The sequence below is a fragment of the Lactuca sativa genome, chromosome 4 (assembly GCF_002870075.4).
Source record: "Lactuca sativa cultivar Salinas chromosome 4, Lsat_Salinas_v11, whole genome shotgun sequence".
In the NCBI taxonomy this organism is placed as follows: domain Eukaryota; kingdom Viridiplantae; phylum Streptophyta; class Magnoliopsida; order Asterales; family Asteraceae; genus Lactuca; species Lactuca sativa.
The window spans coordinates 112,279,884-112,351,972 of NC_056626.2; the positions used below are offsets into that span (position 1 = coordinate 112,279,884).

At 34.8% G+C, this 72,089-nt stretch overlaps 1 protein-coding gene across 1 annotated transcript; it reads left to right on the top strand.

Annotated features, from left to right (window-relative positions):
• Positions 1-5,652: 5,652 nt before the first annotated feature.
• LOC128133496 (protein FAR1-RELATED SEQUENCE 5-like) lies at positions 5,653-17,090 on the top strand. Its single transcript, XM_052770963.1, has 11 exons — positions 5,653-5,832; positions 6,433-6,582; positions 13,305-13,339; positions 13,768-13,774; positions 13,879-13,981; positions 14,431-14,606; positions 14,688-15,235; positions 15,348-15,399; positions 15,454-15,606; positions 15,723-16,139; positions 16,470-17,090. Exons 1-11 carry the CDS (start codon positions 5,653-5,655, stop codon positions 17,088-17,090), a joined length of 2,442 nt encoding a protein of 813 aa, XP_052626923.1.
• Positions 17,091-72,089: the final 54,999 nt, after the last annotated feature.

Here is a 72,089-nt window from a genome sequence, read left to right on the forward strand (position 1 = left end):
ACTTCTCATTTATAGCTTCTAGCGTTTCATGATTCTCTCCCTAACGAAAGCTTCACAACCCCAAAATTTGATATGTGCTAACGAGGGAACTTTCCCTATCCACATCTTCTGAGGTGTTTTAGCAACCTTCTTAGTAAGGACAAGATTGAGGATATGCGCGGTTGTCTCTAAGGCATACCCTCAGATGGAAATGGGAAGAGTGTCTTGACTCATTAAGGAACAAACCATGTCCAACAAGGTCCAATTTCACCTCTTAGCTACACCATTAAGTTGTGGTGTTCTAGGAAGAGTCAGTTGTGATACTATTCCACATTCCTTGAGGTATTCATGGAACTCGATACTAAGACACTCTCTTCCTCTATCTGATCGGAGCATCTTTATCTTCCTACCTAATTGATTCTCGGCCTTATGTTTAAACTCTTTGAACTTTTCACAGGTTTCTGAGTTATGTTTGATTTAAGTAGATGTAATCATATCTACTATAATCATCTGTAAATGTTACATAAAACCGAGTAGCATCTCTTGTGGTGGATCTGAAGGTTCCACAGACATCTATGTGTATGAGGTCCAATAATCCTTCACCTCTTTCACACGAACAAGTTAAAGGTGATTTTATCATCTTTCCCAAAAGACAAGATTTGCATTCATCATCTAGTTTTAGGTTAAGTGATTCCAACACTCCATCCTTTTGGGGTTGGGCGATGTGTTTCTTGTTAATGTGCCCAATAAGACAATGTCACAAGCATGTATTGTCTAAACCATTGGACGAATCAATGCGAAATAAATTATTGCCTAAGCTATCAGCACAACTCATTGTTTCATAAACACCATTACAAGGTAAAACTTCAAATATAAAAAATGTCATTTTTATAAACCAAAATTGAACCAATCACATCATTAAATGAGTAACGAAAAACTTGTCAGAACAATGCATGAAATGTAATAATGTTTCGCGTCATTTCTGACGAATAGCAACTATCTATCAAATCTAAATTAACATCACTACTAAGCACTAGATGATAAGTCCCAATCTTGTAAAGAGGAGAAGATCGCTTATTTCCCATGACAAATTCATCCTCCCATGCTGTACCTCCTTACTTTCTTTTAGCCCCTACAAATCAGAACAAATGTGAAAACCACCTCCTGTATCGAGGACCCAAGAACGAATAGATTGTGAGTTATTAGTTTGAAGAGTGTATATACCTGCTAACAATGGTTTCACCTTGCCATCCTTGATGTCTTGCAAGTACTTAGGGTAGCTCCTCTTCCAATGACCCTTGTCATTGAAATAGTAACAAGTGGCCTCTTTGAAGTCACTAACAGGTGGAACGTCCGAGTTGGGCCTTGCATTTGGTCCATTGCTAGATGACCCTGTTTGGGCCTTCTTTTTCCTATTAGATTTGGGAGCAGCCTTCCTCTCATTCCCTTTTCTTTGCCCAATTGTGTGAACAGGAGCGCTAGAAGTACTAGTAGGCACTTGATTCTTTCCCTTCATTCGCAACTAAGCAGTCTGCAGCAAGTTGTGGAGTTGGGCCAATGTGGTTTCCGTGTTGTTCAAATGATAGGCCAATATGAACTAATCATAAAAACATGGCAAGGAGTTCAAGACTGTGTCAATGGCCAACTCCTCATCGAAATGTACATTAAGCCTAGCAAGGCGTTCCACGTATCTTTGCATTCTATGTACATGGTTGCACATAGATTCTCCCTCTTTCATCTTGCAAGCCATGAGAGCTTTGACCACCTAATATTTCTCTTGACGGGCTCTCTTGTGGTACTTTTTCATAAGGTCATTATCCATCTCATATGGCCAGTAGTCCTTATAGAACCTCTGCAATTCGAGAGCCATTGTAGCAATCATGATGCAAGCAACTTTTGTTGCATTATCGTAGTGTTTCTTGTAGGAAGCTAGTTGTTCATGAGTAGTAGTGGCTTCATTGATCTCAACAAGTTTTTCTTCAAGGACATACTCTTTTCCCTCAAATCGAAGAGCCATCTTGATATTATGTATCCAATCATTGTAGTTGGTGCCATCAAAGGTTACCTTGGACACGATAGAGAGTATGGAGAAACCGAGTGGTGGGTAGACGACGATGGAGCAAAAACATCACCAAGAGTAGACATCTAAAGAGGAAAGGATAGTTTTAGTTAGAAGACAATAATCCTTAATATTTTAACTCATAATAAATGATTAAGGATATGATCCAATATAACAATTCACAACTAAGTAAAGGGATGTCGTAATCTTATTGCGAATTTATGAAGGTAGGTAAAAGCAATTTACCAATTTCAAACTATGAAATTCCTAGATCTTTTGAGATTCATTGAATCTATAGTTGGCATGTTTAATCTTAGATTATGCTCTTCTATTTGTGACCAGGTTACCGAGGATCACAAACAAGATGTGAATAATCATACAAATATGTTTAGCACGCTCGATGTCTTTTATCATCTCATGTTAATCTGTCGGTTAACCACACGCGCTCCATTAATCAATGATAATTTTCGAGATTCCCATTATTAATCTTTATAGTCACTATTAGTGTTCCGGCTAACCGCACATGCTCCACTAACTACTATAAAGTATAATGTACAATTTTATGGATTAGCATACTTTTCATATTTTTCCTAAAGTAACTAAGAGTGGGATTTTAAAAAATGGTTTAGTTACTTTAATAGTATTATAATTTTAATGAAGTTAATTTCATATCAGATACGTTCTGCTAACAACTCTCCACCAAACAAGGATGCGGTGGGTGAGAGTGGATACACAATCAACTACCATTTTATAGGAAGTTTCCTTATACCACCTTATAGTTCGGCTTCATGAATGAGGCATACTGGAGATCCGACTGACTTAGTTTTATACGTATAGTAATTATCTTTTAATATTATATATAAGGTATAAGGTGTATGTTCAAACTTTTTTCAAAAATACTAGGTTTAATTTTCAAAATTCAAAATTAACAAATAATTAATTCAATTTAAACTAAACCATAAGGATTAAACAATTTATTAACCATTAAACAGTTAATCAAATAAATTTTAATCCTAATCCAATACCCTGTTATTTCGAAATAAGGTTTTGGGATTTACCAAATAGTAATTAACCAATTTCAAGACATTTAAAACTAATAATTATCAAAACAAGGAAACCCTACCAAACCCTAGCAATTTCAAAAATGAAGAAGGAGGCTAGGGTTTCTAAAAACCCTTGCCCAAATTTAAAAACCATCAAAAAGGTTTTTGATCTTATTCAACTTTATGCAAGATCACAGAGAAGAACCACTCTAATACCATTGATGGGTTTTTATAGATAACAAAAATCATATTTTTGGCGGGAAACCTAAAACCCTAAGTTCGCATACACCCTAAAGGATATATGTTATCACTATGATATGAACCCAACAATTTGAATTTAAGAACCCTAAAGTACATTGCTATTTTCGATTTAGGAGAAAGGATAATATAAATCATACCATTTAGTTTATTATTGTAAATAAACTATTAATCCTTTGTTGTAGAACTTTAGAAGGCCAGTACCAGAAATCGCGTGCCTTTGATGGCTCACACCCAAACCCTAGCAGTTGGAGGCTATTGAAGATAGAGGATATGGAGGTATGATTTTCGGCTCTTAGGATCTCTAGGAAGAAGCAAAATCCAAAAATCATACGCCTTGGGTATTTATAGGGCTTAAGGAGGTGTATAAAAGGTAGTTACCTTAAGGATAACTATAACCCTTTTTTCCCCCAAGCAAACCTAAGCTTCCTAGAAGATCTATAAAAGCCCCATAAAACCCATCTAGAACCCTCCCTTCTCCTAGCGAGGTTCTAGAATCAGTCAATGTTCAACTTTTGGATATTGACACTTTTAGTTCTTCTACTTTTAATTAATCCAATTAATCTGAAAATTAATTCCAATTAATTTCTTATTAATTTATAATTAAACAATATAATTTCGAATTAATATATTTTTCTTAAAACATATTAATAAATTATTTGTTTTGATTTCTAATTAATTTATTAATCATATAATAAATTAATAAACCAATCTCTCTCTCCAAATAACATTCTAGTCTCTTACTAGGTTTGAGGGCAACCCAAAAGAAATTTGCTAATAATTTAAGTTTATATTAATTTAGTTAGTGGTTTAGACACCTAATCCAACACAGTATTGGACACAGATTGCCTTTAGTGTAAGTCTGGATTAGTTATATTGGACTTGTAAAAAGGTGTTTAGTTCCCAATAAGTTGGACATTAGATAGGTCTCTTGCTGGGGGAGAGTGCAAGATTAGATAGCAAAGTGTCATATTCATCCTCTTTCTTGGATGACCATAAATGGTGAGTACAGATCAGAAAACTGGCAAGTATGTTTGGGCCATCGACCAGAGTAGATGATAACATTTGACTATCTTAGGCGATCTATTGAATTACGTTACTAGCATGGACTTATAACCCATGGACGTAGATAAAATGGGATACCATATTTATCAAATCTCTGAATATTGGTTGCCTTTACATGACTTACACTAGTCAAGGACTCCCCTAGTATTGTAGTCAAATAGTTTCTCAAACGATTTATCAGGTTGGATGATTCCTCAAGATAATTGTTACTTTAGGATATGTGAGGATCGGTTGGGATGGGTATTTGGTCTTAGTTCATATTATATATATATATATATATATATATATATATATATATATATATATATATATATATATATATATAATTTGACATTATCATTTGCAAGAATGATATTTTATATTATCAATAAATTATTACGGGCTAGAAAACCCTATGAATCTCACCTGGTTCTCCTAAACCTGACCCACTCATTTTATGCATCATGTTGGTGATTTGTTGTGATCAATATTATTTAAGTGTAATGGGATTACTTTGTTGACCAAATGTGATCTTGATAAATATTAAACAAGTAAGGAAGGTGTGGAGTACACACTTGTTTAAGTTTGATCAAGTTTTCAAAGTACACTGTCATTTAGGGGCGAAGCCCCTAAACGAACAGGGGTCCGGGGGCAGCACCCCTGGGAGCGGGGTCCAAGGGGCGGCAGCCCCTAGCGGGGTCCAAGGGGCAGAGCCTCTGGCTGGGGTCGAGTTTTTATAGGGTATGTTTCTATATAAAAAATGCATAAAAAAATCGTATTTTCAGAGAATTGACTATTGTTTGACCCTTATCCAAACTTCCGTTTTATGTTAGTTTTTATAGTTTATGACAGTTAGAAACTGTCATATGATAGTTTTCAAACAAATATCATAAATTCGGTTTTGGTCTCATTTTTCTGGTACAGACGAAACTATCATCAAAGCATTCTAAATTCTTGTCTCTCTGAGTCTTATCCGATTAAAGAATATTGGGAGTACCACCCAAATGCTTTAATTTGAAAGTGTTTTACACAATTCTCAGAATTCCAAGCCTTACTATACCCCAATTTCTAACAAAGATTAAAGCATTTATGTGATCATGACAAGTGGTGATTCTGTGAAGGAAATGACTAGTAAGTTTAAAAAACTGAACAAGTTTGAAGGGAAAGATTTTCGTAGATGGCAGAAGAAGATGAATTTTCTCCTTAACACTCTGAAAGTGGTGTATGTTCTGAGTACACCCATGCCAGTCTTACCAAAATCTGTTGAAGATGAAACTTTGGAGGCAACAAGAGTGGGAAAATGATGATTACATATGTCGTGGTCATATTCTCAATGGTATGTCTGACTCTCTTTTTGATATCTATCAAAATTTCGAATATGCAAAAGAACTATGGGATTCTCTTGAATCCAAGTATATGGTTGAAGATGCTTCTAGCAAGAAGTTTCTTGTCAGTAACTTTATGGGTTACAAGATGATTGACTCCAGGCCTGTTATGGAACAGTACCATGAAATCTTAAGGATCCTGGGATAGTTTCCTCAACACAATCTGAAAATGGATGAAGCCATTGTTGTGGCTGTGATCATTGACAAACTGCCCCCTTCCTGGAAGGATTTTAAACATAATCTGAAACATAACAAAGAGGAATTGACTTTGACTCAACTTTGAAGCCATTTACGGATTGAATAGTCTTGAAGGACTCAAGAACTTGATAACAATCCCAAAGGCAAGAACCAAGTTGGTTCCTCTTCTGTGAACATGGTGGATGGAGAAGGATCAAAGAATCAAAAGAAGTCTAATGGAAAAAGGAAGTTTAAAGGAAAGGATGACACGTCTTCCAACAAGAAGGATAAAGTGGTGTGTTGGAATTGTAACAAACCGGGTCACTTCAAGAAAGATTGTCATTTGCGTAAAGTGAACAAGGATGGTGCAGGACCAAGTGGATCCAAGGATCCAGAAAAGCAACAAGGTCAGACTTCTGTTTTCATGCAGAATTTTAACTACATTCAGAATTATATTTCTGTGATTTCTAAAGCATTTTATGTGCAGGATGATAAAGTTGCATGGTGGGTTGATTCGGGAGCAACAAGTCATGTTTGTAAAGATCTATATTGGTTCAAGGAATTTCAACCAATTGATGATGGATCTGTTGTGAAAATAGGAAATGTTGCAACTGAACCAATCAAGGGCATAGGATCTGTTTTACTTACTTTTACTTCTGGGAAATATTTGTGTTTGAACAATGTTTTATATGTTCCAGGGATTCGTAAGAATCTCGTGTCTGAAATTGTATTAAATAATTGTGGTTACAAACAAGTGTTAGAAAGTGACAAGTATATCTTGTCAAGACATGGTTCTTTTATGGGGTTTGGCTATATATGTAATGGAATGATTAGGCTTAATATTAATTATCCTTCTATTGATAATTCTGCTTGCATGGTTTCTAGTAGTACTAGCAATAATTTTCATAAATCTGAATTATGGCATGCTAGACTAGGACACATTCATTACAAGAGATTAAAAGACATGTCTAAAATGAGTTTAATTCTTGCTTTTGATATGCAAAATAATGAAAAATGTAAAACATGTATGCTAACTAAAATCACTAGACAACCTTTCAAAGATATTGTTAGGGAAAGCAAGGTGTTGGATCTTATACATAGTGATTTATGTGATTTCCATGCAACACCTTCCCTTAGAAAAAAGAAGTATGTTGTTACTTTTATTGATGATGCATCTAGATATTGTTATATCTATTTGCTACATTCTAAGGATGAAGCACTTGATAAATTTAAAATATATAAACAACAAGTTGAGCTTCATAAAAATGAATTAATAAAAGTATTGCGTACTAATAGAGGTGGTGAGTATTATGATCCACTTTATTTTGAATCAACTGCATGTTACATCTTGAATAGAACTCCAAATAAAAGGAGTAAGAATACTCCTTATGAACTTTGGTGTTAAAGGTACCAAATTTGAGTTATCTCAAAGTTTGGGGTTGTAGAGCAGTTGTAAGGCTCACTAAACCCAAAAGGAAAACGTTGGGGTGAGAGAGGTATAGATTGTATCTTTATTGGATATGCTGAGCATTCCAAAGCATATAGATTCTATGTTTTAGAATCTAATGACTTTGTGTTTGTAAACACAATGATAGAGTCAAGAGATGCTATTTTTGATGAAGAAAGATTTACATCTATACCTAGACCAAGGGACATGATTCATCAATCTTCCAGCAAGAGTGCTACTCAAGCTGAAGATGTTTATGGTGGTGCAAGTTCTGTAACCGAACCTAGGAAAAGCACCAGAGCTAGAAAAGCTAAGTCTTTTGGATCTGATTTTCAACTATATTTAGTTGAAGGAACAAGGAATGAGACTATTTCTCAACATCAATATTGTTTTAATATTGAAGAGGATCCAAAGACTTTCAGTGAAGCTATGGCTTCTAGGGATGTACATTTTTGGAAATAGACAATTCATGATGAGATTGATTCTATCATGCATAACAATACTTGGGTATTGGTTGATTTACCTCCTGGTTGCAAGGCATTAGGATGTAAATGGATCCTCAAAAGAAAAATGAAGGTGGATGGCACAATAGATAAGTATAAATCCAGATTGGTTATCCAAGGCTTTAGACAAAAGGAAGGCATTGATTTCTTTGATACTTATGCTCCTGTTGCCAGAATTTATACTATTAGATTATTATTAGCTCTTGCAGCTATACATAATCTTGTGATTCACCAAATGGATGTGAAAACTGCATTCTTGAATGGTGACTTGGATGAGGAAATATACATGAAACAACCTGAAGGGTTTGTGATGCCTGGAAATGAACACAAAGTGTGCAAATTGAAGAAATAATTATATGGCTTGAAACAAGCACCAAAAAAATGGCATCAAAAGTTTGATGATGTTGTCTTGTCTAATGGTTTTGCACTAAACCAAGCTGACAAGTGTGTATATAGCAAATTTGATACTTCTGGTAAAGGAGTCATGATTTGCTTATATGTAGATGATATGTTGATTTTTGGTACTGATTTAGAAGAAGTTGATAAAACCAAGAAATTCTTATCATCTAGTTTTGATATGAAAGACATGGGGGAGGCTGAAGTAATTCTTGGTATAAGAATTAGAAAAGGAAACGATGGGATTTCAATTTCTCAATCTCATTATATTGAGAAGATATTGAAAAAGTTTAATTTTGAGAATTGTTCTCCTGTTAGCACTCCTATAGATCCTAGTCTTAAGCTTCTACCTAATAAAGGATCTCTAGTGTCTCAAATACTGAAGGGCTATTGGTTATCTAATGTATGCCATGATTAGTATTAGGCCTGATATAGCATATGCTGTGGGAAGGCTTAGTAGATATACTAGTAATCCTAGTTCACATCATTGGAAAGCCGTGAGTAGAGTATTCAAGTACTTAAAAGGGACCATGAATTATGGTTTAACTTATAGTGGATATCCTTCTATTTTAGAAGGTTATTCAGATGCCAGTTGGATTAACAACTTAGAGGATCACTCCTCTACTAGTGATTGGGTGTTTCTTCTTGGAGGAGGTGCCATTTCTTGGGCATCTAAGAAACAGACTTGTATTACTAACTCAACCATGGAGTCTGAATTTGTTGCTTTGTCTGCTGCTGGTAAAGAAGCTGAGTGGCTAAGGAATTTTATTTATGAAATTCCATTATGGCCCAAACCGATATCTACCATTTCTATCAGATGTGATAGTGCTGGAACCTTGGCTAAGGCTTATAGTCAAGTGTACAATTGAAAGTCTATACATTTAGGTGTTAGACATAGCATGATTCGTGAGCTCATCATGACTGGTGTGATATCTGTGGAGTTTGTAAGAACTCAGTTGAATTTAGCCGATCATCTAACCAAAGGGTTAGCAAGAGATCTTGTGCACAAGGCGGTTGTAAGGATGGGTTTAAAGTCCACTTAAAATCTTTTATATTGAGATACCCAATTCCCATCTAATGTGATATTAGATGTTGAATTCAATGTGGAAAGCTTGATATTTGAATATTGGAACACATTATTTTCATCATCCCAGGGTATGTGTTCAGTACTGCAAGTAAAGGATGTTGAATTTATATTCTTAATAGTTCTTTTGAAAAATGGCATTTGCAGGTGCAAGAATAAAAGGACTACCTATATAAGCATGAAGTTTAGCTGCTTCAAGAAGTTCGGACTTAGCTTTGATATGCTTATTGAAGGATGGGACACAAGCTAGTAAAATATAGTGTCAAGTTAGAACTTATGAGAATGTAAACTGTTGTGTGTATAATCTTCAAGGATTCACTATAGATAGAAAGGGTTCAATCCTTAGTGACACCCTGATATTCGAATATTTGGATTGTGTAATATACTAAGGTGAAATTCAATCGTCACGATATTTCATTTATGCATCAGTTTGTTGGTGTTATGTTTCATTTTAAATTAATCAAGATTACACTTAAATAGGGGAGGTTTGTTGGTGATTTGTTGTGATCAATATTATTTAAGTGTAATGGGATTACTTTGTTGACCAAATGTGATCTTGATAAATATTAAACAAGTAAGGAAGGTGTGGAGTACACACTTGTTTAAGTTTGATCAAGTTTTCAAAGTACACTATCATTTAGGGGCGAAGCCCTTAAACGAACGGAGGTCCGGGGGCAGCGCCCCTGGGAGCGGGGTCCAAGGGGCACCCATTGTTTGACCCTTATCCAAACTTCCGTTTTATGTTAGTTTTTATAGTTTATGACAGTTAGAAACTGTCATATGACAGTTTTCAGACAAAGATCATAAATTCGGTTTTGGTCTCATTTTTCTGGTACAGACGAAACTATCATAAAAGCATTCTAAATTCTTGTCTCCCTGAGTCTTATCCGATTAAAGAATATTGGGAGTACCACCCAAATGCTTTAATCTGAAAGTGTTTTACACAATTCTCAAAATTCCAAGCCTTACTATACCCCAATTTCTAACACATCATAGGTAGTGGATGTAAGGTTGTCGATGTCTAGTTAGGATGTTGAGTGGAATAAAGAGATGTGACTGTAATAAGTAGTTTCAAGACCATTTAATATTTATGTTGTAATGTATGTTTGGATATGAACACTGACATCCTCAAAGTTTTAAATAAATGAAATAACTTTTGTTATCTCAAAAAAATTTTGTTTAACTGGGAATTTCCGCATCTCAATTTTATAAAGCATAAAGAAAATGTTTTAATTGGTTATAAAAAAATGGGAGATGTCACAGTAGCATATCCCATAAGAAATATGCAATTAAGCATGCCCGGGAGAGAACAATTTAGGGATGGCTGACCCCCTGGGAAGTTTTCATGTCGGGATCCCAAATCGGACAATATTGTGATACGTACTAGAGGGAGATGTTACAACAATGTTTCCGAAATTGTTTTAATCAGTCCCTAAACTTTTTGTGGTTGTGTAGGGGCATAAGATGGATTTTGTTGGGTCTAAATAGTCACTTTGGAAAAAATGAAGGGGTAAACCGATTACTCCTTACCATATTACTAAAATAATATGTCATATAGACACTTCCTTTAACCTTCTTATCCTTCCATCGATGTTCACTTCTCATCTTCCTCTTCTCCCTTTCTCTTCTCCATTTACTAAATACATTAGATGGGTTAAGTTTGTGTATTGTGTGTTTTATGGCGGTCTACAATTGCAACTATGCACCAACAAATGGAGACGAAAGCATCAATCCAGACATGGTTGTAATTTATGGTTGCAAGCCTCTTGTGGAAGGTTTCGTCTCCTACGACGATTGTGAAAGTGGTCAAGGGATGACTGATGGTGGTGGTAGTTAACCACTTAAAGTTCTAACTGGTTTTTGTACGTGAAATCGGATTTACAAATCTAGGTTTTTTATTTATTTGTAATTAGGTTCATATAAGTTTCTTCGATTTTGTTATTTCTCTTGAATTGGGAATCATCACGACTAACTTCGTCTCCTTCTGCAATACAATCGATTCCTCTTAATAACTTCGATATTTTGATTCTGGCTCCACCGTGAGCATATTGCATGGAGTTTGTAATGTCCATTCCCCCATTATTCAACTTCCAAAACATCTTCAAACAATCCATCATCTATAGTTTTCTAGTGAAGAGCTCAAGAAATCCTTTTTCCCTTTCCCGTTCATTAGAATAATATTTTGATTTCAATTCGAAAAGGGTTTTGTTACTTTTAATAAAGATTCATAAGCAATTAGGTTTTCAGGCAATGAACATCACCGAACAACTGTATCTCGTGAAGAAGACGACTATGTTTCAGATTCTTGTTCCGATTTCTGCCTGGTTCGTATAATGCATTTTGGTTGAGGGCATTAGGATCAAAATCTAATGCTATAGATATTATATTTAGGTTTGAATTCGAATCTAAATGGTTGTCTGTGAGTTAGAGTGTATCCACTTGGTCTGGTTTAATTACGTGGCACATGAAAAATTACATGAAACTGATTATAGTAGGTTAGAGAGACCAAAAAAACAAGTTCAACTCACCTTATACCCGCATAAAACAAGAAAAATAGTTTTGGATCATATTAGACTAAATCTGGAAACATTGTTGGACTACAATGTTATATATATATATATATATATATATATATATATATATATATATATATATATATATATATATATATATATATATATATATATATATATATATATATGTGAGAGAGAGAGAGTAGTTGTCACATTATTGAGTTAGAATCGTTTGTTTTAGAATATAACATTGACATGCGTATTAAATAGTCATTTATTTATATCTTGAAATTCGAATATTTCTTTGCTTAGTCGATTATAAATGATAATAAACGGAATCAAACAAGTTTAGATGAGATTATCAATTAAATAATAAGAAAAACAGATACTACAAATTAAATTGAATAAATATTAGAAATGTATTATTACATGTTAATTCTTATATTAACAAGTTTCAACATGTAATAATTCAATATATAATGTGGTCTTTTAGTACTTTACTAAAATTATCTAATTCTCTATACAAAGTATTTAAATAAACTATGGTATTAGTTAAATAAACATCGGTGCTACAAATTTATTCAAAGGGTGGTCACTCTGGAATAGACCATTTGGGTTGGCGGTAGTGACGTGACTGGCGGTACCGCCGTGGAGATTGCACCGAGCAAAAAATGGACGGCGGCTTGGCTCTTTGGCGGGTTATGCAACCCGATCTCATTCCCCTCTCTCTTTATTCTCACCTTATATTTTCTTGTATAAATATGTTTTTATATACCTATCATAATAAAAAATAAAAAATGAAGCCATCTTTTTAAGCATAATGATGCCACATATCATTTCGTGAGTACTTTTTATTTTTTATTTCAGTTGATATAAATCTCATATTTTAAGAAATTAAAAATTTTAAAATTTTAATTAAGGAATAATAAATCGTAATAAAATCTGAAAATTAATTTGAATTTAAAATTTAACAACAAATTAGGAATGTGATATATATATATATATATATATATATATATATATATATATATATATATATATATATATATATATATATATATATATATATATATATATATATATATATATATATATATATATATATAGAGGTGGGTTCAATTGAGAAAATAAAAAAGGTTGAGAATGGGGGAATCATTCTCAGCCACTCATTTATCTAATATGTTCAAATTAAAAAAAATACGTGTGTCCATTTTCATTAAGGGTATCTTTGTAAATTAGCAACTTTTTTACATAGAACTTACCTGTTCGTGTTATCAGGTTCCAATTTGATGATATCTTTATATCGTTTGAATTGGATATGAGGAATTCATTATCAAGATTATTTTCTTTATATAACTCGCTAGCAATTATACGTTTTTATTCCATTAATCGTGAAGTTTTGCATCTGTGTTTCAGTTTTCTACTTCTTTATCAGCTTCCGATTTGATCAGGTATGTATATCGTTTGAATCGGATAGATCAGAGTTATTTATATAACTCGTTAGCAATTATACGTTTTCATTTAATTAATCGTGAAGTTTCGCATCTGTGTTTCAGTTTTATACTTCGTTTTGAGTTTTCGATTTGATCAGGTATGTATATCGTTTGAATCGGATAGATCGGAGTTCATTATCAAGATTATTGCTTTTTATAATTTATTTTGAATTACGCTTATTATATTCCTTTTTGAGTTGTTTCATCGGAGTTCATTATCAAGATTATCAAGTTTCGAATATGTATTGGAGTTATTTCATCGAATTTTTGTTAAGTAGTTTGAGATATTTATTTCATCAGTTATATCGTTGTAGTTTTTACGTTCTATACTGAGAGAGATTGCTTAATTACATTATATGATCATATATGATTTAAGTTTCTTTCAGATATTTTGTACGTTGAGGTGAGATATATTTGAAATTAACCAGGTTTTCATATTTATGACTTTTTTTGTGAGATATATTCGATATTAAGATTGTTTTTGTTTATTTATATAGATCATTTGGTGTATTATGTCGAATTCTAGTGTTATTGATGGTGATTTGTATTCTTCTATGAGTGAGAGTGAAGAAGAAGATGTTGAGAACTCATTTTTTGAAGGTATCAGTTATTGAATTATTTTGTTGTTTTTAATTTTATTGATTATCATTTATTTACATATGAATATGTTAATATGAATAAATTGTTGTCTTATTCATATATATGAATAAACGTGTGATAATTGTAATTTCGAATTTATTATTTTTTTCGTTTTATTCATATATGAATAAGTTATGTTTTATTTACATATGAATATGTTAAAATGAATAAATTGTTGTCTTATTCATATTATGAATAAACGTGTATTAATTGTAATTTCGAATTTATTATTTTTTTCGTTTTATTCATATATGAATAAGTTATGTTTTATTTTATATATTTTGAATCCTCATGAATTTTATGTATTCATATATGAATGTTTTATTCATATATGAATGATTTTTGTTTTATTTATATGAGTTTTATGTATTCATATATATTATTGTTTTATTCATGCATTATTATTTTAGGTGGTGAATCTTCAAGTTCAGTACATGATGCACAATATTTTGATGATATAATTGGAGAACATGTCTATAAGCCAGATGTACCTGATCAACTTATTCCTTTTAAGGGTTTAATCTTCAAATCATTAAAGTTGGCTATCAAAATGTATTCTGAGTATGCTGAAATTGGTGGTTTTGATGTTAGACTGAGCACACAGTCAAGGTTTGATAACAAGATTATAAAGAAGAAACATGTTATATGTAATCGTGGTGGTAAATAGAAAAAGAAATCTTGTGACACATTAGGTACAAGTGGTGTTAGAAGGAAACAAAATTCAAATTCAAGAGCTATTGGTTGTCAAGCAAAGATTATATTTGAATCTGTGTATGGAACTCCAGATTATAAAGTTTTTCAGTTTGATGAACTTCACGACCATCCACTTGAGAAGAGAAGCGATTTAAAAAAGGCGAGACAAATGTCATATTCAGAAAAAGATTTTATTGTGCGTGCTTCCACATCAAAAATAGGTCCAACTATGGCTCATAAGTTGAGGGCAAGTCTGAGAGGTGGGTATGAGTTTGTAAAGACCAAAGTAGTTGACTATAAAAATTTAAGGAGAGATATCAACAGGGTTATTGCTTATAAAGATGCCCAAATGATAGTAAACACAATGAATGACCGTCGAGCTCACTATCCAAATTACGCATTTGAGTTTAATTGTCAAGATGATGTTTTGGACTGTATGTTTTGGGCTGATGAAATGGAGAAGGCATATTATGCTGAATTTGGTGATGTTATCTCGTTTGATGCGACTTTCCGAACAAACAAGTAAGTTATTTTATCTACTTTTGTTTATTGCTTATTCATATATGAATATTTTTATATTCACTTATTAATACATCAAAAATTGACTCTAATGAACATTTTTTTTGTGTGTTAGGTATCGAATGGTTTTTGTTTCGTTTACTGCTATTGACCATCATAAAAAATCGGTTACTGTTGGATCTAGGTTGCTAAGCAATGAAAACATTGAGTCTTACTCTTAGTTACTTAAAGCATTTCTTAAAACTCATGGGAAAGAACCAACACTTGTTTTAACTGATCAAGATGCTACAATAAAACAAGCTGTTGAGAATGTGTTTCGTAATTCAAAGCACCGATTATGTATGTGGCATATAATGAAAAAGTTGAAAAAAAAGGTATTATTTTAATATATTTCAAATATATTACTTATTAGTATATTCATTTATGAATATTGATTGTTATTTTACTTATTATTATTTATTCATTTATGAATATTTTTGTTTTAATACAGATATCAGATGATTTATTTACAAACACAGACTTTAGAAAAAGGTTTTCGAAGCTTGTTTGGGACATTAATATGAAACCTGATGTTTTTGAGGTGAAGTGGGGTTTGCTTATGAAGGAATTCAATCTTGAAGACACAAGATGGTTTGAAGACATGTTTACAATACGTGATTCATGGATACCTAGATATTTTAGTGATATTCCAATGTGTGGTTTGATGAAGACTACATCGAGGTCAGAGAGTATGAATTCATTCTTTAATACATATTCAGAAAGTGGGAACTTACTTTTGAATTTCATGATGAATTACGACACTGCCATTCAAAAGCAAAGGAATACTCAACGAGAGCTTGATAGGGCATCAAAGAAAGCATCATATAAAATGCAAACACCTCGAGAAATAGAACTGCAAGCATCAAAGGTTTATACAAGTACATTATTTTTTGAGGTGCAAAAAGAAATATATAAAGCATGTTTTTTCTGTACATACTCATATGTTGGTATTGAAGATGGTTGGGAAGTTTACATTGTGCAGCACAACATCAGTAAAAGTGATTTTAAAAATGAATTTAAGGTAATTTTACTTTTTTTTTATGAAAAATGTAATAATATTCATATATGAATATGATAATATTCATATATGAATATCAATATTCATATATGAATATTATATGAATATATGAATATATATGAGTGTTGATATGAGTAGTCTTATATGAATGTAAATGTGTAAATTTTGTTTTTGTATCAGGTTGAAATAAAAGCTGAAGAGAAAGAAATAAATTGTAGTTGTGAACATTTTAAGTGTATAGGTGTTTTATGCAGACATGCTTTTACAATAATGATGAGATGTGGTGTTAAAGAAATTCCTGAAAGGTACATTTTGAAGAGATGGAGAAAGGATGTGATATCAAGAAATTATCGTTTTAGTTCTGTTCAATCCGATTCAGGTGATTGTGAGAATGTAAAGCTAGTCAATGATTCATATTATAGTTTTGAATCATGTTTGGATATTGTAACAGATGACAAAAAGAGATTGACTTTGTTTGCTGAGAAACAACAAATGTTGTTGAAGGAATTTGAGAGTGATTATATTTCTCCTGGATTGAAAAGCAAGACAGATGGTGAAGTCGTATGCAAGCTTTTGGGTGTTACTATTCCTATTCCAGAAGAGATTAATATTCATGTTCCTGAAGTTCAAAGCAATAAAGGTTCTGGAATCAAGAAAAGAATTCCAAGTGCATGTGAAGTAGCATATGAAAATTCTAAAAAAGAACATAGAATGTGTCCAGGATGTGGAAAGCGAGTTCCACACAATTTACGTACTTGTCTAGAAAGAGTTGGAGCTGCTAAATCAGCAAAAGACAGTTAGGGATTTTTTTTATTCATTTATGAATATATGCAGATAAAAACAATAAACAATAATATTCATGTATGAATAATACACATTTATATTGATATGGTAAATTGATATGTTGATATTAGTTTTTTAAATTACTATAAAATAAGTTATATTGATATTGTGAATTATTTATAAATGAATATAAATATGTGAAATTTGTTATACTAATAAATAAGTAATATTCATATATGAACTTTTTTATGTTAATATCTGAAGTTTGTTATACTAACATATTACTTTGAACTTATTCATAAATGAATATATCATATTCGTATTCATTTATGAATAAATAAAAATAAATTTTGAAAATATTTGAATATATAAAAATGACATAAATAAGCAAACTTGTTTCTACTAATAAGTTAGTTATGTTCATATATGAAATTTGTTATATTCATATATGAACTTTGTTATACTGACATATTACTCATAATTTAATCATAAATGAAGATATCATATTCGTATTCATTTATGAATAAACATAAATAAACTTTGAAAATATTTAAATATAAAAAACTGACAGAAATAAGCGAAGTTGTTTCTATTACATAATCATTCAACACAAGATAATAAAAGCTGTTCATAAGCATTTCACAAAATATTAAAACGATGTTCAACAATATTTAACAAACCATTTAAAACTTGTTTCGCAGAATCATCTTACATGTACTTCAAATCCATTCATATTCAACACAAACTGTTCTATAGCATCACACTTCAACATTCTTTCATCTTCACAAGCAATCATTAATATTCTTTTAACCTTTTTTGAATTGTTTGCATAGCTTTGTATACATGATCAGTACGCACTTTGAATTCAACTTTTTGATATTTTTCAGCAAGATCCAACACCTTAGCCTTCAACATGTTAATTTCAGAAGTTAGCATTATGTGTGCATATCTTTGCCTGAGCTTCTCTAAAGTAGTTTGTTGAACTGCACTTTCTTTATGAAGACCTGGTTTCCACTTTGAGAGTGGTTGTCCCATATAGGTCTCCATATGTCTCATTGCAAAGACGCCACAATCAACTTTGTTTTTAACTGTTCTCTATGACATTTCAAGTCGTTGGGGTTTGATACTTTCTTTTTAGATTACATTTGCTCTTGGATGGTTTATTTCTTTAAAGTATCTCACAAACAAATTTTTCTGATCACTAAATAAAATAAAAGTTAGATATGTAATAAATTGGTTCTTTTATGTTGTTGTGAACTGGGTACATTCCAAACGTTTCATTATTACTCCGTATTTCCCTTCATAATCCCCCTCAACTGCACTATTGTCTAGAATTTCAATTGACGGTTTCTTTAAGTTGAAGACAATCACAAAAATGTGAGCACTTCTAACAACTGGAAAGAATACCTGTTTTTATGTATATAATAGTAAGTATTTTGTTGATAAAAAATATATAAAAAAAACAAATTTAATTAACATACCATGTCAATATTTTTTATGTTCAAGATTTTTTTGTACCCATTGGTACTGTCATGAAAGTTCTCCTTGAATTTTTCATACTTTCTTTCATCAGACAATGTTGAAGTTAGATAAGCAGTCTGTAACCAATATAATCATATGTGAATTTCGATTGAATATATATAATTATGTTAAAGAATACATCATATTTGTATAATCATATGTGAATTTAAGTTGTAAAAAAATATAATATTCATAAATGAATACATCATATTGGTGTATTCATTTATGAATAAGGAAGGAATTAAGGTTAGAACATAAACTTACAGAAACTCCAACTTTCAAGAAGAGTCTGTATGGTGAATTTCCAAAATCCCTTTCCAGTTCTTGGTGGTTAAGTAAATCAGACCAAGTGTTTAAAACTTCTCCAAAAATCTCTGTGTTTGCATATGGACTTTCCATAACTCCTCTTTCTACTATCTGACCATATTTTGTCTGGACAACCACATCTCTGCAAATATATAATCAAAATGACATAGATTATTATCTATATAATAATCATATATGAATATATCTAAAATAAAATTACTTATGATCCATTGCCTTGTAAGTTGAACAACCATTCACATACAATACTCTCCTGATGTGTCAGTTTGGGTTTTGTGTCTGTTATTCTGCATTTGAAAGGTGATTTGAAAGCATCAGCAAGCTTCTTCTCTCTTGGTTGATCCAGATCATGCTTTGATGGTCTTGCTTCAGTAGGAATTGATACAGAGATTGGATTTGGATTAAGAACATTTTTCTTTGCTAATCTAATAACAACCTTCTGATGGTCGTCTTTGATTTGTTTCTTTGTAAGTGCTTTTTTTTGGTGAAGATTCATTAGATTTTTTACTTGAAGTTTGATTTGAATCTTGACTGAGACCTAGACTAAAGCTTGGATGAGTATCTGCATGTCAGGAGCTTTATTATATAAATAGTTGTACGTTAATTATAATATTTGAGTTTATATTTTGAAATGTTTATCCAAATTGTTACCTCCTTTATTTCCTTTTGTCTTGTCAGCTTTTTCTCCTTTCTTTTTTTTGATTTTCTGACTTTTTCTTTCCTGAAAGATAAAGAAATGTGATTAAGTAATTCATATGTGAATAAGTAATGTATTCATTTATGAATAAGTAATACATATCATTATTTATGAATAAGTAATACTATATTTTTTATTTATTCATATATTGTGTTATTCATGTATGAATAATAAAACTTACTATATTCATTTATTAGTGAATCAACTATTTACCTCTATCTTCTGCATTTCCTTTTTCAATTTCTGTTTGTTTTTCTTCACCTCCATCTTTCGTGTTCTTAGCTTCCGTTCCTCCTTCATTTCTATCTTCAGAGTTTTCCTTGCCTGAAACATATACATCATATATGAATATTTTTTATATTTTATTCATTTATATAGTATATTATTCATTTATGAATAAACAATGTTATTAAAAAAATCAATATAAATATTGTAATATATTCTAAATCATTCATTTACCTGTATCATCTCCCTTTGTTTTTTCAACTTTTGTTCCTTGTTCATGTACACCTTCTGATTTTTCCTTTTCTGCAAGAGTATTAGTTTTACCTGTACTCATTGGTGACCCTGGTCAAAATTTAACAAACAAAATTGTTATTGTGTATTGATATTTTTATATATTTTTTAAAAATAAAATTAAGACAAAATTTACCTATATCAATACTATCGAAAATAGTTTTCATTTCAGGGTGATTCCAGATTTCATCTTCTTGAATATTTAAACTTGAAACTCCAATTCCAAAGACATTGTCCACAATGTTGTCAACAACTTTATCCAACAAATTTTGATTTTGAGTTTGTTGAATAGTCTCTTCATGATTATTTGTTTCCTCAGCATGATCATCTTTTTCCTCTTCATCATTCTGATTTTCATTCCTCTTTCCATCTTTCTCTTTTACTCCAATTTCACCTTCTTTTTGATTATTATCTGCATCATTCCTTATTCCTTCATTATTTGCTTTATTTGAATCAAGCAAATAATCTACTTCTGGTTGACTTGCACCATTATCACTGTCTTCTTCACCATTTCCCTCTTTATCTTCATTTTCTGTTTGATCATTTGTTTTTTGACCCATTATTGGTGTCAAATTGATTCCTTCAACTCCAATTTCATTAATTGGAAAATTAAAAAGTGTTGTGATTTCAATTTTTCTTCAACAATCATATTTTTCATCTTTTCTTTGAAAATTCTAAAACTTTCCTTTTCAGGGAACTTTGTCATCACATCATTAAGCTTTGAATTCAGCTTTTCCTTCATCCTCTCAAAACTATTAATCATTTTTTATATTTTTGATTCATATGCCTATGTAACAAAAAGAAGTATATGATTAGAATTTAATATAATAATTTAATGTAATCATATATTATTAACATGTTAAAACTAATTACCTCAACAGAATGATCTTCATCTTTATTAGAATCACTGTCTTCGAGATCTGTATCTCCTTCATTTTGTTCATTAACAAATTCTTCGTTTAATTCTCCAACTCCAAATCTACCTTTTTCTTGTTCGAATGTCTCTCGATATCTAATCTTCTCTGAACTCCAATAACAAATTGTTGGACATTTACGTGTTACCGTTAAAGCTTCCGAGTGGATGTTATCAGCATAGAACAACTGCACATAAATGATAACTAATTGATATTCATATATGAACAAGTAATATTCTTTTTTACTTATTCATAAATGAATAAGTAATGTAAAGCATTACGTGTGAAAAAATATATTTTTCTTATTCATATATGAATATTTGCTATTAGATTATGAATAATCAATATTATTAAAAATTGAGTATAAACATTATAATAACTTACCACCAAGAAAGCTGAAGGTCCAACAAAGAAGCTATTATCTGAGTATGGTATGTATGAGTTTTTTATTCTGACAAGACAGTCCAAAACATAGTTGCACCAGTCTATGTTGCTGATATCTGTTTTTCTTGAAATATAACTCAAGGGAAACAGGTTGCATCTTCCCATTGATGTTGACTCGCAAAAAGTGTTGACAAAAAGAACTAAGAAGTTCAATTTGAAATTGAAATCAGCTTGTGTGGTAGAAACAATAACATTTTTGATTGCACTCAGTCAGATGATTGAATCTTTTTTAAATTGTTGCTTCCATTCATCATAACTTGTATCATCCTTAGGCCATTGATCCAGTTGTGTAAGTTTGGTTCTACCAATTGGTATGCCTAACATGTCATGAATAGACTCTGTTGTTACTTTACATTCCTTTCCTTCAATATCTATTACCATTCTCTCAGAATCAAATTTTTGAAGAACATAAAATCCCAGCTTCAGTGGTATATCCGTGATTTTCATTTTTAACAAAGCTCCAAAACCCATAGATCTTACAGATTCTTTTTGTTCTTTGCTCATCCCAAGGATTACAGATAGTAATGCCTCTGGTGAACATCTGTTTTTCATTGAGTAAAATTCTTTTACCATTGGTTTTTTTTGTATTTTTTGATTGGTGACTCCTTTTTTTTTGCCTTCTTCGATGGATGACTACTTTCAAAATCAGAGTCTGGATCTTGTAGTTGTTGTTTTTCAGGAGTTTTCCTTTTTGATGGACTTTTCCTGCTTTGATGCTTCATTTTCTTTGGTACTTTTGTTTCTTTTTTTATCTGGGAAATGAAAACATATAATATTTGAATAAGTTACTGATATATGAATATGATATATGCTCGTTGATTTATTAATATTTATTTATTTCAAAAATATAACTAATATATACAATTTTATTATATATGAATATATTAGATATGATAGGAATTTTGTACCTTTCGCATTTTTCCTCTTCTACATTGATCTTGTTTCTCTCATTGTTGGTGAATCTTTATCGGAAATGTTAGTGTTCTTACCTTCATTCAATAATTCTTGTTGTATTCACATATGAATAATGTATGTATGGCAGCAAATTATGTTCTATGTGAATATAACATACATATTCACGAATGAATATTTGAATAAAACATATGTATTCATATTTTATTTATTCACATATGAATATGTTTTGTTATATTCATATGTGAATAGAACATATGTAAGTAGTTCTTGTTGTATTCACATATGAATAATGTATGTATGGCAGTAAGTTATGTTCTATGTGAATGTAACATATATATTCATGAATGAATATTTGAATAAAACATATGTATTCATATTTTCTTTATTCACATATGAATATGTTTTGTTATATTCATATGTGAATAGAACATACGTAAGTAATTCTTATTGTATTCACATATTAATAATGTATGTATGGCAGCAAGCTATACATATTCACGAATGAATATTAGTTTTGCTTGTGTTCAGAAGTAAATAAAACATATTTTATTTACCTTTTTGATTTGTTCTTGGTTTTCGTTTATATGTATTCTTCACTGTTGATGTCGTTTCTGTAAGGGTAAGTAGTTAATATTAGGAAAACATAAGCAAAATGTTAAGTAACGTTTGTATTTTGACAGAATAGTTTTGAATAAAGATGAAAAATGAAGAGATGATGTAAAATCATTTATATATCAAATAATAATGGATGATTCTTACAAAAATTTCAAGTAAATAAAGTAATAACGAAGGAGGGTTACGAGAATGAACGAGTATCATAAATTTCAAGTAAAATTGAAGTAAACAACCTTTTTTGAAGAATGAACAGTGTGAAAACAATGTTTTTAGTTATAAATCAACTAATAATTTTCGAACATTACGAGAAATTTCAAGTAATCAAGTGATAATTTTAGAAATGATTCGAAATCGTTAAAAACTCGAGAAAAAACGCCGATGGTTACCTTTCATTGTCAAGAGTGAGGAAATGGTCTCGTTCATGTTTCCATCGGAAGACATTTTTCTTTGTTTATGTTATTTGATGCTTCTGCAAATGTGTTTCTTCTTTTCGATTGTTCTTCAAATGGTTTTCGAGTTATGGTGTATCGAAAAGGGAAATGGAGCTTTTCTGTCAAGATTTGATGTGATATCAAATTACTCAAGTGCCCTGACGGTTTAATGTTTTTTGATTATTTACAAATTTGCCACCGCTCATTAATGTATTTGGATTATTTACAAGTTTGCCATCGTGCGTTTTTTAAGCTCATTAAATTATTGGCTGAGAATGGTTCCCCCATTCTCAACCTTTTTTTTTCCTCAATTGAACCCTCCTCTATATATATATATATATATATATATATATATATATATATATATATATATATATATATATATATTAACTTACAGAAGTATAATATTATCAAATATAATTGATGTTTCGTTTTTATGAATTAATTCGTACATTTATAATTATTAAAAATAACGGTATGCTAAACAGGTTAAGTGAGTTAGGAAAGATGTTAGTTTCATTTGTTGTGAGTTAAAAAAGATAAAAGAAAAAAAAATAAGGAAAAACTAATGTGAGAGTGGGTTGAGTGGTTATCAATTCCTACCACCCCTAAAGGTGAATAAAGTAGTAGGTATTTTTTGTGTTTGGGATAGAGGTACCGGGGGTACCTTCAAGATCGTTTCCCCTCCAATGGAGGTACAATTGATTTGCTATCTTCAACAACTTAGGGAACCTGCTTGATTTTCTCTCTCTCTCTCTCTCTCTCTATATATATATATATATATATATATATATATATATATATATATATATATATATATATATATATATCTTTTCTTATACTATGAGCTTATGAACTTTTTTTTGAAAGAGCATGAGCTTATGAACTTGTATCCTACGTTGTTTTATTTGTTTTTAGGTGAGTGGATTAGAAAAAATGTTATTTTCATGTGTCGTAGGTTGAGAAAGATGGGAAAAATATTTCAGAGAAAGTTGATATGGGTAGTGTAGGTTGGGATACTTCTACTCATATCACCCTAAAAGACTATTAGATATCTTATTAATCTTTTAATGAATATTTTTACTACCTCTTTGATTAATTGTTAGCTTTATGTTATTATAAGAATAATATATATTGTCAATAGGTTAACTTATCTAGAATTGTGTGAACCTCTACAATACCAATTAGATTTGATGAACTTGATGGCAAAGGTCGAGTGAGGCCTATCTATGTATTGCCCTGATCGGCGGTGTGTATTGCCTTCATCAGCGGGGATGAGTCCATTGTCATGCCGAAAGTTGGCAGTTATGTGATAGACACTCGATAGTGGAATTGAGTTTAAAGTTGTAGCCCATAATCATTTTTTTATTTTAGGTTTTCAAAATAAAATAAAAAATAAGAAGAATGAAAATTATCTCTACTGCTCGGTTCCACAGCAAAACTAAAACTGGAAATCATCTCTGTCGGGGAAATCATATATTGACTGTTGGTGTTGTTTAATATAGTCTATTAATTCAGATCGACGTGTTCATCCAAATGAATTCAATTCTCAATCCATGGATAGAAAAGACCTCTATTGTGGGATAGCATAAAACTACAAGGTGTATGGCAATGATGTCACTATCCTTGTTGGCAACTCTTTTCTCGCTTTTGTTTTTCAACACTGCTAGAAACATCGTGCACATCCTCATGGAGATAAGCAAACTCGAGAAGTCAATCAGAAGGGAAGGTACATCAAAAAATCTAGCTTTTGGTGGAATATTATGCGATGGAAACTGTTGCTCCCAACTCTCATTTTGAGGAGTTCAAGAGGAAGTTAGTCCGACTTCCGGAAGCTATAGCAACAAAAAGAAATGTTTGATCGATTCCGGGGAATCCCCGAAACCTATCCAATGCAAGAGTAAGTATTTTGTAGCGTGAGGCTAAAGTTAAACTAGACAAAAATGACAAATTGGAAGTGAATGCATTGAATGTTTACCTCATCGTCCTTTATAAGCAGATCACCTGATTTTGCACACATGTCCTAGGTCCGACAGTACATTGATGGGACGGTTTTCAAAGGTGGACAGATTGCCTAACCCGTCCCAACGCTTAGTGGATATTACCCGGGTCGCCTTTACACCGAGGTCGAACTGGGGAAACCTTCCGGATTTCTACATACGTCATCAAGCATCCCTAGTTTTGACTTGATTTTTAAACTGAGTTAAAATTAATGTATTCGGACGACCTCGTTTCTATGACCCTATCTTTCAAAGTGATTATTACACTGGAAATCGACATTAATGGGTTGTCACTTCTCTAACTTCTCTCATCCCTAGGATAATCCTTGCATTTCCTTTAACCCTTTAAAATGGAGACAATTCGACCTCTTCCTTGGTTCTTCGTACGCTTTCTCTTTTGTTATCTTTTCTTCAACAAAAATAGTTAGGATTTCGATGGTGAAAACCAACGTAGAGTCTATCCCATCATTTGTGAGTCATGATTTCCTAGAATAGATCATAAATATGTATAGGATTTCGTATGAATTTCTTCCCTTAGTGGGCCCTTTGGAATTCACCGTTCGTGACATAAGGGATCGTCAAGTGGAATTTTATGTTTAGTTTCTCCTTGTTGGCTTAAGGTTTCTACATCCATCTTTCATTGGTGACGTATGTCGAGTTTACAAGATTCATGTTACTCAAGTGAGTCTAAAAGGTTTTCATAAGATCATTGGCTTCTTAATTCTCTATAAGGCCTTAGATATTGCTCCAGACGTGGATATCTTTTACTACTTCTACTGTACGACCTCAATTAGAGATTGAGTTACTTTTTCCAGCCAACTCGGGGTAGTTGACATCTGTATGGGACTCCCAGATTCTATCAGGCTATGGAAAGAGGAATTCTTTTTCGCAGACTCTTCTGCCTTTCCGTTTCCCATGCACTTTAGGAAGACTTCAAGGCGTCTTACTGATCCGAAACCAGTGTCACAACTAGGAATTTGAAGCCTTGTAAACATTGAACAATGATAACAAATGTAAACCAACAATGGGAAAGCATGTAAGATGCTTATTCATTAACAACAAAATCTCAATCAAACACATCATACATGCACTGCAAATAGCTAACAAACAATTGGAAACCTTAGAAATCCTTGTTTAAGTCCATTTTGGACTAGGATTTTCTTATTGGGCCCAATGGACCAATAAGCTTCAAATTGGACTATCATGGGCTTAGGACTCTTGAATGGCTTCTATTTGGACTCACTTTCATTTATTTTAATATTTTGGGCCATATTGGGCCTAGAATGAAACAAAATATTTAAATGGACCGTATTGGGCCATAATTAACCTAATTTAGCCCTAATAGGTCATAAAAATCATATTTATATTTATTTTGCCCAAACATCACTCTACATAACCATAAAATAGGCTTAAGCATACAAGGCCCAATCCTTTTCTTTTTCCCTCTCCATTCTCGGCCTAAGCCCAACCCAAAAAGGAGAGTTGACTCTTGGATGCCACCTCACAATTGCCTAAAGGATTTCCATGCAAAAATGACTCATACATCCATGCATTTCCCATATTTCCATGCAATCACTCTCTCTCTTTTCTCCTCTCTCTTGCTCTCGGTCGAACCCAAGCACACACACATTTCACTCACAATTCTCTCAAGAAAACTCTCTCCATTCCTCTCCATATTTTCGAGATTAAGGAAGTTTCCAAGGAGATTTAACCCACAAACACATCATCTAAGGTAAGTTGACGTTAAATTCATAATCTAGCTACTTCATTTCATTCAAAAATCATCTCTTAATTCATTCAAACTCATGATCTTGCAACTTAGAATCATCTAAGTTCGAGATCCTCCAAAAAGGTTGCTAGGATCAAATTTTCATCATCTTCTCCATCAAAAACTGAAACCACACTCAAGGTGAGCTTCATACCCCCTTTCTTTTCGGTTTTCATAGGTTTTATAGGGGAGAATACAAGAAAATGTGTAGATCTATGTGTGTATGTATGCTATGTGTGATTTGATGCATGTATGTGTGTGATTTCATGTGTTATGTGATGATTGTGCTAACCAAAAAGGGTGTAAAACCGAGATCTAAGACATGAGAAAGGAAATAAACATATCTTAAGCTATTTTACACTAAACAAGTCAAGAAAAATGAGTTGACAAGGTTGTGATAAACATACTATAACATAAAACTCATTTTTGGGCTTAAAGTGCCAAAAATACAAACTTGGGGTAAAAATCAACAAGTCACGGTTCTTGAAGGTTAAAAAGATTCAAAACAGTTTCTATGCATATTTTTCTGAATATTAGAAATTTCTAGGGACTTAAAATGTAAATTTTTAACCTAATGGGCTAACTATGGGCTTTTCGGCCCAATAAGTCTCCAAATGCGAAATTTTACAAGTTGAGGGGCTGGAAATGCAATTTTCTGTAAAACAGGGGGTAATTAGCATAACAAAATGTTTATAAGGTTCAAAAATGCTTTTCATTATCAGAAAGGACTAAAAATGAAAACTTTTTAGATTTTGGGCTAAAATTGTAAAAGTTGTGAAAAATGAGTCCATAACCGAAAATCACTATTCTAGAGGGGTTGAAGCTGTCAAGTAAACAAACGTTGGGTTAAAAATGTGTTTTCATCAAATAAAGTATACAAAATTGTCAAGAAAAGTGTTTTAAGGACTAAAAATGAAATACTTTTATATAAAAGGACCAAATTCCATTTTCAAACAAATAAATTCAATAATACAAAATACAAAACCCACGACTACCGACGAAATGGAAAACAAATACACTTGCAATAAAACATATCGTTACAAAACGAATTGATTCGGTCTCGAATCAATAACAAAACAAAATCGTTAAACCAAAACAATTCGTTAAACACGCATTAACTATGATAAGTCAATATACAAACTTTGGCTTGGAAGTTTCAAATCATGCTCGTTGGGCCTTGCTAGCCCATCAACATGATCTTTGGGCCCAAAGGGAATATGCTTACGCGATATTGGGCCTTTTATGACCCAATTCCACGTAAAAGGACTTTCAATAGCTCTAACATGTTATTGGGCCCTAATGGCCCATTAGTACTGCTAGCAAGGTCGAGAAGTCAAATGCGAGTGGGGCTAAGTGCCTTTCGCATTCCCGATAGCCTGGAATAACTCATGGAAGTAAAGGGGGCTTCGTACCCTCCTTTTTCCTCGATTGTTGGGCTTATGAGAAATCAAGTAAATAGATTCATGGCGTTAATCAGGAGAAAACAGGGTGGTTGGATTAAGTGAGTAGTACGGATGACGCCTTAAGGATCGTTCATAATCTATAGTTATAAACTAGCCATTTCTTTAAATGCGTGATTGTAACGACTCACAAACCCTAATTAATCCAATGTCACGTGGGTAATAAAAAACATTCGTCGTATCGGTATAACAATAAACAAGTCATGTAATTTACGTATTGGGAAAACATCGGGTTTTCCCGGGAAGTTCAACATTTTCACTTGTGTGACGTATACAAAGTTCAACAATTAAACATGTTTTGAAAATCAACAAGCATATTTACGGATCTTCACACTTTCTATAAACAAATATCGTTTTTTTTCAGAAAATATCGGATTTTCTGGGTTTTTCAAACTTCACCAAATCATTTTACCATAACATTACTTATGAACTCACCAACATTTCATATGTTGATGTTTTCCAAAATAACTTGTATTCTCAGGTAACAGGTAAGCCAAAGAATAAGTATCAAGAAATGTCATGGTGTTTTGCTTAGATTATCCGTCAGACAGTTATGTTATGGATTTGTAATGTCTAAAACAATGTACTGAATGTAAACAATATCAGTTGTAATATTTCAATGCATGGTGATGGATTATGTTATGATTAATGTATATTGATTGTGATGGTATTCAATTTGAGTCACAAGATCCCTCGGACGTTTCCGTCGTCTGGTTCGGGGGTGTGACAACCAGACCTTCCTCCAAACGAGGAATAGATCAGTCAAGTATAATCTGCTCATGTTATCAGGTGGAAGATCCCATGAAGGTTGTTTTAGGGATTTTTGGGTTAACCTCGTATTCGGAGGCAAGAAGCAAGAGGCTTGCTTTGACATTGAAGGGGTGGGAAATCCCTTTTATTTCTATTTTAAAAGGTGAGGTTTCATAATCAGAACTCAACCTTAGGAAATTCCTCTTAGATATCACTTAAATGATTCCAAAGCAAGTCGATTTCAATCATAGTTATTAGTGGATCCAGATCAAGTCTTAGATAGACCTTTAGGGGATGAAGGGGGTTCTCGTCGAGAGGTCGTTCTGCCTGACCCAACCACTTCTCCAAATGAACCATTTATGTCGATTAAATTCATACCTAAGCCTTCTCGTTCCCATTAACGTACCTCCTCTAATTCGTTGGGTACATAAAAGAGAAGGATGATTTGGTTAAAGGACTTGTGTTTGTTCTTCCGACTCAAAACTCTCCCATTGATCCTTCCTCTTTAACGGGTGACTCTAACAAACCATTCGAGCCCTATGTTCCCCCTCTTACTTCAGTTACTTACATGACGGTCGATGTTCATCTCTTTGGGCCTGATGACTCTTCTTCGGTAACCTTTAAGGTTTAAAACTCCCTTGTCTTCCACCGAACTCAGGTAATGTTATTGACAAATTTATTTTTGGTCTGTCTGATTACTTTGACGCCTCCTAGGTGATCTTCAACTTTTCGATGTTGGGTTCAATTCAGTTGTATCCGGTTCCTATGTGAAAGATGATGGCCTTACCTTGTCTGATTATATTCATGGCACTCACCAGGATGTTTTTCCTAATTTCGGGATTGTTGTTTTGAAAAGTGTTAAAATTTCTATATGGAACTCGGTTGAGAAAGTAACTCCTATTATTGGGAATGTGGGAAGTAAAACTTCATTCATGATAGAGTTGTCATCTCCTCCCAAAATCTCTCTGATAAAATAGGGGCTACCTCACTCTCCTTCCACAAATTTAGCAACTACATCTAATTCTCTTTATTCCTTGCCACTTTCAATGGGGGATCTAAGAGACATGTCTACCTTGGACGGGAGGAAACGATTAAATGATGACCTTTCTCGATGTAAGGCCTCAATTGATGAAGTTTTGTTTTGTTTGGGACAGAATTCCTCGGATGAGAAAGAAGTAACTTCTCTTTCTGAATAGTTGAAGAAGTCCCAACTACACATCTAGTTTTTGGAATTGGAGAATTCTGATCTTCGTCGCAAAGTTGCAGAGGTTAAGGTTAAGACTAGAGAAGCTATGGCTGGTAAACTTTCTTTGGAACAAGAGATGTTGTCTTTTTTTTAGAGGCTGAGAAACGTAAGGAGGAAGGGGATCTACAATTGTTAGTATGTGAAAAGGAAAAGGTTGTAAGCTCATTGGAGTTTGAACTCTTATGTGTCCAAGAAGAGTTGTCGGCTAACAAGGTGAAGTTGGGTGAGCTATTGGGTCATGTGGAACATTTACTGGTTGCAGGTCTTGCCGCCGATCATCGAATGGTTAGTCCCGAGAGTGATAATATGGTGATGTCCGAGGAATTAAGACGATGTCGTCTGTTATTGGAGAAGAGCTTATACGATGTATCTTGGTTGATAAAATAAGGGGTTCTGGGCACATTGTTTCACTTGTTGCGGTCCCCTGAATACGGTTAATCCAACGTAAGGGTCCAAACTACTTGTATTCAATATGGGCTTTATAAGGGTTGTGCTGAAATAAAGAGTCGATATTTGTCCCAGGTCGCTTCTGTTGTGCCCGTGTATGAATAACTGGATGCCTTGGGGATGGTTCATAACTGGTTTCTATCTCTTGTGGTGGAGGACATTTCCTTCTTGAAACAACTTAGGGAAGGGGAGATTGGTGTATCCGAGCTTAAGGAGCTGATCGGCAAGGGGGTTGGGCCGAGACCAGCTGATGAAGGGGTTTAGTTTGTTTGATTTGCATGTATGTTTGATGGACTTAAGTATCTGAATAATATTTTTCTTATACTTTTGCTTTTTTTTCTTTGGCTTGTGATGTATGAACTATTCGCTTGTGTTTTAGATGATCGGCATGACGACAAGCTTTATTTTGTTCGTAAGAAATGGTTTGCACATGGGTGGCTTTGGAACACATTTATTTGTATCATGCATTTATTTTATGAGTTAGTGCATAGGGGTAACTACTAGTCGACCCCTTGTGTGTTTGGGTCATTATTGCCAACATCTTCTTCAATTGGTTTGTGTGTTTTAATCGGGTATTGATTAAAACAGGTAGCGCACATTGGCACTGGGCCAACATGTTGTGCTCATTCCTTACCGTATGTTGTCCCGGTTTTAAGCCTGGTGCGATCCTGACTTGAATCGGTAATAAGCACATGTGACTCGCTTTGAGTTAGACGACAATTTTTTTTATGTATGTCTGTTTCTTTATGCATCGTCCAGTTTTTGAGAAAATAATGTTTATTCGCATCCCACGATTTAGACGTGTCGTGTTGTTAGATACAATATTTACTTTGTAAATTGACCGTAAATAACTCAGGAAAAGCTCGTACTATATTATGAGTATGTTGAGGCAACAAAATTAGCTTGTTTAATGGGGGCTTACAATTCGTTCAAAGTGCGGAATTAGTCCATTTTTTGGGCTGGTTATGAATGTTTGAAAGAAATTGGAATCAGATAATATGATAGCTCTATTTTGGGAGTCAATTTGTGACATATCCCTGTGTTATCTGGACTTAGACACTTAGCGGCCTTAGGCGCGTTGTAAGTTTTGGCTCCAACTTTGAGTAAATAATGCTTATTTTCCTGCCACGATTTAGACATATCGTGTCGTTAGATACAAAGTATATATTTTGTAAATTGATCATAAATTACTCGAGACAAGTTCATACTATATTATGAGTACGTTGAGATAACAAAATTAGTCCGTTTGATGGGGACTTACAATTCGTTCAAAAGGTGGCCTTAATATGGCAAAACTTTTCCCTATTCTTTTCCTACATAGTTTAGAAATGGAAGTTTTTTAGGTTAAACATATTCCAGTTTCTTGGGACCCGACTTCCTTGCAGTGTTTTTAGAACGTAGGATCCATTCCTTCGTGCCTATTTGATTCGATACAGGCCTTCCCAGTTGGCGCTCAGTTTTCCTCCTCTTTCGGTCCTATAGGATTCGTTTTTGTGTAGGAGTAGTTCCCCTACTTTGCATGTTGTTTCCTTAATCCTCTTGTTGTAGAATGCTTTTACCACTGCCTTGTAACAAGCTTGCTTGATTGCAGACTCTTCCCTTTTTTCTTCATCCAGATCCAATGCTATCCTTAGACACCAATCGTTTTTGTTTAGGTTGAAACCTGCTACTCGACTTGTGATTATGTCTAATTGTGTGGTATGATGGCCTCGACCCCATATACTAAGGAGAAAGGAGTCTCATTTGTTGCCCTCCTTTCACTTGTTCTGTATGCCCACATGATGTTATGGAGCTCTTTCCTCCATAATCCTTTGGCCCAGGATAACCATGTTTTGAGCCCCTTGATTATAGTTCGATTTGTTACCTCAGTCTGTCCATTTTCCTGAGAAAGCCACTAAGGTGAATTGTTGTCTTATCTTTAATCGCATGCACCATTCTTTGAAGGGATCGTTTACAAACTGAGTCCCATTGTCGCTAATTAGGGTGTATGGAACTCCAAACCCGCATATTATTTGTCTCCACATGTATTTCACCATATGTTTTCCAGTAATATGAGCAAGGGGATCTACTTCCACCCATTTGAGAAGTAATCAACAGCGACCACTAGGAATTTTACCTAACTCGGCTCTTCGGGATAGGGTCCTACTATGTCTATTACTCACTGGTTAAACAACCAAGGGCTTTTGATTCCCTTCATTTTGGTCTGTAGGACATGCGATATGTTTGAATGTTGCTAGCAGGACTTGCATCTATTTACCCACTTTTTTACATCCACAGACAAGGTCGGCTAGAAATAACCTGTCCGTATGGTTTTGTGGGTTAGGGATCTTTCCTCCCTCATGTGCTCCACACAAACCAACATACAACTCCCCGATTCTTCGTTCGCCTTCTTTCGATGTTACACATCTTAACCACGACGAACTCGCTCCCCACCTATATAGGGTTTCTTGCTTCAACACATAATTTGGTGCTTTTGCTCTTATTTCCTTGCCTGCAAATGGTCTTCTTGCTCGATTCCATTGAAAAAATAGAGAATAATAGGGCTCATCCACGTCTCCTCTTCTCCTTTGAGTTTGAATACATCTTTTTCTTTAATGCTATTACCCTTTAATATTTTGATGAGTACCTCTTTTGTGAGAAGACCGAACGCGACCAAGGCCATTTTACTCAAGGTGTCCGCCTGCTTGTTCTTTGACCTTGGCACCTGACTTATGATGAGCGCCTTGAACCCGGATGACAAACTATTGATCAACTTAAGGTATTGTTTCATCGACACATCTTTTACTTCGTACGTTCCATTTAGCGGGTTTACCACTATCATCGAGTCGTAATACACCGTTAGGTGCTTTACCCCCATTTCTTTAGCGATCTTCAACCCGACCAACAGAGCTTCATACTCAGCCTCATTATTCGAACATAAGAATTCGAAGCGTAACGTGTAAGTGAATGTCTGCTCTTCATGGTTAGTCAACATTATTCCCGGTCTATATGTAGGGTTTTGAGCATTCTAACACTCCTAAGGTGTACATGCAACCCTAGAAACCTTGGATCTATGTTTTACTAAGATACATGCAAATTTGATTTTCCAAGGTTCTTAACCAAACTAGCATGGCATGGGGAACTTTAAAACATCATAGCTAGTAGAAGAACATACCTTTTTGTTGCTTGGATTCCTTGAGAACTTTGTGAGCCTAGCACCTCAAGTGTGATGCCTCAAATGTTTCACACAACACCACAACTCTTGGAATAACTTTAAGAGAAGTACACTATCACTCAAAATCGGCTAGCCCTCTTGTTCTACACATAGTGTCGATTTTGGTAGCCCATGGGGTCCTTTTATAGTTGTGTCACAAGTAGGGTTATAACATGTAATCCCTAATTGAAATGGCTTTTCATATTCCATGATCCATGGGTTTATAACCTCCATGAACTATCCATGGAGCACCTTATGAGTTTTAGCCAAATTTAATAAACCATGGATCATTAGCCCACTATAAAAGAATGGGTGATTTACACAATTAACCCCATATATTTAATTACTCTCCTTTTGATCACCAAATTAATTCTAAATTAATTATTGATCAATACTAATTAAATAATATTATTAATATATTATAACTTACAATATATTAATAAACCTTAAGTGTCCTTTCTCTCATTTAGTCTATCCAAGTGCTGCAATGCCATGCAACCCAAAATGGACCATGCCAACCGGGTCAAGTACATCCCATAAATAGTTATGAACTTAGACACCTAATCCAACACTATATCCATCTGAGCTGGATGCTTCATGAGTGTATAGCATCCAACATCGCGCTTTAGCCTTTGTATCTTTTTACTGTTTAGTGTCATCAGGTGTATCTTTTTCTCCAAACATTTCTATCATGAAATATGCTAAGACTTATCCTTTGATACCGATTCTAGGTCTGTATTTAATGTCATATTCTCCTAGCTCAATGGCCCATTTAGCTAACCAACCCTATCTCTCCAGTCAGAGCGGTACTTGTCTGATAGGTTGATTTGTTAGTACACAAATTGGATGGGCTTGAAAATACTTTCAGAGCTGTCTTTGTTGTGGGTACTAGAGTCGGGACCAACTTCTAGAACGTTGGGTAGTTATTCTTTAGTCCCTACATCATTCAACTTACATAGTAAACTGGTACCTGAACTTCATCTCTATTGACCATGAAAACAACGCTTAAGGCCCGCTCGCCTACAGCTATGTAGATGGTTACTAGTTCACCTTGACGGGGAATAGTTAACCCGGACAGGTTTTCAAGATTTCTTTGAGTTCCTTGAGGGATTTATTGACTGCAGGTGTCCAATATACGTCCTTTTGGCTTAGCTGTTTCTTTAGCACTTTAATAACGAGATCGATTTTTGGCACTTTTTTCTAGGAATCTGCCTAATGCTGCCATCTTTCCGGCTAGGCTTTGGATTTCTTTTACTGTTTTAGGCTTTGTGGTCTTCAATATGGCCTCAACCTTTTTTGGGTTTACCTTGATCCCAGTCGGTGTTACAATATACCCTAAAAACTTCCCTTCCTCTGCTCTAAATATTCATTTTTTGGGGTTCAACTTCATTCCTTCCTCTCTGGGGGTAATATGCGTTCTTGGATGTCATGTATGAACGTCGAACCGTCTTTGCTTTTGATAACTAAATCGTCTATGTATACTTCCACGTTTCTTCCAATTTATTTTTCAGAGAACTTATCGACCAACCTTTCATACTTGGATCCGACGTTATGCAAGCCGAAGAACATTTTAGTATATCAATGAGTTCCTTTTCCCGTGTGGAACTTTGTCTTTTCTTCATCTTCTGCCACCATTTTGATTTGGTGTTAAACTTTGTACGCGTCTGGGAATGATTTCCAACGAAACCCTTTTAAGGATTCAACCTTCTGCTCGATTTCTGGCAGATGGTAGCAGTCTTTGGGGCAAGCTTTATTTAGGTTTGTGAAGTCTACACATATGCAATGTGACCCGTCCACCTTTTTCACCATTATCGAATTTGATATCCATGATGGAAAAGTTGTTTCTCTTAATACTCCTGCTGCTACTAGTTCGACCGCCTCCTTATTGACTATCGTGTTTCTTTCCGATGCCATGAGTCGCTTCTTCTGGAAGACCGGTGTCTCATTGTCTGGGATCCTTAGGTGATGCTCTGCTAATTCCCTTGGGATTCCTATCATATTGGTGGACCTCTATGCAACATCCTTCTCCAATCTTAAAAGTGTTATTAAATCTTTTCTGTGAGTGGAAGGAAGGCGTTTCCCTATTTTGACTGGTTGTTCCAGATATATTTCATGTATCTCATCTTCTATGTAGCCTTTTCTGATTTTTCCGACGTCTTTAGGTTTTTCTTCCACACAACATCGCACGACCCTTGGCGGCTGATTGAGCAGGGTCAATGTGTGTCCCTTGTATGTGATTTTGAGTGCCCCATGTACTGTTGAAGGTATTACCTGCAGCCGTCATATTCCCGTTCGCCTTAATATTATGTTGTAGCGTGAATTAGAACTAATCACTAGGAAGTCTGCTAAAATAGTCTTCTTTAACAGGCTAAACGCATCTTCAAACGAGATCAACAAGGTGTGTGTTCCCTTCGGCCACACGACTTGACTAGTGAACCCCAATACGGTTGACCGAGTGGGCTTCAATTCCCCTTTTAACTTCTCCGGAAACTTTAAGTAGCATCCTTCATACATTATGTTGGCTGAGCTCCCGGTATCTACGAAGACCCGATGAATGAGGGTTTGCCTTATCCGACATGAGATTATTAGAGGTTTGCCTCCCCTATATGACTCAATCACAAGGTTGTTTCTTACGAACTCGATATTTCTTCCTTTCTTGGGTCGGGCACCCCAGATTCGTCATCGGCTCAACTTGTTATCATGAGGGTTTCTGGTCCTTGATTTTTTTTGGCTTTTTGTTAGTTTCCGAGATGTCGTGTTATTCCTTTCTCTTTCCCTCTTGATCCCTTCACAATTGGCAGTGGAATGTCCCCGACATTTGTGAAATTCACAATATTGGGTTGGATTTCTAGGATACCCTTTTTTTACCCACTCTTTTGGGTTTGGTCCCAGTTTTCTTTTGTTTGTCGCATAGGCTTCTAAGTTCGCACCCCTGGAGTGTCTTCTTGTTAGCCAAGGTCGAGATGGTACTGGGGCCGTGTGCTTTGGTCGACCTGTCTCGGTTGATCTGTCGGGGACTGTGCCTTCGCATATCTAACATATATTTTTTCAATGTCGATGCTTTCCAATCGGATAAACGAACTGACCTTTTCTAGTAGTTCTTCTATATTCTTGAATTCTCTTCCCTAGAGCTTTCTGAAGAGGGGTCCGTTCTCAGCCCATATGTAAAAGACACATTAATCATTGTCTCGTCTTTGGTAAGGAGGTGTGTGCATGTTTCCATAAATCTTTCTAGGCATGTTGCATTGGACTCACCTTCTCGTTGCCGATGTGCAAATATAGATTGTGCTTCTTGTTGGAATCGTATTTTTGTATGAAGCTTGTGGTAAATTTATTGCATAGATCTTCGTAACTCGCTATGCTTTTGGGTGGAAAGCTTTCCAACCAGTACCTCGCTAACCCGCCGAGTGTTCCTGCGAAGAATATCCACCATAGATTCTAGTTCATTGTTATGGTCCGTATTGTCTGCATGAAGTTGGACACATGATTATCGGGGTCCGTCATGTCGTCGTATCTGCCGAGGACCGGCCTATTCAACTTTCTTGGGACGTGAATATGGTTTATTTCATCTGTGAATGGTGATCTAAAATTCAAGGATGTGAACTCTTTGTGGTATTCTAGAAATTCGTCTGATGAATGCCTTCGGATACGTTTTTTCTTAGTTGACGTCTTGTTTTTCATTGCTTTTCTTCCTTTTCACCAAACCCTTCTATTTCTTCGTCCGGCATATCGGTGACCGTGATTTGCTCATACATGCGCTCGCCTCCCTCTCCTTTCGAGGCTCTTTTCTCTTCTTTCCTCCGCAAGTATGTCTGGAACGCCTCAAATTCTAGCTTTTCTTTTTCTAAAGTATTGCTCGTTCTGGTACCTTGGACAGGTGGATGTGTACTTCCAGTTTCGAGGGTCTGCATCTGTCGTATTGGGCTAGTTTCTTGTGGAGTGACTATGGATCCGTCCATGGTTTTTAGTAAGACGCGACGGATGACGCCAAATGTTGCTCCTAGCTCTCATTTTGAGGAGTTCGAGAGGAAATTAGTCTGGCTTCCGCAAGATATAGCAACAAAAGGAAATGTCAGAGTGATTATGGGGAATCTTTGAAACCTCTCTGGTGAAAGAGTAAGTGTTTCGTAGCGTTAGGCTGAAACAAAACTAGACAAAAATGACAAAAATGCGATCCACTTAATATAGTCTAATCATCGTCGTGCTTTATGTGGACTGTTGACATTTGTAAATCAAATTATATATACGAATTACAAAGGAGTTACATGGAGCGTCAACTTACGTTTTGGCGCTTACCTGATTTCTTTTTTATAGTTTTTGTTTTTAAAAATGCAAATGAGTTTTTCAACATACTAGGTTTCCGCACCATCACGTGGACGGTCCAAACCCTAATTTTTTTATTTACTATCCTAATATAGAAATTAGTTTTTAATTAAGAGCCATGCTATTAATTTTTTAGATTCAAAGTATTTGATAGTATCTTAATTTTTATCTTCTAATTATTCAACAACCATTTGTTATGAATTATTATTTAGTGAATGACTATTGGATTCTCCATATTCCCCCATTACTCTCCATAATTAGTGAACATTATAGCAAACATTATTATGTGTTTTGTGAGTGTAGTTATGCACCACTATAATGAGCATTCATATCATACATCACCTTTCATCTTCTTTGTCTAGTATAAATAGTGAATATTATGTATTGTAAAGTTTGATGATTTTCATCACAAATATTGGAATAAAAGTTCTTTTTATTCTCATGTCTTTCTTTATCTATAATGTATCTTTTTATTTGATCATATTTTACAACACATTATCAGCACGACTCTACCATATAGTTCTAACTCCTTATTGTTCTTGTCATTTTCAGGTATGTATTTTTTATAATTTTACATGTACAAGGATTACGACTTATTTTATGAAATTTCTTAAATAACAATTCCTTAACATACAAGTCTTTATTTTGATTTATATTTTCATTATGGAAAACCATGCTAGAGAAAACTTTATCTAGTTTTCATACTACTAACATGCTCCTGCAGTAGCAATATCATGAGAAAGGTTTAAAATAAATATGAATTAATCTCATGTCTTCTTGTGGCTAAACAAAACAATGAGTTATTGATGAAAAATCACAAATCAATCCCGACCGGTTCTAGTGCATTCTCTGAAGTGAATACAACATCATATAATTATAATAGTCATGGGTCTAACCGATGTCGTGGAGGTTATCATAACTATCATAAAAATAACAAGATTACAAGTAACCACCAGAAGTTGGAAAATAACAAAAATCCACATCCTAATGATAAAAGTGGTCAAGGCAAAAAAAAAGTTGAAAATGTTTGTCACTAATGTGGAATGACCGATCATTGGTCTTGTACATGCCGCTTACCAAATCATTTTGTTGATCTTTATCAAGATTCTCTAAAATATAAAGAAAAATATCGAAACAAATTTTATTCAAAGTGATGTTCATGAAGATCAACTAGAAATGACACATTTGGATATTGCCGATTTTCTTGTCTACACAGAAGGGACAAGTGGTGATATGGATGATGATTGATCAGAATAATGTGTAGTTTTGTTGCATGACATTTATTATGTTTTTATGTCATATTCGTTTCATGAGAAATGATGTCGTCACAATCTTCCCAAATTAATAAAATATGACTTTATTTCTCTAAGTCGAATGTTTCTTGTGTTTTATTTATTTATTGAAAAGAAATATGGATATTCGCAAAAGAAATAAGGAAGATATATTTCTTACAGACAATGCAATAACACATAACATTTTTAATAATGAAAACTATTTTGCTTACTTATCAATTAGAGAAGCAAATGTTAATATAATAACAGGTAATGCAAAAATGATTGAAGGCTTCGGAAGAGCGAATATAATATTACAAGGGACACTAATTACAAATTAGTGATGCATTATTTTCGTCTAAATCACCAAGATTGAAGGCTCCGGAAGAGCGAATATAGTATTACCACAAGTGACAATAATTATAATTGGTGATGCATTATTTTCGTTAAAATCATCAAGAAATTTATTAAGTTTTAAGGATATTCGGTCTAACGAATATCATATTGAAATAACTAATGATGGTAATAAAAATTATCTCGATATTACAAAAATGATATCGGGTAAGAAAAATCTTTTAAAAAAAATTACATGTATTATTCTCCGGATTGTATTATACAATAATTAGAATGATTGAATCTCATGATATTGAAAATAAAAGGTATGATAATACCTTCAAAGTTTGGCATGATCGGTTGGGCCATCTCGGATCAATTATGGTATGTAGAATAAATGAAACTTCAAGTGGTCATTCCTTGAAAAACTAGATTTTTTTTTAGAATAAAGAGAACTTTAAGTGGTCATTCCTTGAAAATTAATTTCCCATCCATCATTGAACAAAGTTGGGTATGAAAGTCGTAGTTTTAAAAAAAATTCAAAGGGATATGTGTGGACCAATTCAACTATCATGTGGACCATTTAGATATTTTTTGGTTTTAATTGATGAGTCAACTAGATGGTCACATGTGTGCTTGTTGTCTAGCTGTAATTTGGTTTTTGCAATATTACTTGCATAAATAATCAGCCTAAGGGCACATTTTCACGATTACCCAATTAAGATAATTCGACTTGACAATGCTGCAAAATTTTCATTGCAAGCTGTTAACGATTATTGCATGTCGATTGGATCGAACATCCTGTTACACATGTTCATACGCAAAATGGTCTAATTGATTAATTAATCAAACACCTTTAATTAATTGCAAGACCATTACTAATGCATTATAAACTTTCTAATCAACATAAGGGCATGAAATTTTACATGCAACATCACTTATATGCATAATGCCAACTAGTTATCATGAGTTATCCCCTATTCAATTGGTTTGCGGTCAGGAACCAAATATTTACCATCCAAGGATGTTTGGATGTACAATTTATGTACCCATTTCTCCACCTCACTTCACAAAAATGGGTCCTCGAGAAGAATGAGAATTTATGTTGGTTATGAATCTCTATCTATAGTAAAATATTTAAAATCATCAACTAAAGATTTATTTACATCTATATTTGATGATTAATATTTTGATGAATCATATTTTCCAACATTAGGGGAGAAATAAAGAAGCTGGAAAATAAAATCTATTGAAAGGAATTATCACTTTCAGCTTTAGATCCTCGTTTAAGTCAATGTGAACTTGAAATAAAAAAGATAATTCCTTTACAAAATGTAGCAAATCAATTGCCAGAAGCATTTACTGACCCTAAGTGAGTAACAAAGTCTCATGTACCAGCTATACTTACTCCAGTTAGAATTGATATCCCAGAAGAAAAAAAAAATACAACTGCAAATGAATCTTAGGCACGCCTGAAGCGTGGAAGATCAGCCGGTTCCAAAGATAAAAATCCTCGAAAATGAAATGAAGCAAATACAATTGGTGGTCCAAAAGAGAAAACATAACCTCTTGAAAAGATTAATGAAGCTCTAGAAGAGCTCAATGACATAACAAAAGAAAATAAGGTACCTGAAAAAATGAAAATGATGAGACCTCAATAAATTATGTCATAACAGAAATAAGATGAAACCGAAATAAGATAGACGTTGACGATAATTTTTCATATCATGTTCCGCGCGCGATTATAAAGAAAATGAGGATCTTGAACCTAAATCTATTGAGAAATGTATGAATAGAAAATATTGGCCAAAATGGAAAGATGAAATAAATAAAGAGCTTAATTCTATTACTCAACGAAAAGTTTTTGGACCTGTAGTCCGTACACTAAACAGAGTAAGAACAGTGGGACTCGAATGGGTATTGGTGCGCAAAAGAAACGAGAAAAATGAAGTTGTGAGATATAAAGCAATACTTGTTGCACAAGGTTTTACCCAAAGACCCGAAATTGATTATGAAGAAACGTATTCTCCGGTAGTTGATGCAATTACATTCAGTTATTTTATAAGTTTAACAACATATGCAAAACTGGAGATATGTCTAATGGATGTATTTACTGCCTATTTATATGGTTCACTTGAAAATGATATTTATATGAAAATCCCAGAAGGGTTTAAGGTGCCAGAAGCACAAGCTTCTAATTCTCGTGAAGTATATTTGGTAAAATTAAATAAATCTTTGTACAGATTGAAACAATCTGGCCGTATGTGCTTCAATTGTTTTAGTACATTTTTGTTGAAAAAGTGCTATAAAAATGATCCATTAAGCCCATGTGTATTCATAAAAAGATCCAGATAAGAATTTATCATAATTGATATTATTGTAGATGATTTGAACATAATTGGAATTCCTGGAGAATTGGAAAATGTCACTTCTTGTTTGAAAGAAATTTTTGAAATGAATGATCTTGGTAAGATGAAATTCTATTTGGGTCTTCAAATTAAGCACACAAAAATGGAGTTTTTGTACATTAATATCTAGAAAAGGTGCTAAAAAGGTTTTATATGAATAACTCACATCCATGAGTAACCCGAAGGTGGTAAGACACTTAGATGCCAAAAAGGACCAATTTCAGCATCATAAAAACATGAAAATCTTCTTGTTCCCGAAGAACTATATCTTAGTGATATTGGTGCGCTAATATATCTTACTGTTAATACAAGACCTGATAAATCTTTTGTCGTAAACTTATTAGCAATATATAGTTCTTGTCCAACAAGAAGATACTGGAATAGAGTCAAACACATTCTTTAATATCTTTGTGGTACAATAGATATGAATTTATACTAATCAAATTCATAAAATGTGAAGTTAATTAGTTATGCAGATGTGAGATATTTATCTGTTCCACACAAAGGTGGATCCCAAACATGTTATTTATTCACTTGTGGAGGTAACGTAATTTCTTGTCATTTTGTTAAACAAACTTTAGTTGCTGCTTATTCTAACCATGTAGAGATTATAGCAATTTATAAGGTAAGTCATGAATATATTTGGTTAAGAATTTAACTCACATTTACAAGAATTGTGGTCTAACTTCTAACAAGGATGTTCCAACCATACTATATGAAGATAATACAACTTGTATAGCTCCATTCAAGGAAGGATTTATCAAAGGAGACAAAACTAAACATATATCACCAAAGTTTTTTTCACTCATGGTCTTAAAAAAGAGTGTGGCATCAAAATCTAGAAAATTCAATCCATTAACAACTTTTCTGATTGGTTTACTAAAGCACTTCCTACATCGAAATTTGAAAAGATGGTACGAAACATTGCTATGCGGTGCTTCAAGAAAATCAAGTGATGTGCTAATCAGGGGGAGTTGGAAACATATTGTACTCTTTTCCTTAGCTATGTTTTTCCCACTGGGTTTTCTTAGCAAGGTTTTTAACGAGGCAATTGTTTCCAATATCTATTATTAATCATGTACTCTTTTTCCTTAATAAATGGTTTTTCCCATGAGGTTTTACCGATTAAGGTTTTAACGAGGCATGATACAATCGTCATTCAAGGGGGAGTGTTATGAATTATTATTTAGTGAATGACTATTGGATTCTCCATATTCCCCATTACTCTCCATAATTAGTGAACATTATAGCAAACATTATTATGTGTTTTGTGAGTGTAGTTATGCACCACTACAATGAGCATTCATATCATATATCACCTTTCATCTTCTTTGTCTAGTATAAATAGTGAATATTATGTATTGTAAAGTTTGATGATTTTCATCACAAATATTGGAATAAAAGTTCTTTTTATTCTCATGTCTTTCTTTATCTATAATATATCTTGTTATTTGATCATATTTTATAACACCATTTAATTTTTAAGAGAAAAAAATGTAAATGAATAAAAAAATTACATGTTCCGAAATACCCTATTTCACACGGCTGCCTCCATAGGTCATCCCAATGAGCATTAAAAACTTCAATTTTACAAATTCTGATCTTGAGGAAAAGTTCTTTATAAGTAAATAAATTCGATCGCTTAATTTAGAATTTATATCATTTGCCAAATTTTTGGTATGATTCATAGCACTTGTATTTTTACCCTGTTTAACACATTGCTTATTATACTCATTATGTATGATCATAAAAATTTGTACACAACAATTTTTTTTTTCATACATAACAATTAATGTTTTAAAATGTTGTACTGTACAACTCTATAATGTATAATTTGTTATGTATGACAATAAATTGTTGTGTACGAATTACTTCCCTAAAAATTTACTCCTTCCTACTCACTTAAGAAAATTACCATTTCTAGTTGTTTTGATTAATATATTTAATTTAATAATTTAAAATAAATAAATATACAAATTTAAAGATTATGTTAGGATGTTCAAGTAACAACTATAGTTTTTTAAACTAAATAAAATAGAAAAATATCGTTTTTTGTTTGTACGCCGGTTCATTAATCACTATACAACAATTTTTAAGAGTGTGTTCTGGAAGTCTTGATGGGTCCTGGCCCCACACATCATCAGTCTTGTCTGTAGACACTTGTCACAAGAGTTATCCGACTAATAAATGGTTGATAATTGATGAATTTTAAATAAATTTTGACCCACAAATATTTCTGATGCTTGTTTTTGTTTATTTCTATTTAAAACAAAACTAGGAACAACATAATTTTTTTTTCTTAATCCTGAAACATGGTGAATATCAAAAGATTTGAGTTATCGGATATTTTTTTTTTGTTAACAAGTGAGTTAGGGATTCTTTAATCTCTAGTTAGAAGGATTGAAATATACCAAGAGAATTAAAATTTTAAATGATGTGTAATAAGTCAATTTTATTCTTTAATTTGGATTATAAATAAAAAATTTATAATTATTTACTAAACTATCATATTTAGAAACTAGTTATATCAAAATCTCTATTCTAATAAATAAATAATTTGAATCTCTTTTTTGTCAAGTGTCACTTTTATACAACTATTCATTAATGTTATTTTATTTGTTATGTAGATATATTAGACAACTAATTTCAAAATTCAAATTCACATTTTCTAATTATATGTTAAATTTGAAATTATAATAACTTTAAAAATTTGATATATCTCTTAAGTAATAATTTATTTAAAATAATTGATTAATAATTATAATTTTTTATTGTGAAAATTTAATTAATTTTATCATGTGATTCCCACAGATTACAAACTAGTACAAAATATGACGAACAGTTTCATTAATAACTATATTTTCTTATTCCGTTATCACTAACTTCATTAAAAACCGTCATGCAAGTTCATGAATCAAACAATCGTCAATAGAACCACGGTTACAAAATCATTTAAATTTTCATAGGAAAAACTCATAATTATTAATCAATTATTTAAAATAAATAATTTTAAATAAATTATTAATTAAAAGATATACCAAAATTTTAAAATTAGTTATAATTTCAAATTTAACATATAATTACAAAACGTAAATGTTTCTATAAAAAGTTTAAAATCTATTATTTAAAACCTTAACGTCATTAATTGTGATAGTGATTTGTTTAATATATCTCCCTGAAATGTGACATAATATTAAGAGAAAATGACAAAAATAGTCATTTACACTAACTACATTAAAAAAAATAGCAAAAAAAAATCGTATTTGCAAAAATAGCCACGAATTTCGCGGATGGAATAGCTCTATCTGCGATTTGCACATTCCATCTGCGAATGTACAAGTGGCTAAAGCACAAGTGTGCTTTAGCCACTTGTACATTCGCAGGTAGATTGGTTTTTAAAATTTTTTTTCTTTTTTTCTATATATAGGGCATTTCATGGTTAAAAGCGCAAATGGACTGTGTCCATCTACGATTTTCTTTGTATTCCATCTCCAAATTTGCTTATTTTTTTTAATTTTTTTTTACTTTGACTATGAAATCAATTGGTCTGACTACGAAATAATGTTACTATATAAAAAGTTTTGTAGAAAATTATCAGTTTAGTTGTTATTTGTTTAGAAAATTTCTCTAAAATTTCTCTAAAAAAATGATTGAATATTTGGTTTGTCTTGTAACCGGTGGGAAATGACAAGTTATTGAAACAAATCTGGAATACGTATGTCCACAGGGAGGTATTTCTGAATTTGCTTTGATATTTTTTGAGTATATTAGCTATAGTGATTTTGTATCTTTGGTGAGAAGCAAAATTGGTTTGTTAGACAAATACATAATTAGTCTTCGTTTCCATCATCCTGAATTAAATTATTATATAGCTATAGTTGAAGATATAGATGTTAGAATGTTGATAAATGTAATCAAATGTAGTGGAGGAAGGGCTGTGAAAGTGTTTGTGGTGATTGATGAAGTAGATGAGGTCAATAAGGGTGGTCACAGTGGAAATCAGCCGGTTGGTAATTTATGCAGTTACAAAGAGAGCAACGATCCGATCGGTACTTTCAATACTCCTAGTGTACCTCAGTTTCATAGTGTTGCTGAAAATGTTAATGTTAGTTATTCACCTATTAACTATGTGGATCCTGAGAATTACAAGTATGTTGGTGATGATGATTTTTGTACATATCTTAATGATGTGGGTGGTCGTTGTGATGATGTTGCCGAACAAGAAGTTAAAGTTATGAATAGGCGTGTGGTAGATAAAAGTAAAAAGAAAAAAAACCAGAGTCAAAAAAATGAAAAAATGCGTGTTTATGGGGATTATGTTGATGTCGCTGATGTACGTTTAGATATAACTGACCTACAAACCAATTCAGATAGAGATGACTTGGGTGATGAAGTTAAAGCTAAGTTTCCCGATAACCTTTTTTACGGTATGCCCCCTGTACCAGCATGCCCAGTTGATATTAATGAAGATATCCCAACACAGATGGTAGACAAGAATCTTCAAAAGATTGAATGTGAGAGTATATTTAAGAACAAAGAACTTTTAAAGTGGTGTATTGGTAAAAAAATGTCTTCGAGAAGGTTTTCAGACGAGGACAAGTAGATCCACCAAATCAAGGTATGAGGCTGTGTGTGTTTCGAAAAATTGTTCTTGGTTACTAAGAGCAAAAGCAATTAAAAATTCTGATGGAGTTTACCAAGTGAATAAATTTGTTGATGTACATACTTGTTCTTCAACAATTTTGCAACCAAATCATCGACAAGCAAACAAATATGTTTTGGGTGAATATCTTGCTGATGTTTTGGCTGAAGATTATAGTAGAGTTTATCGGGGAAAAGATATTGTTAATGATATGAATGCTCAATTGAATATCAATATCTCATACCATCAGGCGTGGCGTGCGAAGCAATATGCATTGTTGTTGTTAAGGGGTACGAAAGAGGATTCTTTTACCAAACTTCCAGCTTATTTCCACAACTTGGCCAAACATAATCCGGGTACTGTCACACATATTAAAACAGATGGTGATGATCGCTTTGATTTTTTGTACGTCGCACTCGGTTGCTTGGTTAGTATTATAATATTTTATTAAATTTTTAATTTTTTTTGGTGTATTTGAATAGATATACAATGTATTGTAGGTATGCGCTTTTGTCAATTTTCTAAACCGACCCTAGTAGTAGATGGAGCCCACCTAAAGGTAGGGTTCAAAGGTACCATGTTACTTGCAGTTACTAGGGACGAACAAAACCAAATATTACCGGTTGCGTATGGTATATGCAAAAATGAGTGTACCGATTCTTGGTCATGGTTTTTTCAAAAACTACGTGATTGCATAGGAAATATGCAGGAGCTTACAATTATATCTGATAGGTCTCCATCTATAGCAACATGCCAACATTTTTCCTCACGCTCATCATGGAATCTGTGGTGTCCATTTGTATTTCAACATAGTATCTAGATTCGGGAAGAGTAACACAGTTAAAGGAATTTTTTGGGAGACTTGTAGGGCGTACACAGTTGATGCTTTTGACGCTGCCATGGATGTTATGAAAAAGACAAAAGAACCAGTATGGGAGTACTTAAAAAGTATAAATCCAGAAACTTGGTCAAGGGCACATTTTAAAGGGAACCGGTACAATCTTATGTCGTCCAACAGTGTGGAGTCTATAAATGCATTATCTAGACACGCACGTAAGGTGCCAATACTTATGTTGATCGACTTTCTTCATGCAATAATGCAACAATTGTGGTTTCAAAGACATAACTTTGCAGGTATTAAGTAAATTTTTAATATTAATGTTTTATTAATTTTGATGTTATTGATCTTAACTTCTTCATTTTGCCTGTTTTTTTAGTGGAAGCAACAACAATACTTACCCATTGGGCCGATGAAATTGTAAAAGAAAACAAAAAAACTTTTACTAAGTGGTATGTTCGCATGATCTCAAATACGAAATACGAGGTCAAAAAAGGGGCACAAAATGTGATTGTTGATTTCCAACATATGACATGTACATGTAGGCATTGGCAACTTGATGAGATACCTTGTGGTCATGTCATAAGATGTTTAACAGTCAACAATTACCAAGACTGCTCTAGGTATGCATTAAATGCTTACTTTACCGAAACACTAAGGAAAACATATGAGGAATCAATAAAACCTCTACCAAAGCCATCCGAATGGGAGATCCCTGATGATTTGATGATTGTTAAGCTACCTATAATGGATAAACGTCAGTCAGGCAGGCCAAGAAACACAGACTGCATTCCATCCCAAGGCGAGGGTCCAATTAGAAAAGAGTGCTCTACATGTGGTCAAGTAGGACAAACGAGAAACAATTGTACTGGAAGGGCGTCTGGTAGTGGAGCATGTCACACAATTTCTACTGCAGAAATGACATTTAATATTGATGGTTCAGTGAGTTGCTCACAAACCTATGATGCTGATTTTGATATAAAACAACCTTGAAATGAAGAGCTGTTAACTTATTATGTATTGTAAATTTTTTATTAAATCTTACAAGACATTGCTATGCTTTCGTATTTTAGTTTAGTTTGTAGATTATAACAATTAATGAAGCTTTTATATTATAAAATTTAGTTTGCAGATTTTAACAACAATTACAACATGCTATTTAAAAAAACAACAAATGATCCTTTTGCAACTTAAATTGTATCATGATAATATTACAACAATTTTGTAACTAATTTTTAAACTCAGGGAACTGCAATGGGTACTTCTCTTTCTCCATTGTTATATAGTCATCCCTAATTCTCATTTTGTCTTCCAAACGATCCTCTTGCACCATAATGTGTATCAATTGCTCGTCCTTCTCAGCAAGCCATTTTTCAGTCGTTTTGATTGCCTTCTTACTCTTTTTTATCCAATCTTCATGCTCTTCGATTTTGTTTTTATTGAGGTCTATCCATTGTTGAGCTTGTTTGCATTCCGATGCAATATCATTAGCACGTTGAGTGAGAAGTCGTGATGACTCTTTGTCCTCTTCTTGTTGTTCTTCAGTCTTCTTCAATTCTTCAAAATTTTCATCTGACATATACGGCCCGGCTGAAGAGGGTGTAAAAAAAGGGTCGACTGAATCATAGTAGTAACAATCTACTTCGTTGCATGAGAAAACTTCAAATTTGTGTGAGGAACTCATAATAAGGTCGACATTAAAATAAACTGGTGCTATAAGTGGTATTTATACATACTAGACAGTAATGACAAGTCCAACTTTGAAATGACTAGACAGTAATGACAAGTCATTGTAGTAACCTGCAAATCGTAGTGAAACTCTTAAGTGACAACACATAAATGACTGTTTGACATGATAAGTCACTGCAGAAAGCTGATAATCGTAGTCCAAATGCAACCATTTCGTAGTCAAAGTTGTAATTCATAGTCCTGTATTTATTTATATAAATATATGTTTAAGATCTAAAAACCAAACACCCAAATCATAAAAAAGAAACGAACTCCCATATTTAGAAATATCATTGAATGCAACAAGTTCTTCGAATGAAGTACCTGGTTCCCATTCTGAAAAGCCATGGACGACAAACGAGGTGTTGGTTCTTACACGATGTTGGCTAAGTGTTAAGGATGGTGTATCGTTACTTGCTCCCCCACATTGCCTTGTAGGTGATGAATGGACTCGCATAACAGCTTTGTTCAACCATGAGATGGGACAAGGGCAACAACTTGAAAAATCAGATGTTGTTACTAAATGGATGGATGTAAAGGAAGAAGTGACATGGTTCAATTGAGCGTGTAATTATGCGAAAAGTACCAAACTTCGTTGTCGGGACGAAGAAGAGTTTTTGGAAGTTGTTACAGATTTTTACATCTGTGAGCGTGACGGCAGAGACTTCGAATATGTGGAAGTTTGGAAGGTTGTAAAAAATAATTAGTATTTCATGTAGACAACTCTATTTTCCGTTAATAATAACCCATGGACTTGTGTTATATTTTAATGCTTTGTTTGTAGTATGTCCTTGTTTTTCATGTAATTGTTGTAATGTTTGTAATGGTTCATGGAATTCTTGTTAGTAATGTATTCTAATGTACTGTGAAAACTAATGCAATGGGAATTTATTAATTGAAATTAAACATAGGGGATGCATCCAATACATACGAAATACATGAAAATAAAGGTGAACTCACATAATAAACTGAAATAGATTTTAAACAAACGAGATATATTTCAAAATATTCCAAGGGGCTTCAAACTGGAATTCCAATCCGTTACTTAATGACTTGTATTCCTCCTTAGCAGCTTCCAAGATGACCTCCTCAGTAGCATTTAAACGGGTGTCGTCAATTTTGGTATAAAGATCGTTGAATAATAGAACTTCGGTTTTCATTTCATACCATCTTGCTAAGATGTTTAGTTCATCACGATCGTTTATTGTAGTCATTTGGTTTTCAGCGTTGAAAATATTGGTTAAACGAGTCCAAAACATTGGATCGTTCAACTTGCTTGTCTCGTACACATGAATATAAGCACGTGTAAGAACCAAGAACTCTTCATTGCTCCATGATATAGAACTCATTTTGATTGCAACAAATAGAGTAAAATCTCAAAAAAATATTTGAACAGCTGTATTGGTTGTTTAGTAAACTATTTATTTAACTTAATGTCAATTTATAGTAGTTTATACACAAAATCGCAGTCCAATCTTCTAATATGTCTGCAATTCATAGTCAAAATTAACTGACAAACGCAGTGTACTATACTAATAACACAACAGATCACTGTTCGAGTTGACAACTCATCCCCGCCGAATGACAACACAATACACTGCTACTTGAGTTGACAGGCCATTGCACCGGGAAAATAAGGAGTCGCTATAAAAAGTTGTTAATATCCATTTCAGTTGTATCGTATTACTTCCCCCTTGAAATTATGGACTCACCTGTACCACATATATGGAGGAACGAAGAGGAGGTCGCTTTGGTTCAAGCTTGGATTATAACTGTAGAGGAGGATTTTCCACCGGGTCCCCCACAAGTTCGCGCTGGATCATTTTGGTCTCGTGTGTGTCATTTGTTTCACCATTTAATGGGGTGTACTCAATATCAAAGAAGAAGAGATGTCAAAGCGAAGTTTCTGGATTTGAAAATAAAGGTGAAACAATTTCAATGTATTTATAACGAGTTGGATAATGAACATGCAAATATGGATGAAGACATTCTGCAACAGGTGGCTTTGGAACTATACGATTTTGAATATGATGGTAGCGAGTTTACCCACTTAGATGCATGGAATCTTTTAAAGAATGTCCCTCATTTTTAATATGCATGTTGGTTAAGTTAATTGTTTTTCGTTAGTTAAGTTGATTGTTGTTGTATGTGTGTTTTGTTATTGTTTAATAAATGCTCCTTACTGTTAATGTATGTTGTTTCCTCAATCGCTAATAATACGACATAAATTAAATAACTAATACATAATACGACATAAAATATAAACGGGGTACATGAATAACTAGTACATAACACGACATAAAATAAAAAAGGGGTACATAAATAAGTAACACGACATAAAAAAACGGGGTACATAAATAACTAATACATAATACGACATAAAATATAAAGGGGCTACATGAATAACTACTGCATTGAGGGAGGTAACAGGACCATCGTTTCATTTGGTATTTCCCAAAGCACATGTGATGGTATAGTATTCACCAACTCAGATCCATATGCAAGTCGATACACGAAATTAGTGAACTTGTAATCAACCATTTTGTGAATGGCTTCAGACGTACGGGTTCTTAGACATGCTATAACGTGGCCACATGGTATACTGCTTTTTTGTCATTTCCCACAACTACATGCCCTTCGTTCAAGTTGTACGTTCGTGGTGGCAAAATTGTCATCGACTTCAAATGTATCCCCATACAAATGTCTTGCCATCCAATTATAAGACTTGTTGACACGTTTTTGAACCTTACTCTCAACATAAGGGGTCAACCCACCAGACAACCTCCCTGGAAAATTTGATAATTTTAGAAAAATATTAACACAAGAAAAAAACTAAATATAACAATCTCCCTTACCCGTCACTTCAGCCCGTTCAACATACTTTGATTGTATCGACGTATTGATTAACTCAATTATCGTTGTTATAAGAAACTCACGTGTGGACATAATTTGCAAAATTTCAGGGACGTCAATCGATTTAACATTGTAACGTACTTTTGGGAAAAATGCTCGTGTCCATTTTGAAATTGCTATATCGTCAAGCCAGTAAATTGGACTCCTAAGCAAGGTGCAAAAAGGTTGTTTCCTACATGCACTTTGCAACCTTTCCAGACACAAGTAAAAATCATGAACGCTATATGCATTGCTTGACTTCCAAAACAACGATTCGAATTCCGTATCGTTATGTCCGACAGACTCACGTATTTTTCGAGCTATATCTTTAGGACAATATCCATGATACGAATCTAGGTAGGCACTCTGAACACCAAAGTCTATTTTATCACATAGGTTGCTTATGAAACCAACCTCTGTATCCTCACCTAAACAATCTTTTAACCTCATCATGAACCATCTCCATGATTCTTCACACTCTAAGGTTCCCAAACCAATTGCTAAGAGTAGGGGTTCATGATTTCCATCTAAAGCCATTGCGAAGTACATTGTTGTCAGATAGCTCCCAAGAAGGGGTAAATAACCCACATATATCAACGGTATCATGCACCTAAGGAAGGTACGAATCTACATAAAAAACAAACATATATTAGTGATAAGTAAAAAGTAATCGAGATACATTACCATGAAATATTATATAACTTAATAAAAGAAATATGTTATACCACGCAACCTAAAGCCACAAAACAGAATTAAAAGCGGTTGGTATCCGTTTTCTTAATGGCTATGAAGGTATTAGGATTTGTTCTTTGAAGATTATGCAAGAATATTGGTAGCTGAAAAAAGCTTCTTTCGGTGTAAGTACTCATTTTCACAAGCAATGAAAGTGTTTTACAATCATCACACAAATGCAATTATAATTATATTGAAATTAGTGTTTCTCTATAGATCATACTTCATAGTTCAACTTTTTAAATTCATAGTCAAACCAGTTCATTTCATAGTCAAAAATCATTGACCGACAAGACAAGACAAGACAAGACAATGTACTTGTCTACAGTTCATAGTTCAACCTTTTGAATTCATAGTCAAACCAATTCATTTCATAGTCAAACATCATTAATCGACAAGACAAGACAAGACAAGACAAGACAATGTACTTGTCCGCAGTTCATAGTTCAACCTTTTGAATTCATAGTCAAACCAATTCATTTCATAGTCAAACATCATTAATCGACAAGACAAGAAAAGACAACACAATGTACTTGTCTGTAGTTCATAGTTCAACATTTTCAATTCATAGTCAAACCAATTCATTTCATAGTCAAACATCATTAATCGACAAGACAAGACAAGAAAACACAATGTACTTGTCTGCAGTTCATAGTTCAACTTTTTCAATTCATAGTCAAACAAGTTCATTTCATAGTCAAACATAATTGTCTGTAATATAATTTCTTCTATAAATGGGTGTAAGTCATTATGAGAAATTTATCTGAGAAAGTAACTCATATTTAATAGAAAAATAAGGCTAATGGCATACTGCAATTGCGGAGGTGAACGTATCGTTAGGATTTCGGGTACAGCTAAAAACCCAGGAAGATTGTTTTACGCTTGCCCATATTTGGTATCATGTTCTTAACGTCATTCATATTTAAACCCTCATGTTTACATGACAACGATTCTTACTGTCTATGTTTAAATTCACAGGGACCAAAATGCGGGTTTATCAATTGGGTTGATGAAGATAAGGACCAATCATCTATGGTAATAGATAAAGTAGCTAACTATAATAAGCTCTTTCAATGAGAAAATAAGAAGTTAAAGATAGCGTTGGTTTGTAGTTGTGTGTTGTTCTTGGCAGTTCTTGTTTACAAGTTGTAAACTTTCTAATATTGTTTTGATAGTTTTGAAGTTGTTAGGTCAATAAATTGTTGTATTTGTACTTATGTTTAGAACAGTGTACTTGTAACGTTCAAACAAATGTTGTTGTCGTTCTTATGTTGTAAGTATTGATAATTTATTAGTAGGTCATTAATTTGTTGTAATTGATGTAACGTTAAAACTAAAAATAAACTAATAATCAAATCCAACATTAATTTACATATACAAAAATAAAATCCAACTACATAGGACCAAGACTCGACCCCCAAATTTTTTTTGCCATGCGATGGCGAAACTCTAAAGTTGCGTTCTTTGGGTCAATAAGTTCACGGATTGGTTGACCTGAGACTAATTGCTCCATAAACATACAAACAAAAACACCGCAATCTCCCAAATGACTACTTTGTTGGGGAACATTTTCTTCATAAATGAATTGCATATTCAATGGAATCCTTGGGATGTTCTTTCGGGCCCAATAGTTAATCTTGTCCAAATAATTTGCCACTCGAGATTCAAATTTGGTAAAGGTTCCATCAAATTTTAATTTTTGATAAGACACTCTACCTAGACTGTCATAAATATGGACTTCCATTGACGCCAATCGTAGTTCCCCAAATAGCCAGTGATTAGGGGAAGAATGAATCGCCAATAGGACCTATATAAGGATAAGAAAAAAAAATTATGTTTTTTATATCATAATACAAAACATAACGACAATATCGATAATATTTTGAATATAATAAATTAAGTTTACCGTATCGACATCCCACTAAGCATCCATGAAGTTGAGGTACGTAGCAATACCAACCATAAATGCCCTCCAATCCTGCCCTTCTTCCAAAGCATGAGAAACAAAAAAATTTAGAGGCATTATTGTATGTCGGTTGCCCTCAAACCGTCTCTCCATCAATAGTCTATACCAAATGATTATATGCTGCACAAAATTATGATTGTTTTGTTATTGACTAAAAAACAAATTACTTTTAAAATAATAAATTAACAATTATTTTACCGTTGACTCTAACCATCCGTCGTGTGTATGCCCAAACAAGGCGCTCCAAAAATCTCTATCTGACACGAAATCAAACAAACGATGTTGGACATCATATGAATGAAATAAATAATTTTGGATGACAACCTCACCGCCTGCTACGTAAGGTTGCAGGCGCAACACGGAGAAGTCGTGAGCGACAACAAAAGCTGGAGGAGGAACGGGGCTTGTTGATTTGATATCAACCTTCTTTTTTGCTCTTCTTTTTTGCTTCGGTGTCGTGTGCAACTAAAAACAATATTCAAATGTTTAAATCTCTATCTTTCAGATAATTCACATAAACATAAAATTATAAGTTTATAAATTAAACGAATACCTCGGTGTAAGGAGGGCACAAATATTGTGATGATTTTCGAGTTATTGGTTTATCGGGTGTAACTTCTTTGCCATCAACACCATAATCATCATTATAATCAACATTTCCCGTAATTATTACTTCATCTTCGTCCGACACCTAATTTAATAAGCAATAATCTCTAATTAAAAAAATGTTTCAATCTACTAAAAACAAAATAAAAATAAATGTAACTATAATAACCTCTTTAGCTTCATTATAATCATTTACATCAAACACATCATCATCAAATTTGTTCCTCGCATTGTCATTCCTCTCCTCCAACTCCTACATTAAAAATAAAGCATTATACTTATTAACGAAAGACACATTATAATTTAATTATTAAAATCGTAAAGGTAATATCTATAACAACCTTCTCGTCTTCAATATCACCAAAAATATTTTCAGTTGTATTATTTTTATTCATCACTTCATCTTGTACAATCTAGATTTTCAAATATAAAATATGAACACAAATATTCATATATGTTAATAAAATTTAAAAAATAATGTAGCGTGTAACTAACCCGTTCATCATATTTTCTTTGGAATACTACAGGCTCCTCAAAACTTATGTTATTCCAAATTTATTCGTTATTCACTTCTTCAACAAAAACCTCTGTAGGTTGTCGGTTCATAAACACATGCTGCTCCAGTGCATGTAGCCGTTTCAACACCTCGTCTAGGTTGTGTTTCCCACTGCCCCTACCTCTATCATGAGAGCGACCACTGGACGACATACTAGACGAACATTCGTCTTGTCTCCTAAAATGGTCTCGTACTGGGGATGGAACTGATTTCCGTTCACCATATACATACTATTGAAATGACATATAATAACAAGATGGCATCTCACCATCACTCGGTAACATGTTTTGTCTTGGTGGTTGTCCCTCCTAAAAAAATTAAACATATTAAAAATGCATATAAAAGTATAATAATGAAGTTTATTAATAATAATAAAAATATTTATAAACCTGTATCTTTGAAAAAATCTTGTTCACGTCAACCCATTTCAATTTTTTTGTCCCACTCCATCGTTTCATCTGAGGCATGTCTCTATTTTTTCTCAATACAAATCCACATGCACGAACAGCCGGAAGCATCTCATATATCCATATCTACAATTTTTACAATTACAGTAATAAAAGTTAAAATTAAAATAAAAAACATAACAATAAAACAATTTAAATATAAGAAAATTTTTATACCCTTATTGGAGCCGTAAATCCTGAGACAGAGTATTTTAAAGTTTGACGATGCTCAGGAAGTGATAAATATTTATTTATCTTGTTCCATGTATCATCAAAGTCATCATAAGTAAAATCTCATAGATAGCTACCCCAAACGAAACTAACAAAACAAAAAAAAACAAAATTAGTTATAATATAAATTAACTTTAATAAAATAAAACTTTCAACGTAAACAAAATATACCTGTTTCAGACATCCAAATTCTCAGCAAAAAAAACCAATCTTGTGGCACCCGATCATTTATTTCTTTTCCCAAAAAACATTCACACAAAATGTATATCAAACATACTCTAACTGCATTGGCGTCGTCAACTTCTAAGAATGTTTGATTTAAAATTAAACTTTTCAGGTCGCTCACGCAATAAACATCTTTTTTTACTAGTTACTAATTTTTCCGACACTTTTTTCCTGATATTTTTTGGATACTCCCCAAAATTGAAGCTGGTTATCAAACAAAACTCTTCCGACCCATATACCATTTTTGTATTGCCTACTCTAAAATATAACTGTTTTATTCCATCTGGAGATAAAACAGGGTCCGGCCGGATCTGATGAATGAACATTTTATGGAACAACAATCCGTCCCCTTGTAAACGAGGGACATCCAACAAATAACCAAATACGATATCTCTAAAAATGTCACGCCTGACACCATCTAAAACTTCAAATACTTCCCATATATTACAGCCTGAGCCTTTTAAGTTTACAATTGCTTTCACATTGAAATAATTAAAATCATGCTGCAAAAAACACGAAAACATATTAGAGAACTAAACAAATATTTTGTTTTTAAAATATATGATTATTAAGTGCAATAAGTACATAAACAATAATAATTTATTAATGCAAATACAAATATTTAATAAATAATTTATATATTTACGATAAAAAACAATAACATACACATAGTATAACAATTTTTCAATTTAAACGACAAATATATAAACAATTTTCCAAGTTATACGACAAATATATTTACGATAAAAAAATAACATACACAAATAACCAAATAACATTTTCTTAAACGATTTTTTCAACTTAAACGACAAATATATAAACAATTTTTATCTTTCTAATTATATAAAATAACATTTTCTAACCATATTCGACAAATATATACAAAATTTCAACTTATACGACAAATACAAACAATTTCTAACGATACTATAAAAAAATTTATACTTCAAAAACAAATATACACAAATTTTCTACTTATACGACAAATATATATACAAACGACTATTGTGCACATACTGTAATTTACCTGATTTTCAATTTATAGAAACAATTACACGATAACAATATACAATTTTTCAAGTTATACAACTAAACAAACAACAATTAACATATTGTAAACACTATTCTAACAATTTATTTAACTATTAACTTAAAAAAAATGAGCATATTCTAACCATTTTACTAAATGTACAACCACCCGATGCATACTCTACGCAGTCTCTACTTGTACATTCAAACAATCACTAACAAAATAGCATTCAAACTTCAAGTATACTAATAACAAATATTAAAACTATCAAATACCACAAAATTACCCTTTCACAAACATTATAATTTCTTTTGTTTACACTAACTAATACAATAAATAATAAAATAATAAAGAGTTAAAACATTAAAAGAGTTAAAATCTAACCATATTTGCGGGATTGTTGAAATAATCCTCCATTTTCTTCAAAAAAATCGCCACAATCGCCCCGAGAGAGAGAGAGAGAGAGAGAGAGAGAGAGAGTTTTTCTGTAATGAATAGTGAAAAATGAAGAAAAAAAAGCTTATATAGGAAAATCCGGAGAAAATCGCAGATGGAAGACAATTTCGTAGATGGAAAGCCCAAATCGCAGATGTGGCTATTCCATCTGCGAAATCCGTGGCTATTTTTGCAAAATAGATTTTTTTGTCCATTTTTGTAATGTAATTAGTGTAAATGACTATTTTTTTCATTTTCTCTAATATTAATGAATAGTTGTATTAGAATGACACATGACAAAAAAAAGATTAAAACTATTCTTTTATTAGTATAGGAAGATTCGAACAATCACTAATAACACATCGCAAGTTTATGAAGTGCATTACATTATTTATAATTAAATCATAAAATCTTTTGACACCATGACCTCATTTTCCAAACAAAATGCTTTTATTATCTAAAAATTGTTAGAAATTGGGTAGGGTTTATAGTGGATATCTGGATACCCCTTAGATCGTAAAATTATTTTCTGAACTGATATTTCTATCCTATGTCTGGGTTACAAGAAATTTAGCTTAGGATACTTCCAAGGGGACACTTACGAATCTAGGCATAGAAACCGTAAGCCAAATTGCTAGAGAATTTTGAGTTCGTATAGAAGAAGAAGTGCTGAGAAAATTTCTATCTGCGACTCAGTAGAAGTGTTGTATTTATACTTGACAAATTAGGGTAAATCTTCTACATTAGTTATACAAATCTCGAAATTAATGACATAATCAATGGTTACCAAAATTGACGAGATTTGTCAATTTTACCATAATTACCCATCTTCTAAATCAATTAGGAGAATCATGAATTTAACGACATAATCAATGGTTACGAATTGATAAGATTTATCAATTTTACTATAATAACCCATTAGAATTCAATTTTCCATAATGTAACTACTTCAAATTTCCAAATACCTTTTGGGGCACTACCCCAACCCCTAGGATTCTGTTGTACCGACTTATAATTCGATCTTATATATGCATGCACTCTGCATTCACCATGTTGTGATATGATCCTCAGACTTAACGCCGTCTCCGATGACCTTGGTGGAGTTAAGCCTGAGAGTCACAATGCAGAGAGAAAGACTGTCAGTCAATGTCTGGGAGGGGATCCTAGAACAAAGCTCCGATGGTTTAGTTAGTAACTAGTTGAGAGGATATTGGTTTTGTTGAAAAGTATGAGAGAGGCGATTCATTCTCTTGGAGTAGAAGGGATCTATTTATACCCGCCATGGTGGGGACAAGATCCCGACAATACCTTTTTGTCCCTTCTGAGCCGACAGGACGCGGAGGTGTCTTATTGGTGGATTGTGCTATACTAGTGGTTAACTGTTATTGGTGTATAATTCTCAGAGGCCAGCGCCCTGAGAATTACACATGTCGCTATGGGAGGCGACTGGTATGTTTTGTCTTGGAGTTGGTGTTGGCGCTTGGGCGCCAAGGAATAAATGCAAGGCGTCGAGGGCGAAGACCCATCCTCAGAGCTAGGTATGTGTCGACCTTTGACTAAGTTGTCTAAGAGATGACGAATCTGTAATATTTGGCGTATTCCTAGTGGGATACATTAACAAGTCTCGTAGGCTAGTAGACGTCAGCTTTTGATTAAGGTGGATGTGTTGTTCTAGCATATATTTGTACACGTTTTTGGTGAAGATGGCTCTTGGTGACTACTGATGTGACAGAGGCGTCCATGCAGAAGGTTTCATCATTATAATCGCTTGGGCTTCCCGCCTGCATTTAAAACTTGCTTCATTTGTGTTGGTTTCCTTTTCATCACTTTCTCTTGCTTCTGCTACTCTTTCCTTTTTTTCTTCTTTTTTCATTTTCTTCTCCCTTCTCGTCTTTTCTTATCGACTAACAATGGCTGCCCAAAACATCAGAATCGTGCCTTCTCCGAGTGAGTTTGTCGATCTTCAAGAACGATTCGGTTTTCTTCCCGAGCATGGAGTGGAATACCCTCAGAAGGGGACTATCATTTCCCGTTAGCCGGAAGGGAAGGTCAGAGTTCCCGTAGCAATCTTGGTGGCGGGGATCCGACTTTCCACGTCTGATGTTTTCGATGATATTATGCGCTGATACAGTTTTTATGTCGAAGATGTGTCACCTAAAGTTGTCAACAAGATCGTTGACTTTGAAATGGCATGCAGGACTTTGGGTGTGCTTCCTCAATTATGGGCTTTCAAGTACTTCTTCAACTCGTTGACCTAGTCTGGGGTGCATACGTTCTCTCAACAGCAGGGAATCCACGTGTTCATCACTAATCAAAAGGCTCCCAAGAAAAATTGGTAGCACAAGTGGTTCTGGGTGAACCATGATTTGGTCGGCTATAGTTCTCCTCGCCGGACCAATTTCATTGACCGGGTTCCTGCTCTCTGGGGAGCTAGCGAAATTGTAACATCTCAAAAATCATGACCAAAAATTTCTTTTTAAAACATTAATAAAATAATAAGTATCAAATCATTTCATCCATAAACAAAGGTTTATATATATATCAAATCAGAGTATCATCTCAAAACATGTTCTTTTTATTAGAGTAAAACATCCCATGCTAAACTTCTTGGTATGTGCCATGCGATCATCCCGAGCTCTTTCCTCCGTTACTGGAAGCACTTGAAACCAAAATTGAAAACCGTAAGCATGAAGCTTAGTGAGTTCCCCAACCTACCACATAACACATACACATAACCATATACACATAACCACATAATGCCCCCCCCCCCCCCCCCCCCCCCCGCCCGCCCGCTACATCGGGCCTTGCCCGACATCAGGCCTCGCCTGGAATCGAGCCCCGCTCAGTATACATATATGTCTCTCTTAGGCCCGGCCTGCCTCTGGGCCTCGCCTGCTTTACACATACATACAATCAAATAACATACTAGTGCTTACTTAAACATACCCTAACTGGACTCCTGAACTAAGGCCTTGCCGATCTTGGGCCCCGCCCCTGGTCTGCTATGAGAAGTCGTGGAACCCCGTCCATACTCCTACTAATAATGAGATATGGGCCTCCGCCCACACTCACTCCCTTCCTAGCACGGGCATCGCCTCTACTATGCTAATATTGAGATATGGAACCCCATCCATACTCTGCTAGTGATGAGATACGTGACCTCGCCCACACTCACCTCCCGACCAGGCACATACAAGTATCACAGAGACAACAAGTATAATCTAACATACAGCATATGAAGTCATGAACCTTCCTCGGAATTGCCCCGACATCGGACTCCCGGTCCGGAAACATATTATCCTCTAACACACTTCGGGCTTGACCCGACATCAGACCCCCGGTCTGGGACCTATCATATCTACACATGCAAGAATCACAAAGACCTCTAGCATTCTAACATTCCTCGAGCATCACCCGACATTAGGTCGTAATCTGGAACATATACAATAAGTGCCTAGGGCTAACCCCCGGTTCTTCCTACTATACATAAACATATGGGACGACATTGTGGCCTAGACCCATGCACACAGTGAGGAGACTCACCTCGCACTGCTGAAGACTCACTGAACACTTTTGACTGCTAACTGGAAACTCCTGAACTGCTGATCCTTCGGCTCCCCGAACTATCAATACCAAATTAACACTTAGACCAAAATACCCTCAAAAGTCAAAACCAGGTCAAATTCAACAGTCAAAGTCGACACTCCGAGTTGACTCTACTCGCCGAGTTGACCCACCAACTCGTCGAGTCCCACGATCCACACATAACTCTGGACTTCGATCCTAATCGTCGAGTCTTGCTTGAGCTCGTCGAGTTCACCTTCAAACACGTCGGGACCCTTTTACAACTGACTCGTCGAGTTCACATTTGAACTCGTCGAGTCCATCTTCATAAGTTAGGGATATTTCCTTGGACTCGACGAGTTCACCCTTGAACTCGTCGAGTACGATGATCTTCAAGTCCATAATGAACCCAACTGGCTAAGTCCTCTACCAACTCAACACACACCCGCTATCAGAAGGGTTTTGGGCAAGAAAACGGTCTAACTCGCCGAGTCCTAAGAGCAACTCGTCGAGTCTTCCTAAGTCCAATTCTATTCAGACGATTTCCGTCGGGCACAAAGCATACAGGACCCAGATCTAACCTTCTAGGGTCGAAATAACACGCAAAGCCTCTACCTTTACATCCATGCATGGCCCTTTTTGCTCTAAGGGACATAACAACCTCTTAAACCTTGCATAGGGAGTTCTAATGGCATAAAGCTTGCACCTTTATGCCTTAACCATCCTAAATACTTCCAGATATGAAAGGATCTTGTTTGGGGACGTCCAAATCCCAAAAGCAACCATTTTTTGACCAAAATCTTCATAAAAGGGGAAAAGTAGATCTAATGAACTAATGATCAACTTAGAGACTTGATTACCAAAAAATGATGAGATCGAGAAGCTACTTCTGGATCCACAATCCTTTCCTTGAGCCTTCAAGTTTCCTCTTCTTCTTCTTGACTCCAAGAACACAAAACACTCTAAAAAATGTCTCAAAAGCATTAGGGTTTCGAGATATGTGGGTTCTGGTCTTGGAGGCTGGAGATGAGACCAAGAGAAGGGGAATAAGATCCTCAAATAGGGTACCAAGTCACGAATTTAGGGTTTTCCAAACCCAGACCAACTCGTCGAGTCAGTCCACTGACTCGTCGAGTAGGTCACTTAACCCGCAACTTAAGAATCCGCTCCTACTCGTCGCGTTCCCCCTGGACTCAACGAGTAGACCTCTTGACTTGGGGTATTTCTTTACTTTCTTAACATCTGAATTGGGGTGTTATTGAAACCGTGGCCGAGGCATTGAGAACCATCTCTTTCAACGGGGAGGAATGCGTGTTGGCCGCCATTGGTATGAGTGTTTCTTGGAGGTGCGGGGATGATGCATCAGTTCTACATTGAGAATGATGGTAAGTACCTCTCTTCCCCCTCTTTTGATTCTTGTCTTCACATGCTTGTCTGTGCATTGTGCGATTATTAATTTTACGCATGTCTCTAATTGCGTTGGCTTGGTTTTTATTTGCAGGTTGTGATAGGGTTATCCTCTTCGAGATGGTGTTGAAGGGTTGTTTTTAGGGCACTTGTTAATACCTGAAGGTGCCCTTGGCAGAGAAGCTTCCTCCGCCGATCAGTGCCGATCGTGCCATGGCTCTTGTTGGCTTTCACATTGGTTGTCTGCCCGGATCCAACCCCTCTACCGATCGAGTGTTGGTCAACGCGCCTGTTGGGGGAGCCTCCCACGACGATCCTTTTCCCTCCGATCATGAGGAGGAGCCGTCGACTGAGTTGGTGACAAAGGAGAGGCACTCGGCTTCTAAGTGGCGGTTGGCCTAGTTGGACTCCTCACTTACGAATGGTGCCGATATATTCTATCTGACACTTTCGTAAAAGGTTAAATTTGGACTTCCTTTTGGGGGAATCCGACATTATTGTGAACATTCCCTATCATGACCCATCGAAAATGTCGAAGAGAATGAGTAAAGAGGCGACAAAACAAACTCATGAACTCAAGAAGGAGCCCAAGGGGCAAGGATGTTGCGACCCCTTAGGAGGGTCTTTGCACTGGATTTAGATGACATGTCCCAAGTTCCTCCTGAACCAACTTCGACTTCAGTCCTAGCGAGAGACGAAGTTGTTGCAGGTTCTTCCTCTCTTCTTCTGACGATTTTTGCCATCTATATGCCAGAGTGGGGCTTAAACGAGATTCTCTCTCAACGAAGCATTCTGCTGCATACGAATGGAATCGTTATACCTTTCCTCCCACTACGATTGAATCTTAGGAACTCCTATCCAACTCCTATATGTCTAACAGTTTGCAGTACGCAGCGCTTAGGTTGCCCCATACATGGTTGCAGTTGTACAACGCCTTCACCTGATTAGTTCGGACTCTGGAGAGCTTGCCTTTGTAAGGGCCGAGTGGGATGAGCTAAAGGCAAAGCTGTCGATTTTGGAGGAGGAGAAGAACATGTTTGAGGAGCGTTATGATCTCTTGGCTGGGGAAAAAGCATCTTTGGAGGAGAGGGTGACCAAACTTTGGATGGGTCAGTGGAATGTTTTTCTCAGCGAATCGAGGTCTTGGTGGGGGAAAATAGGGTGTTGGAGGGTCATGTGGAGTATTTTAGTAGGCTAATGGAGGGGAAGGGTTTGAGGAGGAAGGTAATGGATGATGATTTAAAGTGGCTGCTCTAGATGGGTGTTGTCCGAATGGTGGACAAGGTGGTTAAGAGCACCAACTCTTCCCTAGGTGTGAGGTGTATGAAGGCAACTTTCATGGACGCCGGGATTAAGGGTGGTAAGCTGGTGATTAGGGAACAAATTGCCACCAGGACATTCATGCCAGATGAACCGAGTACCCTTTTGGAGCATACTCAGGAAATGCATGTGGAGATGAAGTCTTTCCTTGAGACTGATTTTGCCTCCTACCTCCATCTTGGTGAGTTGGACACGGAGGGTCTCTGTCAACTATGCAATGATCCAAACGCCTAAGAGAAACATCTTGAGGTTAACACTTTTGGGGCTCAACCTTCTTCCCCTCCTCCTGGTATGTGATTTTTTTATCTTCCCCTTAGTTGTATGTAATTTGAGACATTGTTTAGATCTTCCCAGTGTTTGTGAGACAATGTTATTAGGTAATATTTGAATTCGTATTGAGCCTTATGTGGCGTTTCTAAGTCCGAGAGCTGGCCGAAGACAATTTTAACTTCCCTACTTTATTATGTTATAACTTTCCTTAGTTTATCACGTTTTCTTGTTGTCATGGTGGTTCGGGTTGGCCACCTTAGGTTTAGGTTTGTCTCGAAGGTTGATGTTGGCCTTTGGGGTAGCCGTGCTTTTTGGTTTCGCATTGAGGGAAAATGGTTATGATGGCCATTTGTTTGGTAGATTCATGGGGCCTAAAGCATGTTTCTTGGCTTTAGCCCGGGTCCTAGGAGCTCACTCTGGTGGGGTTGGCGTTTGTCCCTTTTTAGTGTTCTGGGTTTACCCTTGTAGGATCAAGACGTTGGTTGGCCTTCGGTTATGAACTCTGGTTGGTTCATTATTTTAGGGCATCCTTTTTTAACTAACAATTTTTTATTGCCTTGTTGGGACTTTACTCTAAGTCCTGAGTCAAGGAGGATTGCACTCCGACCCCAGTCATCTAAGCCAAGTCAAGATCGTCACCTCGAGACCTGAGGGCTTAGCTATTGTATATTTCAAGGGAAAGGTTATGATCCTTTAAGGCCTCTTCTTGTCATGGTCAGGAGTTGTGGCTCTTTCGTTTTTACTAACGTATTTTTAAGGAAAGGTTATGAGCCTTTGAAGCCTATGGTTGCATTCCTACAATGGTTTTGCTCAAAAGACGTGGATTCTCATTCCTTATTGTCATTTGGTAAATGTATATAACCTCTTATGGGTGGCGTTGAGCCCAGGTACAAATATTTTAGCCGTATATATATATATATATATATATATATATATATATATATATATATATATATATATATATATATTGCGAAAAGACAACTTTCATAGTCTCGTTAATGATGTTTTTCTTTCTGGTAAGATCTACGCTTTTTTGAATAAGGGAAGATGGGTGACTGCTATGTGAGCCAGCTCTTGGCCCTTGTGTTGTTTCCTGGGGTGTGATTATCCATCCAGAGTTTGATCACATTGCCCCTGCTTTGGATCCGCTTCATTTAGGTATCTCTCTTTGCTCGAGGGATGGTGGTATGATCCGTGTGCGTGTAAAATTTCGAGGGATACACCCCCATTTTGGGATCTTGGGGTCTGTACTCCCCTTTGATTTGTTCGTACAATTCATCTTGAACATTCCTTGGTGGGCCTGCTCACAGTCGCGTATTATTTTGCTTCGTTGGTGTTTGTGTCGGAGTTTGGTGTTCGCGACAAAATAATCGTTACCTTGAGTCGTGACACTACTTTCCCGGTCTTCTCCTGGCTGTGTGGTATGTTTCTGCCAGGCGGTGGCCTTATGACGTCTATGCTCTTGTAGCCTTGGTATCTCCCGAGCGTGTTTTCCCAATGTATGGTTGTGTCCTTGCACATGTGGGATCTTGATATTTACAGGTAGACTGCCTTTCCAGGAGTGACCTTCGAATCCTATTGTCTCATGGGGCCTTCTTCCTGGTTCTTTTATTTTTGATTTGTCACAGCCTCCATGTCTCCCCGTGTATTGCTATTTGGAGCTTTGTTTGGTGGGAATTCATATTGGAAGTTATCTGATTGTAGTTTGATTTGGCTGGAGGGCCCTATGGTTTTGTCATTTTGTCCTAAGATAACTTCTTTTCTGGGAGCTCGCTTCGCTTTCCTGTTTATCCATGTGTATTGCAATCTTTGCTTTATATCCCGGGTGCTTTCGTGTTTTTTTTTGTTTCACGGGAGAGGTGGGCTTCTGGGCCTCTGTGGGGGCAATACTTCGTCACCTGGGGTAGGTTGATTTTTAGGCTTTTGTTGTCTTCCATCATGGCTTCTTGTCGTGGGGTGGGGTGCAAGGATGTTTGAGAAGAACGAACATGTGTGGGTGTTCGTGTTGGATGCCTTTTTGGCTCCCGACTTAGCTTTGTTGTTGCAGATACACCCCCCCCCCCGAGTATATCCCATTAGGACGTTCTCTCCCTCACCTTCTTGTACTGGAGTTGAATTCTTCCATCCACGATGGCTTGTCCTTTGCTTTTTTGTGAAATGTGCGGCCTCTAGTGTGGCGATAGGTTCGCGACGTTGTGTTTCGAGGTTGAAGGTGATGATCATGGCTGATCCCGTGCTAGTGTTGAATTTCACTATGCCGTGGACTGTTGACGGTACGGCCTGGAACTCAAAAAGTGATGGTTATTTGAGGAGCATGTACGTGTCAGATGGGTGGTTTACAACTAAGAATTCTATCACCCTTGTGATTCTTTCCTTCCTGTCGTGACTGACCAGAGTGAGGGGGAGATTTATGGTGCCCACCGGCCACAACTGGTGACCTGTGAATCTCACCAGCAGACATTTGGTCGGTTGTTTCAATCCTTCTTTCTAGGGGTTAGGAGCTCATAGAAGTAATGATCATAAAGAACTCCCGGGTTGCTTTTGTTGTCAATTAGTACTTTGTAAATTTGCCTTTGGCGCACGTAGGCAGTTATCACAATTGGGTCCCAGGGATTCCATCTGGGCATTTGGGGGCCTTCTAAAGAATAGTTGATGTTAAGGGTGTTCTTCCGTACTACTTCAATGTCGTTGTTTTCTTACTGGGGGTCACGTCCTTCTTGGAGCCTCGTGATGCTCAAAATTTCTTCCTTCTTTACCGAGCGCTTGCTGGTGTCTTCATTAGCTCGCATCTCCTGGGGATCAACATCGAATTTAAATCTCAAATCTTTTGCTATATCCACAAGGTTACCGGTCAGTTGTTTTTCTTCCACTTCATTTTTCAGCATTGGGCGTTCACCGGTTTCGTGGGTCTTACTCTTGTGATACTCACAATATTTCCCTTTCTATTTCTCTGTTTTTACTGGTGTTTTTTCAATATCATGCACTTCAGATTTGTTTCCTCATGAATCGTCTCTGCTGAATGGGTGGAACCTTCAAGACGAGTGTCTCAAGTGTCGACTGTATTTATCATGATTGCCTTCGTAGCGCTCCCGATGGTGGGAGCTAGAACAAGTGTATTATTCCTCTTGTTTCGTATATACGTTTGCCACCGCTTTAATGTTTTCTTCCTTCCGCTCCTAGCCCTTGACTTGCCTTAGGTACTTCTCCACCGTGTATTTTAGCTCGTCTCTTGTTTTCGGCACTATTCCTTGCATCTTTTTTGATACAGGGTTGGGGAGAAGTCCTTGGGCGAAGGCGCATGTAACAAGGAATTCTTTGTGTCCTAGCACGCTGAGTGTTGTGAGGATGAACTTGTCATAGTACTCCCATATCTGTTGGATTAGTGTCTAAGCCCGTAACTATAATTGGTAAGTATTTGACCCGGTAGTGCATGGTCCTTTTGGGTTGCCTTCACCAAAGCAACTTGATAGGATGATTATGGAGAGAGAGAGAGAGAGGTTGTTATGGTTTATTAATATAGTATACGAATAATATATTTAAGGAGAAATCATATTGTTTAATTAATATTAGACTGGAATTAATTAAGAATTAATTGTGTGGCTAAAAGATATTAATTAAATAAAGGGGACTAGGACTGTCAATTGTGTGATAGTTGAAAATTCGGCTAATGGACTCCATAAAAGTTGGAGTGGACGAAATTTATGGGGAAACCCATTAGAATTCGTCCAAGGCCTCTAAGGAGGGAGTCCATTGGCTGCTTAGGGTCTAAGCAGTCAGATTAGGGTTTCCTAGTTCAAAACCCAACTAGCCTCACTATAAAAGGAACCCCTAAGGCCCCAAAAACATGTGGAAGTAATCCCTAAGGGTTCTTAGTCGTTTTTGGTGCTCCTCCTCCCTCTTATAAGTCATTTTCTTGCTTGTGGTGTTTGTAAGCCATTAGAGGAGTGACATTTGTGACTCTAAGCTTCAAGACAAGAAAATTCGTGCCATTCTTGTAAAGGTAATTATCTAGATCTGATCTTATATGATAATTTCGAAATATGTATGCTAGATCTAGGGTTCATAAGTCTTGGATGAATTGCATGTACAATAGAAAAACCTAGATCCAAGCTTTAGGTTTTGCATGAGCACATAGGATGTTCTTTTGTATAAAACCCATCAGTGGTATCAGAGCCTTGATTGGTTTCTATTGTATTGATGCCTTATATGTTGTGACATCCCCAAAATCACGGCCAGAAAAGACCGGTTTCATTTATGCTTTTAAAATAATTTCAGAATAAATCCATTGATTTAAAAGAGTTGCGGAATTTGTTCCCAAAACAAAATATGATAAAATAAAGTTTATCAAAGCATTTCATCAAGAGATGCATTTTCATTATATAACAATATTGGGGATGTCATGTTCCGATAAACAGACCAAAAGCATAAACAACAAAAGATAGACCATACAACAGTTACATATAACAACTGGTCTAATATCAAAAGATCTTGATAAGTCATCCAACTTATGCTCTCGCGCCACTACCTGTAATACAACAAAACTGAGTGGGTCAGGCTTGGGAGCCTGGTCAGCATATAGGGTTTTCAACCCACAATAAATAATTATATTTAATTTCACCAACCAACAATAAACCGATTACACATTCTCGTTATCCTCACTTTACGTCCCTAAAACAACATCTATCTCAAGGGACCTAATCTAGGATTTTTTTTCATCGGGACGGACATTATCGCAAGGGGTTTCCTCAACAATAGATGTCCTAAAGGCAACCATGAGGGGGATAGAGCACACCGGTGAACATCAAGCCCACAACACCTACAGGTTATGAACCTGCCAGCATTCAACAGGACAGTCTAGAACGAGTCTGTGGTCGTCATCCATACTCCGCTAGATGAATAGATTAACAACAACAACATCGAGGCCTCTCATCATTTTATCACATCAACTATCTACCCATGCTTTACCCCAACATTTTAGTAGATAATATATATATATATATATATATATATATATATATATATATATATATATATATATATATATATATATATATAAACATACATACACAACTTTAAATTATGTATAATATATCCATTCAATATTCAAACCAGATAACAGATAATATGCAACACATAGCACGTATTCTTACAGAGATACTTCATATCTATGTGTTAGAAGAAAGTAACTACACACTCACTTGATCAGAAGATGACCGGACAACACTACGGCTCTAAGAGTAGTAGCTCTTCGGTGAAACTGGGATCACCGGGCTTCTCGCGAGCAGAGCTTCGGCTTGGAAACTCTTTTCTTCTCAGGATCTTCGGGATTCGGGACTTGCTTCGGGTCTCGGGATGATACCGTGGCTTCGGGGGTACTTATTTGCATGTAAATCGAGGTAATATGGGTGAAAGAAGGGTGAATTAGCAACCTTGGCCGGCTGCCCCTTCAAATCTATTTATAGGGCAAATTTCTCATTTTCCACGTCGTGGGCACTTCTTCCACATCGTGGGCTAGGTCGTCATTGCATGCGTCATCGTACACTTGCTCTGTTAGGCTCCAGAAGGCGTCAGAAGCCATGCCACGTCGTGGGCACTGTTTCCACGTCGTGGTCTCTGACAGTTTTGGGGTTTCGGGCCCCGAACTTCAGAAATTCATAACTTTCGCATACGAACTCTGTTTTCGACGTTCTTTATATCGACGCGTAGGTAAAAACAAGATCTAAAACTTTCATTTAGACTCCCTCGGCTAATTTTGAATTTATTTTTATTATATTATTTTTAGTAGGCCGGGACATGAAAACTCCTTTAGAAATTCATAACTCCTTCTTCTAACGTCCGTTTACGTCTGTCTTTCCGTCGTTGCATTACTATCGATGTGATCTTCGATTCTCATTTAGAAAGTTTTGGCTAAATATCGCTAGATCCCATATTCGAACTTTGGGTTGTACCCTTCTAAGTCAAAAATTTGAAAAATCATAACTTCCTCATACGAAGTCAGATTTACATGTTCTTTTTATGTACGCTCTCGGTTTAACATATTCTACGACTTTCATTTAGATTACTAAGGCTAGATATCGCTCTATCTTAAATTCGTATTTTACGTCATACAGTGTCATGCCAATTCTGTCGCGAAACTTCGACAGATCATAACTTCTTCGTTATAACTCGAATTTTGGCGTTCTTTATATATTCGGAAACCTTGCCACGACCGCCACCACATCCTACATAGATATCGGGTTTATCTAACATTTTATTTTGACGCTCATTCTTAACCTTTATTCAATTAAGACACACAAATAAGCACAAAACACATAATACTCAAATAATACACTTCTATTATTTCAAGAAGGGTTACAAAGGTTAACCTAGACTATTACATCATCATTAATGCCTAGCCTGGAAACACGGGCGTTACATATGTTCATCATGCAAAAAATCATTTTTTTTCTGCCCTCTGCCCGACCTGCTCGGCGAGTCAGTGGACGAACTCGACGAGTCAACCTAACTCGGCGAGTCGAATCCCTGACTCGGCGAGTCCAGGGGTCAGATAAAG

What these genes read in the sequence shown, in the direction of transcription:
- LOC128133496 (XM_052770963.1), top strand. Translation starts at nt 5,653, where the DNA reads ATGAAACTTTGGAGGCAACAAGAGTGGGAAAATGATGATTACATATGT. An exon ending in CAATCAAGGGCATAGGATCT is followed by an intron (nt 6,583 to 13,304) that starts GTTTTACTTACT and finishes TCTGTGTTTCAG; the next exon opens with TTTTCTACTTCTTTATCAGC. An exon ending in TTGACCATCATAAAAAATCG is followed by an intron (nt 15,400 to 15,453) that starts GTTACTGTTGGA and finishes TCTTACTCTTAG; the next exon opens with TTACTTAAAGCATTTCTTAA.